At 39.7% G+C, this 69,734-nt stretch overlaps 1 long non-coding RNA gene across 2 annotated transcripts; it reads left to right on the top strand.

Moving 5' to 3' along the window:
- Positions 1-10,974: 10,974 nt before the first annotated feature.
- LOC147017052 (uncharacterized) lies at positions 10,975-32,265 on the top strand. 2 transcript variants are annotated; one of them, XR_015049317.1, is made up of 4 exons: positions 10,975-11,196; positions 21,844-21,890; positions 29,930-30,055; positions 31,770-32,265. It is a non-coding gene; the product is annotated as an uncharacterized LOC147017052 (long non-coding RNA). The 2 variants fall into 2 exon arrangements; XR_015049316.1 differs by having other exon boundaries at positions 29,930-32,265.
- Positions 32,266-69,734: the final 37,469 nt, after the last annotated feature.

The raw sequence follows: 69,734 nt of genomic DNA on the forward strand, positions 1-69,734 counted from the left end.
ACAATTAGAGAAGTGTTCTATCAAAATACCACTAAACTCCACATTTACCACATTCAAACTCAATGATTTACTACTTACCAGTTGTTATTGCAAAGTCTTTCTTCGAAGTCTTACCGATTGTTGTGAACGTCAGTGATTTCATGACCGATGTCATCCCCAATTTCCACCTCGGGTTCATACATGTACGGTGTGACAGCACCTTCTACATCATTATTCTGACTATCATTTTAATCTGAGGAATCTTGATCAGAAAATTATTAGTCCAATTCACCTTATGACGAGTTTGAAGCGAGTTGTGTGGCCACTTTCCATTGCGTGCTGACAGTCTTTCCCTCAATTACATGACACAGATGATACAATGACCATGACGGTTTTCTGGAATTTTTAGGGGTGGTCACCATCGGGTTGACTTAAAAAAAAACTGTAACACCCCAAAAAATTAATACAAAAAAAAACCATGTTCTGTTCTTTGTTTATTACTTACAAATCAATATAACCACATCAAACAAAAAAAAAGTCTGATTCTGTGGACCTTTAATCTTCTGTTTCATCAGCAGACCAGTCATGCATTTTAATTCATATTCAATGTTTTATTTAATTCAAGGCCTTATAATATGCATATTTGAGTGAAAGGTCCTCGGTTTGTTTTTTAACTCTTCAGAACAACATTACCTCCTCTCACTTTAATTTATCAAACTTTTCCCTTAATATGGCACAAACAAATGGAATCACACTTTTCTTTTCATTTCTATGCCCACTCACCACCATTTCTTTACCTTCTCCATCACTTCCCCCTCTCCCAAACCATCACTTAATCTCATCTTTGAAATCGTATCCTTGAACTTGTCTGATGGTCTTTCTATTTCCTGGAATCCTCAAAGATGGAAGTTTATTGTCGTATCATGTTGTCTCTCGTGTATACCAAGATGTTCTGGGTTTAACTTTCATTATCGTTACATTAGAAGTGAAATAAAACGATTATGATTGTAACTTATTTGTTCACAATTATGCTTGGAAGGTAAAAGGCGGGGGGGGGGGGATGGTAGCTGAAAGTTGTTTTACCCCTCCTTGGTAAAGCACTCTTAATATTCAGGTTTTATTGTGCGGTACTTACACTAATTAATCAGTCATTGTATCTGAATGCTCGCCATCATTCTCCTGAGTCGGTGTTGCCACATGCCATGGCAGAGAAAGGTGGAGGATCAGGTAGGGAGGTAGTTGTGACAAATTTAGGAGGGGCAAAGCGACTTTGAGGCCATCCTCGACACAACTCACACCTGAATGCATTTAATTTTCAAATATTTGTTCGACATTGTGGGAAAATTGTATTACCGTATTTACTAGAAATTCGATTACTTTATGCATGTTGAACAACTTACTTCTGCAGATATTGAATGAAACAACTGATTTAAGGTGCAGATTGAACGCTTGTTTATTGTTTTTTTTTGAATAATCAAAAATATATTTCTCCCCGAGCATGGGAATGTATTGGCATACCACCCACTTTATTTCCTTCCTCAGGAAACTCGTTCAATAGTCCCCGACACATAATGGGATGGGATTCATCAATCAAGAAGTAAATTTAAATCTTTTTATTTAAATTCATAATTATAGTACAAATAACGATTGTATTTTGTGAATACAGTTCTGTATAATATTTGAAATATAGATTTAATTACTTGAACAAAGAAAAGCTCTCACATTGCATTAAAACATGACCCTTTTATGTCACATCCGTGACACATTTAACATAGATTGCGGTAATATGCGCTGCTGACTGTGATAGACCAAGGGTCATGGCATGAATGTAAGGGTTGATTTATGCTGCAGAAACCACAAGCCAACGGGCCATTGACACCTTCAAAGTAAGTAACTGCTGTGGGTCGTGACGAAAATTTATCATGTTGTTCCTGCCAAGAAAATGGGTTGCAGGTTTGGATGAAATGTTGTGAACATTACGGAGTTTGTGACAATGTATGGGCAATGCGACAGCAGAGAGGATGATTAACGGAAAATTTGCCATAGCAATTCAAACAAGTTGTCTCTCTCTTTCTCTCTCTTTCTCACACACACACACACACACACACACACACACACACACACACACACACACACACACACACACACACACACACACACACACACACACACACACACACACATATATATATATATAATATATATCGTGATGGTTCTGGGAACCGAGACCCGAGGAAATGGCACACAACATGCAGTGGCTCCCGAGCCAGTTATTTCATTATTACTTGTTACAGATAGGGTCCTCCCCAAGGGTCTGATTGGTTACAAAGGGAATATACATTGTGAGGGATTCCCCCCCCCCATTCTTCCCCATTGTCTTCTCTGTACATGATTTTCTCACAAGATCAAGCACTCACTGTTCCCAAACCAATTTGCAAACCATTTCAATCACAATAGCCTTCTTCATCACAAGTCTCCCATATGCCAGTAATACCCACCCTACCTGCTTCAGACACACACTAGACTTTGGTTCCATTCAACACCACCATTCAAGCTCAGCTTTCCAGCCTTCTTTCATTGTCCAAATCGTTATTACCCAACAACAACGCTTTGACTCCATAACAACACTAACCTCATCCGACTCACAAATCATATGACACATCTCTGAACCCCAAGTCCACCACGATATAATATATCTTCTTCTTCTTCTTCTTTCGGCTGTTCCCGTTAGGGCTCGCCACAGCGGATCATCCGTATGATCCGCATCGTGATTTGGCACATGTTTTACGCCGGATGCCCTTCCTGACGCAACCCTGGTCGCCTCTTAGGACACAGGGATAAGGTACTCCTATTTTAACCGGGGTATACATCGGCCCAGTATACTGGTACTCATTTCGCCGACCTCGGAAGGATGACAGGCTGAGTCAACCCCCTGGTGTATTAATTCAGTGGCCCAATGGGGCTTGAACTCAGGACCTTTTGGATCCCAAGCCGCTGCCCTAACCGCTGCGCCAACACCAGGTGTGTCTGGTGCATTGCATTGCAATAGTATATATGTATATATGTATATATATATATATATATATATATATAGATATCATATTGTTACGGCATGGAGTCTGGGGCTCTCCATGAGGGGAAGCACTCGAGTTTCTCCCGAACACCGAGTCCTTAGGCCACCGGCCACAGATAACTCCACAATACAACTGGCTGTAGTTCTTACACAGTCGTACCTGCTTGACATAGACCACCGGCCTAGCAAGGTTATGCTTTGATGTTTTAGCGATACCTTTCAATTGGCATAATAACCTAATTAGAAGCCACACCCTCGCCGCCACACGTGGTGAACTCCTGCCGAGTGGAACAGATAGGTGCAGTACCGGCTAACAGAGCAAATCAGGTGCGGTACAACTGCCTGTATAATGATACTTATACATTGTGTCGGACCAATAAAGGAAAAGACAACCGAGACAAATTGGGAATAACAACAAACAATTATTTATTTACACACACACACACACACATACACGCACACATGCACACAAACAATCATTTAAAAGCAAGTATTTATAAGCAAGAAAGTAAAAGGCACATTAGAGCAGATTTAACCACATGTATTCTTCCTTACACAATCATACTTCCACAAGAGACTTGGCCATCATTTACTCAGGGGAGAAGACAAGATGAAGAAATTGAAAAGAAAAGTAAAGTATGGAGATGAGAAAAGTAGGGTCTTTTCTTTTCTCTCTCACCTCACACAGCCAGACAGGCCTACACAAGCCGAAATATGCAAGAGGACAGGGAAGATGGGTAGTGGCGATGTGGCATGATGGTATATGCAGCCACATCCCTGAGGTTTCCAGACCCAGTCGGCGATTCCTTTCCGGTGTCCTAGATATCTGCTGGACCGCTGTGTCCAGCGGCTCTCAACAAACCAAGCTGCATTCTGGGCTTTCTACACTGCAATCCTCCCTGTCCTCTACTCTTCTTCCTCTTATGAGCTTTCTCCTGCAAGGATAAGGACCAGTGCTGAGCTCCTTTTTCCTCACGGGATTTCACCTTTTTCCCACCTCTTAGCCTTTGTGTGCTTCTGTCCTTTTCCTCTTCAAATGTCGCTATTTTTTTTTCCCTTCTTGGCTTGTAAGAGCCTCGTCTTTACTGGTGTGCATCCGATAGGCGTGATTTTTTTTTCTACCCTTATTTTTAGTATTTCCGTCGATATGTTTGTTGGGTAGTCGATCTAGTCGAATTTTTTTTTCTTCTTTTTTCTTCTACCCTTATCATTATTTCCGTCAATATGTTTGTCTGTCCCTCTGTTCGGTCCAGTGCTCCGTTAATACAATGGCAATTTCGATGAAACTTGGTTGGTAGGTTCATACCATGACCTTGTTGTGGGCAAATGAGAACCGTTGCTATGGACACCACCGTTGCCTAGCAACGGGACTTTGAAATTTTTGAAAAATCATAAAAAATTAATTTTTTCAAAAATCGGGCCACGAGCGACTGTGGGCAATACATTCAGCCATATTATCAACAATTTCCAGCCGGATCCTATGAAAACTGTCGGAGAAGATAGACTTTGAATGAACCCTGGTCGAAAACAATAAAAAAACGAAGTTCGTTATATCTCAGAGACTATGAGTCACTTATACATGAAACTGGTATGGTAGGTTCATGGTATGTCCTAGTTATGTGTGAGAAAGAACCGTTGCTATGGATCCCTCCATTGCCGAGCAACGGCCGACTATCCATGTTCGCCTACCAGCTTGTCTGTCTGTTTGTCTGTCTGTCTGTCTGTCCTGAGCATAGCTCCGTGGGTTTTGATCTGATCCTGATAAAATTTGGGTTGGAGGTTTATATCATGATCTAGTTGTGTTTACCTGAGAATGGGCATGCTGCGCCCATTATGGGTCACGCCCAAAAAAGTGTTTTTAGGGGGTAGCCGATTTCAAGTTGCATCTTCTCCGAGGGGGTTTGTCGAATCTGGCAGTGGTTTTGGTAATTGGTTAGCCCAGTGGCACCTGCATAGCTGTACGGAGCTCGATTTTTTTTTTCATTTTCGTCCCAAGGTCAAGGTCACAAGGTCATGAACTTAGAAAATGTCCAAAAAAAAATCAATAAATTGGGCTTAGAGCTCCTCAGGTTTTCAACTGTTTCGAATGAAAGTTGGTATGCAAATAGTGCTCTTCGAGTACTACAACTTTCATCATTTATGTTTTTCCCGATTCCTGCCAGTTTGCCCGTGGCATCCCCTCGAAGGTCAAAAAATAAAAAAGGCGAACCGTGTACATTGCTCGTGACCCATCACCGTCTCCAGACTTGTACATATCTTTTTTGTTTGTTTGTTTTTGCCATTGCTATTCAAACAAGGTCTCTCTCTCTCTCTCTCTCTCTCTCTCTCTCTCTCTCTCTCTCTCTCTCTCTCTCTCTCTCTCTCTCTCTCTCTCTCTCTCACTCTCTCACTCTCTCTCTCTCTCTCTCTCTCTCTCTCTCTCTCTCTCTCTCTCTCTCTCTCTCTCTCTCTCTCTCTCACTCTCTCACTCTCTCACTCTCTCACTCTCTCACTCTCTCACTCTCTCACTCTCTCACTCTCTCACTCTCTCACTCTCTCACTCTCTCACTCTCTCACTCTCTCACTCTCTCACTCTCTCACTCTCTCACTCTCTCACTCTCTCACTCTCTCACTCTCTCACTCTCTCACTCTCTCACTCTCTCACTCTCTCACTCTCTCACTCTCTCACTCTCTCACTCACTCTCTCACTCTCTCACTCACTCACTCTCATATATTTTCTTTGTTTTTGGTCATATGTACATATATATTTATACATATATATTAGGGTGGTCCATGATCAATATGAAAAATATAAAGTTGTCTGAATGTTCCCTCCACATGGCTTGTTTTTGTTCACTTTGATATACTTATTTGCGTGAGAATTGTTGTGGTCCTACGATAACGTTTAACAATCGCTCAAAGATGAGGATTTTTGGCTGATGAGTGAAATTTGTGTAATTTTGAGATGGATTGTTGGTACTCCTGCTTGCCCCCCCCTCCCTGCCAAACCAGCAGTGTGGTGGTGCTTCTGTTACAGCGATGGAAGGGGTTGGCAGCACGAGCGGGAGCGGTGAGGGTGGTTGGTTTTAGACTCGCGTGTCGAGAGCAGCCGCACTCTTCAATAATATATTGTGCTGATCATGTGATATTTTTGGTCCATCATTTCTTTAAATTTCTTTGGCTTAGGTTGAGTGATGGCGTTGAAGCCAGGACTCTGTTCTTCTTCCGAAACTGGCTACTGGGAGCATCGATATCACAGCTTTCTGCCGGAAGATTGCCACGTGGACTGGATGTTCTATGCCTCTTACAATTCCACCATGTTACCGAGAAAAGGACTCTTGCTGAGAGCTATAGAATCACGTATTTTGAAGTGATTGAGGTGTGGAATAGAGCGAGATTGCCCATGCAACGTCTGGATGCATGCGTTTGTAAGCTGAAAAAGCTCCACGAGAGATATCTAAAACAAAAGAAAAATCGCAAAAGGGACAAAGACACTGGTGAAATGAACAATGATCTATTTCTCTCAGACCTGGAGGAGTTATTCGACGTAGAGACAGCCAATGCATTGTCGGAAATAGTGATCAGTGCCGACCGTGACTTCCTGGAGCGTCAGTGAGAGAGTGTGTTCTCTAGTAGCATGGCTGGAGCTGATTTAGTCACCCACTCTAGAGAGGAAAAAGACAAAAATGAAGACTTAGCTCAGCAACGTTATGCTGAAAGGGAAAGCCGCAAGCTGAAGGTAACTGAAAGCGAACCGCTATCGTCTACTGCAGGTGAATCTGAATCTGAAAGTCCAGAGGATGAATATATAGCTCCCTAAACGTCAGCAGAGACCCCTGGCTGCAGTAAAGCAGAAGCTCATTCGGCTACTTCATCCAATCCCAAACCAAAGAACATTTTCCGATCTCCGGATGTTGTAGCACCGCTGGATCGCATGAACTTGCCAGATCGTGGGGCTGTGTTCGTGGCCGGAGCTGTCACCAAAGCCCTCAGGGTCATGATATCGGCGACATCACCCTATCCCGGAGCTCTGTATGATGTTCTCATATGGAGGGACGTAGAGAAGCAGCTGCCACTGAGGAAGATGACGAAAGGAAGATGACGAAAGCAGCTGCCACTGAGGAAGATGACAAAAGGATGTCTTCGTCTCCACTGGGATAGTAAACTCTTACCAGATATTGACGGCTCAAAGAAAAATGTCGACTGTATCGTGGTGCTGGTTACTGGTAACGGAGAAGAGAAGCTATTGGGTGTCCCAAAAGCAACCAGTGGAACAAGTGAACAGCAAGCAACTGCTTGCATTGATTGCATTGAAAAATGGGGAGTCAAAGATCAGGTTCATGGCATTGTCTTTGATACTACGAGCAGCAATACCGGCCTACATCGAGGCGCTTGCATCAGACTAGAGAACTACACGGAGAGAGAAATCGTGTGGGGTGCATGTAGACATCACATGCATGAAATAGTTCTGTCGCACGCCTATGCCTGCACATTCGGTGGAACTTCTGGCCCCGACGATCTTCTGTTCAAACGCTTCCAGAAGAAATGGGCAGACTTGGATCATAACCAGTACGACGTGTGTACGGTTTTTGATGATCCAGTACTCGCTGAGCTGCGAGTGGAGATGTTGGATTATTTACCGATAGCAATCACTCAACAACAACCGAGGGACGATTACCTGGATTTGCAGAAGATATCTCTCCTATCCCTAGGTGGTGATGCGGATGCTGGATCCTTCAGATTCTGGGTTCCAGGAGCGATGCATCACGTTCGATGGATGGCTAAAGGAATATATGCTATAAAAATTTACTTGTTCCGCCATCAATTCAAACTGACAAAAAAGGAAAGCAAGAATATTCTGGACTTTGCCTTGTTTGTGAGCCTGGCATATGTAAAATATTGGAACGAGGCACCCATTGGGGTCCGGGCTCCTTATAACGGCATCCAGTTCATGAATGTGCTCAAACGTTACCCGGATCGGAAATTATCGGACAAGACCGTTAAAGCGTTCTCGAACCACCTGTGGTACCTGTCAGAACACTTGGTGGGGTTCGCCTTCTTCGACGATCGCGTGACTGAGGAGACAAAGTCTAAGATGGTCAACAATTTGTCCAGACCAAAAGCTGTCGAGTACTATCGACCAATTCCTCCATCAGACATGATTGTGGGGCCCTGAACAAATCCCAGGATTGGTTACAGAACGAACGATGACCTTCTTCTCCCTGCTGGGTGAAAAAAGCCACGAAAAAGCCTCCGAATTCCTGAAAGTAGCGCCGAACGAGTGGGAGAGCCATCCCTGCTACACAGAGCTCCAGCAGGCATGTAGGAGGCTGAAAGTCGGAAACGACACTGCCGAGCGCGGTATCTGACTCGTCCAGCAGTACAACGAGACACTCAGGAAAGACGAGGAACAGAAACAATACCAACTCAGACTTGTTTTGAACCATTGCAAGGCCCTTCCTGAGCCATTAAAGGCCCTTTTGATGAACTAGGCCGAGGACAGGATAACGGACAGAGAAATGTGACGTGTTATGACAGTGTTGTAGTGCAGAGTGCAGTGTGCTGCATCTTTTTATGTAACTTGTGGAATAATTAAGTGTTTGAAACAAAAAAAAATCCAATATTCTCGAATGTTTTTTGATGCTTTGGTCAAAAGTTGACTTTCTGAGTGACCCCTAATTATATACAGCAATCGCCATGAAATTTTGTAGAATAAATCCATAGTGGTAGTGGACAAAATAAAGCCTTATGGACATGGGAAATTCGGAAAAAAAATATTTGTGGACCACCCTAATACATATGTTGGGAAACGATTGACCTGTTAGTTTAACTTCAGTTGGGAAGGTGCTGGAGACATTAATTAAGGACCAGATGAGGAATCCAATTTAGATTAACGCAAACTAATTAAAGATAGTCAGCATGGGCTTACCAAAGGTAGTTCCTGTCTCACAAATCTTTTAGAGTTCTCTGAAGCAGTGTCTGATTGGGTGGATGAGGGAAAGGCAGTGGACAAAGTATATCTAGACTTTAAGAAGGCATTTGATAAGGTACCACATCGGAGGGTGTTAACCAAAGTCAGGGCTTGTGGAGTGGCTGATCAGGTAGCTAATTGGATTGCAAACTGGCTTTGTGATCGGAAGCAAAGAATGGCTGTGAGTGGGAGGATGTCTTGCTGGGAGGATGCAAGTCGGAGGGAACTTCAGGGATCAGAACTCGAACCATTGCTATTCATTATGTGCATCAAATAATTAGAGAGTGGGGTGAAGAGTAGGCTTTCAAAATTTGCAGATGACACAAAGCTTGGAGGTAAGGTGGATATTAGAAGGGGTGGTGATCAGATTCAGGAAAGTATTTATGCTTGCATAGATTGGCCAAATGATTGGCAGATGCAATTTAACTTGAGCAAATGTAAGGTGTTGTGGATGGGAAACAACAATGAAAATAGAGATTACGTGACACAAGGAGTAATTTTGGAACGTGTCACACAGGAGAAGAATCTGGGGGTGGTAATAGACACGGGAGGTAAGCAGGCAGCACAATGCCAGGCAGCAATCTGTAAAGCAAATAAGGTTTTCGGTTGTATTCGGAGGGGGGTCATTGATAAATCAAGAGGTGGTGTTAACATTATACAGGAATTTAGTGAGGCCACATCCAGAATATTGTGTGCAGTTTTGGTCACTAAATTCAGGAAGGACATGGATGCCATACAGAGGGTTCAGTGCAGGGCTACTCGATTGATTCCAGGCCTGGAGGAGAGTTAAGAAGGGGACAAGGCAGGGAACTTTTACTCAGAGAGGAGTTAATGCATGGAATAACCTCCCTGGGAAGGTAGTGGCAGCAGAAACAGTAGATAAGTTTAAATTCGAATTAGATAGGTACCTGGAAGTTATGGAGATAGACAGGTAGAGGGATGTTGACAGGAAATTTCGGTAGTTTGAGCATTGATGGGTGATTGTGTGCATGTGTACGGAGTGCTGTTGGTGGGGGTCTCGTCAAGGGGTGTTGGGTCATTGATGTTGTATGTTTTTAACCAAGCCCATGCCCCCTCCTCTGAGGGGAAGAAGAAGAAAAAAAATACAAAAACTTAAAATAAAAACTTAAAATAAATGGATGAAAAAAAAAATATATATATATATATATATATATATATATATATATATATATATATATATACTGTATTTGCATTTTCTTCTTTGGATCTTGTGTTGATAAATTTGTATGGTGTTCGTACAGGCATGATGGGCTGGCTGAATGGCCTCCACCTGTGTTTGATTTAGTTGTATTTCTTTGTATCCCTTGTATGTATATGTATGTATATATATATATATATATATATATATATATATATATATATATATATATATATATATATATATATATATATATATCATCTAATTGTGGTGTTGTCTTGCAACTTTCTGTCTTTTCACCTTATTCTGTGGTATAGGCAGTGGCTTCTTTGATGTAACCCTACCATGGAGAACTTCTTCACACTCTGCTGGATGAGATGATCATGTTCATGCCTGCTTTCATTGCTTTTGTCAGCTTCTGACTCGATTTTCTTCTTTCACGAATGCTTAGCAACTTCAAGTACTTGTCTTGCCTTGGGGAGGTTATTTTGGGTCTTCCTGGCATTTTTGTCTTGTTTCTTTCAGGTGGTGTGAAGTGTACCTCACACCATTGTTGTAGATCTTCAGCTTTTCTGCTATTTTCCTCATCATATGCCCTTCTTCGCACAGTGTTTGGATCTTTACATGCTGTTCTGTAGAAAGTTGCTTCCTTGGCACGATTCTCAACCCTCTCATAGACTTTCAAGCAAAGGTCCATCTCTTCAAAGTCCGTTCAAAGACCTACTTTGTAATGACTTTTCTTTATGCTGAATCCTCAACCATTAAGCAATATGTTGTTAATTTGTATATTCCTGCATTCCTGAATGTTAACTTGCTGATCTTCATATCACAGGTCACAGTGACATTGCTCGTCGATCAGATAATGAGGGGAAGTCCTGCCTGAATATGACTCATCGTGCACAGCCGGTTTTCCATCACAAAAAGGACAAAACCCATTGCTTGGCAGGTGGGTAAAAGCATGAGGGACAGTTGCTGAGATTTCCCTGTGGATCTGATGAACATCCTTCCTTTGCAAAACCATGAAGCTTCCCAGAGGTCAGATGTGTACAATCATGCTGATGTGTTTTTAGCTGATGATTCTATAAAATGTGTTTGCTTTGGGATTGTGAGCCCCATCAGGAGATATTTATTCTTAAATAAATACTTTAAATATGAAGCAATTTTGTCATAATATAACAATCGTTTTCATTCCCCACTCCATTTTTTTTTTGTTTCCATTCCCTGATGGTTTTGAAATAGATCGAAGCGTGTATAATTATTAATATCCATAATCGATAATTGCCAACTGTAAGATCACCAACATTTCCCCAACTACAATGAATGCAACTAAATGCTTGAACATCACTCGATAAATTATTTTCGGAAGATAATTGTTTTGTTGTTGATGAATGTACTTTCAAAACGTCATATAATTACGTGCAGAATCATTTTCTTGAAATTCAAATGTTCTCTTTCTCTGATTATATCCTGTCACACTTTTATAAAAAAAAAACTAACATCTTCCAAATACAACACCTGGCTATTAGTTGAATCATTTCTGGTGCTTCACTATGCCACTGCCACAGTGTCCCCTGAAGAATAGGCCAGATATTTAGAACTTTGCTTCGGTACCAACAAACCATTCACCTACATCTCTTTTCAAAAAGTGACATGGAATCTTTGAAGTCCACAAGTAAGTTTTATTCGAAAGAACAACGGACTAAAGCAGCCCTTCAAATGTAATGTACTGGATGTAATGTACTGGATGTAATGTACTGCCTGTGAAAGCACCAGGATTACTCTTTAAAGACGAGTCGGGAATCAAACGCAAACAAGACGCCTTAAAGGCTGTTTTGAGTTTTATACTAAAAGCAAATTCCAAGAGTGCTTTCTTCCCAGAAGCACTCTTCTGTGCCTAAGGAAACAAATACAGTTATTGAAATTCCATTGGAGGGGGGAAAAAAAAAACATTCAGCTGCCCATACTTTGACACGAAGTATTACTTTGGTCTTTGTATAAAATGTCTGTTAATATACCAGGGCAATTGCAAATGCAGTGCCTTACTTTAGCAGGGTTTTCAAGGCATCTGGAAAATCTTTGAAAACCAGAAACAATCTGCGAGAACAAAAAATATAAAAGAGCACAGATGAGCATGCAATTGCCTGGATGGCAGTCCTTGAGGCAAGCAGGAGTTGTGCCAGGAAAGGTACATATTAGTGTAGATTTTCGTCGTGATAAACCAAAAGGTAGAAATGGACAGTGACCAAAATCTATGATGGCTAGTGAGTAAGTCGCATGGCATTTACAAGGCAGTAGTTGACAATCACAAAACTATTACTTATAAATAATTATTTTACAACAATTTGCATTAACTCCATTGAACAATCATTGCATCTGCCACAGGGTGGGCAGAGGTTATGTTTTCATTCCTTTCTGTCAGTCTGTCTGTGAACAGGATATCTCAAAACGTTGTTGATGGATTCAGCTTAAACATGGTGGACAAGTTGGGTGTGTGACAAGGACGGGTTTATTCGATTTTGGATTTGGATCCCAATCCGGGTACGAGAATTTTTTTTTTTTTTTAAATTTCACTGGTGATTCTTCACCATTGAGAAATGGGGTCAAAAAACGATATGTCACATGTCTCAAAAAGTTGTGGACAAGTTATGACAAAACTATGTGGCTGAGTTCGTTGGATGACAAGAACAAGCCAATTAGATTTTAGTTTAGGTCAGCTGATCCAGCTTATGAGTGCAGTGGAAAATCCAGGGGGGTTTCCTGGTTGCCCGAAAACGCCCCCCCCCTCCCAACAAAAAAATATTTACCATTACAGTGGCAAAACCAGGGGTTCCATGGTCACCCAGAACTTCTTCTAGTATGTCATATAGTTGCTGGTATGTCATATAGGCACTACCATCACTCAGGTAGGTCTCACTAGTCATGATATTTAAGATTGAAAGTTGAAGTTTATTGAATTCAAGCTATTTTATTTTTAGTGATGCATTTAAATATTAAATTAATTAACTTTTATATCTTTTTGCACAATACATGCATATCAAAGAATATGTGAATATGCATTTAATTGAAAGCTGCAATAAAGTTTTCATGACGTTCATATGACTTAGATTTTCTGTTATTTGGAAACCCCCCAACCCAATTCCTAGATTTGCCCCTGGAGTAGGATATAAAACGAGTTCCGTTCTAGTTTACCAGCATGGATCGACTCACTACACTCACATTTCCACACGTCGTAGCAGAGATTGATGTCACAGATTTGCTGTGCTGGTATAATTTACACCAATCATAATACAACCATTTCTTTTCTACAAATTTATTTTTAATATTGGTCATATGATATTTATTTGAAATTTCATTTGTGATACAAGAAGGCCCAAGTGGTCTAAGTGGCCAAAGGTCTAATCTGTCTGAAGGTGAAAGGGGTCGAAATGGTGTTAAGGTCGAAGTAGTCAAAAGGGTCTTGGAGGGGGGGTCTTTTGGTTCTTCAGGGTCTTTGGAGTCCTCGGGAACATTTGGGAATTTTGGGTCCTCAAGGAACTTTTGGGATTTTGGGGTCTTCAGCGTCTTTTGGGTCTTTGTGGACTTTTGGGACTTGAGAACTCTTTGGCTCCTCGGGAACTCTATAGATGTTTGAATTATTTGGGTCTGTGGGAACTTTTTGGATCCTTGGGGACATTCAGAACTTTTGGGTCCTTGGGAACTTTTGGGTCCTCTGGTACTTTTTGGTCCCCGGGGACTTTTTGGGACTTTTGTGTCCTCGGGAACATTTTTGGTCCTCGGGAACGTTTTTTGGTCCTCAGGAACTTTGGGGACTTTTGGGTCCTCGGGAACTTTTAGGACTTTCGGGTCCTTTGGAACTTTTCGGTACTTTTGGGTCCTCTGGGACTTTTGATACTTTTGAGTCCCTGGGACTTTGGGTTCTCGAGAACTTTTGGGTCCCGAGGAACTTTTTGGGTCCCCGCGAACATTTGGGGACTTTTGGGTCCTCGATAACTTTAAGGACTTTTGGTTCCTTGGGAACTTTTTGTGACTTGATGGGTCCTTGTGAACTTGTGACTTTTTGGGTCCTCAGGAACTTTTTGGTACTGTGGGGTCCCCCATGACTTTTGGGTCTACAGGGACTTTTGTACTTTTGGGGCCCTGCGGACTTTTTGGGACTTTTGGATCTTCGGGAACTTTTTTGACTTTTGTATCCTCGGGAATTTTTTTGGACTTTTAGTTCCTTGGGAACTTTTTGATACTTTTTGGTCCTCAAATACTTTTGGGTCCACAGGAACTTTTGGGTCCTCGGGAACTTTTAGGACTTTTGGGTCCTTGGAAACTTTTTGTGACTTTTGGGGTTGTTGGGAGCTTTTCGTGACATTTTGGGTTCTCGGGAGCTTATTGCTACTTGTGGGTCCTCCATGACTTTTGGTACTTTTGGGGCCCTGGGGACTTTTGGGGATTTTTGGGTCCTCAGGAACTTTAAGGACATTTGGATCCTTTGTAACTTTTTGGGTCTTGGGAACTTTTTGTAACTTTTTGGGTCCTCGGGGACTTTTTGGGACTTTTGGGTCCTCGGAGACTTTTGGTCCTTTTGGTACCAACAAACAATTCACTCTGCAAACACACTAAAAACGTAAAGAAATCTGAAAACCCACTCCGTGTGAGTAACTCATGTGCAGCTTACCTCCACAGGGCAGCTCAACGGATGACGGGATTGGGGAAAAGCCTTTGGGATCCCCACTCTTTGAAGAGAGGAGGAAAATCACGTGGTAAACATCTCCGATCAGATTGCGCTAGTGTGCTTCGGAGTGGTGCTGAGGTGTCATCCACCAGATGGTGGTCTCCTTGGGTTAAGCTGAGGCGGTCCCTTTGGTTGGGTGCCTGGATTGTCCTATCCAGAAGAGAGGATGATTACCTGTCTCTGTTATCATCTGAGCTCAAGCGTTTGGACATCAGTATTGCAGCACTCTCTGAGCTTCTCAGATCGGAATGCGGCGAGATCATGGCGGGTGGTGACACCAACTATTGGTCTGGTAGCTCTGATGGTTACCATGCCCAAGGAGTTGCTGTAGCTGTGTCCAATAAACTGACTCCAATGATAATTGAGGTAACACCGGTCAACGAGCGTATTGTGAGACCAAGGATTTTTCACTCCTTGGTTATCATTTTCCTGCTCTCTGTAAATGCTCCGACTGAAGCAAGTGATCTCACCATGAAGGATGCATTCTATGCCACGCTCGAGTCTGTGGTTGAACAGTGCCCCAGGTGAGATACTCTTCTCAACTTGGGGGATTTCAAAGCATCGAATGCAACTGATATGGATGGATATGAGACATGTGTTGGTCCCCATGGGTCTGCAACTGTGAACCAGAATAGCACTAAGCTCCTTGACTTTGCAAGAAGTCATGGACTTAGGGTGGCTGGTTCATGGTTTCAGCACCCACAGGCTCATCGCTGGACTTGGTATTCCAACATTGGCGGTGTGGCAAAAGAGATTGGCCATGTGCTCGTTGATTATCGCTGGAGGATGATCCAGAACTGCAGGGTCGACTGGAGTGCTCAGTTCCTCAATACGCACCACAGGCTTGTTGTCGCAACTCTGAAGTTGTAGCTTAAAACCAAGAGAATGGTAGCATCCCAGCCAAGGCTGGATGTTGGCAAGCTCAAGGATGAGAGGGTAAATGAGGAGTTTGCGAACAGGCTGAGTGGGAGATTTTATGGAATTCTGAAGTTGTGGAGTGCCATCAAGATTACCATCCTAGATGTTGCCGGTAGATGTCTTCATCAGGTGAAGAAGAGCTTTGTCCCCCAAGGGACATTGGATACCATTGACCAGAGTCGCAAGGCAAGGCTTAATGACAGAGCTGAACTGGTCAGGGAGCTGAAGCAAAAACAGTATGTGCATGAGGGTGAACAAGGAAGCCTCTGTGTGAGGAATCTGTGAAGGGGTAGAGCATCACCTGTAATCAAGTGATTCTCATCTTGTATACAGAGGAATTCGTGCATCCCTTTCCTCCAAGCCTGTCCATCGGTGTTATGCAGTTTGAGCAGAGGGTGGTGGGCTCTTGACTGAGGAGTCTGAAATGAATGACTGCTGGGCTTGTTACTTTGAGTTTATGTACCAAGCTGGCCCACCAGCTATTGAGTTGGATGTCAGGGGGTTAACTATTCCTATTGCTGACCCTCCAATCAACTGTTTACTGCCTTCATTTGTGAAAAAAGACAGGCTGTGGGAACCAGTTGAAAGGGACTAAAGCTCTTGGGATCTGTGGCATCCATCCATAAAATGCTTTACTCATGTCATTGTATGCAGTTATGTGCTCTGTTTGAAGTACAGGCATCATCCCAACTGAATGGAAGAGGGTCCATGTTGTCCCTCTCTGGAAAGGGAGGTGTGACTGCCAGGAATGCAACAACTCCCAAGGTGTGGTACTGCTCTCAGTGTTGGGCAAGGTCTGTGTTTAGATTATTCTTGAAGGGGTTCGCCACCATCTGTTTGAGCACCAGTGCCCAGAGCAGGTGGGCTTTACACCAAAGAGGTCAACGATTGATCGTATCCTTTTTCTTCAGGTCCTCACCAAATGGAGACGAGTGTTTTGGCAGGGGGTGCTCATAACATGTGTTCTCCGCAAAGCGTTTGATGCAGTGAATCACGATGCCCCCTGGGGGATTCTCAGTCTTTGTGGGGTGCCACCAAAGTTGATCGATCTGATTTCTGAAATATACGCTGGTAGAGAGAGTGTTGTGAGGTGTGATGGTTCCATTTCGGGCATATTTTTAGCTATGACTGGAGTTCATCAGGGGAGTGTATTGCCCCCCCCCCCCACTCTTCAACACTTGCATGGACTGGATATGGGGGAAGATGTTGGGGAGCCCAAACTGTGGTGGATCTCTTTTGAATGTCAAGATCTCTGACATTGATTTTGCAGATGATGCAGCTAAACTTGCAGAAACACGTGATGTCCTTGTGTGGTGGGACCTCGAGGGACTGATTGAGGAATCAGAGCTGCTGGGATTATGGGTTTCCTGGGTCAAAACAAAGATCCAGGCTTTCACTGAAATATTCGGTGCTGCCATCTTGTCTGTACCTGTTTGTGGTGGGGATATTGAGGTCACAGAGAGATTCACTTACCGTGGTGGTGATATTCATGTTTCTGCAAGTTGTGAGCCAGAGGTCAATAAATGTCCGGATCGGGCCCTGGGAGTCATGGATTCACAGAATCATGGGTTGTGGCACTGTCGGTACCTCTGCAGGAGGACGAAAGTCTGAGAATTCAGGTCCTTGTTGCTTCCAGTCTTACTCTACGGATGTGAGACTTGGACTCTGACAAAGGATCGAAGATGAAGACGTAACTCTTTAACTTAACCAGTTCTCTTGGGAGAATTCTTGGCTATCGCTGCTCAGACTTTTTGACCAATGAGTGGTTGCTGAGAGAGGCTCAAATGAGATTTGTGTCCTGTTTAGTCTGCGAGTCAGCTGTGGCTGCATGGACATGTTGCTCCATTTCCTGATGTTGATCCTGCTCAACAGATTCTCTCAGTGAAGGAGCCTCGTGAGTGGAGAAGGCCAACAGCATGACTGTGTGCCTCGTGGCTGTAGCAGGTTGATCGGCATATCAAGGAGATGGAGATGGGCCAGGCATCTGCCTGGGGGATTGCCAGACCTTGGCCCCTGAAGTACTGACAGAGTGTTCAGTGACCCTCTTCTCTGGTGCATACTCCCATACCTGACATTATCATATATATATATATATATATATATATATGTGTGTGTGTGTGTGTGTGTGTGTGTGTGTGTGTGTGTGTGTGTGTGTGTGTGTGTGTGTGTGTGTGTGTGTGTGTGTGTGTGTGTGTGTGTGTGTGTGTGTGTGAAAATCATATGTATAATCATGGTTCATGTCCATGTACAATCACAACCATACATGTGAATGTATAATCACGATTCATATGTGTGTGCGTGTGCTGTCACCACCAATTGTCATCACCACTCACAAGTCTCTGGGACCAAACAGAGCCTTCGCCGATCCCAGAATACCCATCTCCAACCCAGAAAGGAACCACGACTTATGGACCAAGCTGTCTCCTCCTTTGTGCTACTTTTCCCCTTTCATCTCCGGGGCTTTGCCTTATCCCACCTGGGGACATCCCCACTTACCTGGAGACGGTTCCCTACTGCTACCGGTCACCATCTCCACAACTAGTCCCACCGAAGCTTAGTCCCATCAGTCCATGGCAGTGGGGAAGTCGCATCATGAATAATTGAATATACGGTTTATTTCTATTCAACTTCTGTCACGGCTAAAGGCTGAATTGAGTTGTTTTACAACTGGTAGTTTTAATAAATAAAGTATCATAATACAATAAAATGGCAATAAAAAGAACATCAAAGCAGAATGATAAAAACATCAAGAAAAAACAATTTTACAATGATTTAGCAATTTACATCACAAGGTTCAAAATTTGACAATTGCTGTTGAATAGTGATACAGGTGGCGATAATAACCATTCGGTCTCATGATTGTTATATTAATCAGGATGTTGTACTGAAACTCCCCGAAGAATCGTGTCTATGGTGGTTGTGGAATCTAGATGATAGTCAATACTGGACGCTCGTTATGGCTTCCAGTCCTCCTTCCTCACCATCGTTCACTGCCTCACTTCCGTGTCAGTGCATGACATACAAATTCACACTCCCAGACAGCATGAAGAACATGGTTAGGCAGGAAATGATCCTCAGCCGGATATTGTCGTTTAATTTCCCAGCACTGAACACAATCATACCACGTGGCCGTGGCCACTACATCTCGGCACAGCTGCGGCACTTCTTCTGCAATGGCGGTTGTCCTCCCTACAGAGGAGTCACCAAAAAGGAGTCGTCCTCTTTGGGGGGGGGGGGACAGAGTGTACCAAAGCACACTAAGCATGAAGATTTGCTGTGCTATGTACCTTGTAATTTCTTTTTGAATGTGCAAACAAGGAGAAGCTCAACTTATTTTTCTCCTCCACAAAATTTAAGAGCTAAAATCATGAATTTTATTGTCGTCGTAAAAATCAATTCACTGATTACTGGGAAGACTAAGTGACACTGAATGGAAATGACCCAGAAATGGAAGAAACATCTGTGCTGGGTTTCAATGATGCAGAACAAGAACTGTTCCTTGGTAGTTCGGGTAAAAGGTTTTTAGTTCCCGCATGCATTATCTCCATTGTCAATTAACATTACCTTTTTGTCGGTCAGAAATGAAATTTCATCACTCATGTATTCACATGAGTATTTTTAATCCTTCATCTCCCCATTTCTACCTCTCCCCCCCCCCCATCTCTCTCTCTCTCTCTCTTTCTCTTTATTTTTCTTCATCTCTTTCTCAATCTTTCTCTCCATATCATTTTTGATTGTACCTTGAATGTGCACTGTGTTGCCTAACTAACCTGCCGATGGACTTCTGGTTGCTTATACCTGTTACTGCATTTGAGCCTTGCGAGTAACTGCTAAACTGTAATTATCTGGGCACTTCCCGATATTTGAATCTTTTTTCCTTTCATACTTATTTCTACTTTTTCACATTTCTCTTCATTCATGCTAATTCTTGCTTTTTCTTTTATTTTTGTTCATTTTCTTCTCTTTTATCAATCCCTGCCTCATAATTTCTCTCATTCTTTATATATCTGTCTGCAGAGAAGTTGATTTTTTTCAAAATATGTATGTTTTTGTAAGGTTCTCTTGGCTATGCCTGGATGGGTTTGAGAGTCGAGAAGTAGAAACTGAAACCCGAATCCTATCCAGGTTGCTCCTGATTACTCCATCTTTGCTCTTTGCTTTGTCAGTTTCCTTCTGATGACTTTAATGCAGTATTTGGTCTTCATTTGATGTGTTCTGTGTTCTAATGTTGGGGTATAAATGCTCGTGTTCTCGTGTTTAGGAAAGATGCAATGGATGTTTTTGGCGCAGATTGCCTTTATTAACTGTGTCTGCCTTCCTTGCATTTATTTCCTTGTGAGGTTTTATCATATTCCATGAAGCTTGCACATTCCAAAGTTCCAAGCAAATCAATGTGGCAATTCCCAAGAATCTCATTTTTTCAGTGATAAGGTAGTTTATGTTTTGTTTTTTTTAATAATATTGTCTTTGTGATCCAAGCTTCTTCAAGGATTTTCCTCTTTAAGTGAACAGAGAACAGCTACACATGTTTTATACCCCTCAAGGTTTTGTGAGATCTTATGTATCAGAAATTTGATAGCAGCAAATGTCATTCCAATAAATATGCCACTTTCCATGGCTGCCACATTTAACTATGCACCAGTTGGCCTCCTACTTCTCATTTCCAAATCGTCGAATCTATAATGTTTTTTTTCTTCCAGAAACAGCAGGATAGATATTGAACATCTTAACAACTGAGTTAAAGGTTTTGACATTTCTGAATCAAACAAACTTGGTTGTGTGTCAATCAGTCACTTCTCCATCCCCCTCCACACCAAATTTCTTCTGCTCACCAAATAAAATGGATATATGTTGAACTTTAAATGAATACTAGATGACCGGTGAACCTGTTGGGATCCAATTGTGACAGAGGTTGATGAAAAAAAAAATTTAAAGAAAAAAGAAAAAGAAAGAAGATAGCTCCAGCAAACTATACTGCTGAGGTTGTTTGCATTGATCAACTAATCCCAAAGAGTACTTGACTGAATCGGGAATTGATTTTTTTTATAATTTTTTTCATTGCCCGATTTAAACGAAACTTGATATTGCGCATCAAGGTAAAAAAAAAAAAACGGAGAAAAGAAAGTCGAAGAAATTATTGTGCGTAATCTTCTAAACACAATTTTATTTATTAATGAACACGGAAGTATTAGATCAAAATGGCGATGTTTATTTTATGCTTAAAAATAAATCGTTCTTTGTCAATACAAAATGTTTGAGATTTTAAATTAAATCATTTCAAGAAAGAAGAGAGCTACAGTGAACTATACCGCTGAGGTTGTTTGCATTGATCAAATTCTCCCGAAGAGTGCTTGACTGAATTGGGAATTGACTTTTAAATATTTTTTTTCTTTGCCCGATTTGAACCAAACTTGATAATGCACACTGTAGGAGAATGGTGAATAAGGTGGTCCTAAAAATTTTTGCGCAATCGTGTACCGTTTTGGCTGCATTTCGGGAACATACATACATACATACAAGATGAGAGTTTAAGTAATATATAGGTAGATAGATTTCAAATCTCATTTTTCTTCATGAAAACAAATATGATTTGAAAAATAAAATAAAATTCAAATCCAAAAAAACTATAATGAACAACTTGAAGTTGCGGCAATTTGATGGCTTTCAAGCTACAAATAAAGGGTTTCTAAATTATACGTAATTTCGATCAATGTAACTGGCGACTGACACCTCGGTTCGCAATGCTGTCCTTTCCTTTTTGTATCTGAGTACTAATTCTGTTCGTGATGCTTTGTTTCAATGTTCACGTTTGCTTTGATGCTCATCTCAGACGTGCGCACTATGTCCTCATTTTCAATGACTGCTTTTGGTTTGTGCTTCCATGATTTTTCTGAGACAAGGCTGTTAAAGCTTTTGCAGATGTGCCAGTGGATTACTCTGCATACATTGATATGCCTTTGTATGTAAAGCTGTACTGACATTTAAAAAAAAATTTTACATCCCGAGAGAAGGTGATGGTTCTTTATATTTCTACCTTGCAGAACCTACACTTGGCTGACTCAATCCTGTCATGTTCTTCAAGCGATTGGTATTGTATCCTTGGCATTGGGCAATTATAATGACTCATTCTCCATCCCAGTTCAGCTGACCTCATCTGATCACCTCCAATTAACCTTTTTTTGTCTTTCCTTAGCTCTTTTTTAATCTTCCTGCTCTTCTGTTATTATCCCAATGTATATTTGTTGATATTTATTGTATACTTTTCCTTCTTTGGAATCTTTGGGACCGTATTCACAACATTAGAAATAAGGTTTCCCAAGAAAGATCATGGCTGATGGTGAGACCCAAGAGTTTGAGTGACTAAGCATATTCAAGAGGATTGTTACGAAGTAGATGGGATGGTTTGTCAGATGGTCCTTACGGCCAGAGAGAGACAAAGTGAGAGCATGAGATTTGTCAGGATTGAAAGACATTCCAAGTGTTGACAAGTAAGTGATTATATCAAAGTCTGAAGAGAGGGAAAAGGCTGCTGCTTGCCTCTTAAGTATGCTGAATGTCATGGCAGAGGGTGCAATCATCTGCAAATCAATAAAAAGGATTTACTAGAGTCAAATATATCGTTGATGAAGATTCGGGATAGGAAGGGACATAGAACACTATATTGGGACGCTCCAGCCTTGACCCGGAGATAATATGAAAAAATTTCATTGACAGCTATGCGTTGGCTACGAGAGTAGAGAAAGGCAATAACCCATGAGTGGAGTTGGCCTTGGTGCCATTGGCAAAGAGCTTGGAGAGCAAGGCAGGATGCCAGACATAACAGTATCAAAAGCTGGAGATATTTAAAGAGAAACAACCCTGATCTCATGTTTGACATTGGGGTTCTCCATCCATTGTCAGGAGAGTATAAGCAGCATGCCCCAGGTTAAGTGACCTGGTCTGAATCCGAATTGATGATCTTAGATGAGACTACTGGAGAAAAGGAAGGATTTAATGGTGACTGCGATAATGGATTCCATAACCTTGCTGATGATTGGAAGGAAGCTGATGGGTCTGTTGTTAAGTGGGTCAGTTTTTTGCACCTGCTTTATGTGATGCAGTGATGATGGCTGACTTACAAGGAGATGGAAGATGACCAAGGAAGATGAAAGAATGAAATGGGTGGAGAAAGGAAGTGCAAGAGCAGCTGAGCAGGTTTTTAGGAAATGTAAGATGATGCCCTCCAGTCCAGTTTCAGAAATGAGTTGAAGTTTGCCAGAAACTTCTCTACCTTCTCAGGTGCAAAAGACCCAAAGACCAGGAGCAGTTGGGTGTGACTGGGTTGGTGAATACAGAAAGTGAGGGGTTTGGTCACAAGATTTGGAAGCAAACACAGAACTGAGTTATTCAACTTTTTCACGAGCGGAGTTGTCTGCGGTGCCATTTGAAGTGAGGGAAGGATTGAGGGTAGCATGCTCTGGAGACAGATGTAACAAGGTGCCTGGAGGCATGTTTGAAAGTTCATTCTTGAGGTTGGACAAATGTTGTTTTCTTACTCTCCACACACTTGTTTTGGACTTTGTGGAATTATCTGAGACTGCCATTTGACAGTTAATATCAGGGGCAGTAGATATATCAGAGACAAAGTCTGAACTGAGATGGCTGCTTGCAATTCCTCCTAATCTGCCTGAGTGAACAGCCAGACTCATCAGTGATGAGGCAGTTCTCTGAGAGTAGCCAGAGAGATGTTGGCTCACACAATTATATAATCAGATAAAGCAATTGGAGCAGAGGAAGAGCAGGGAAGTTTGCGGGGAAGTTTGTCGTTGTATCTGGAAGGAAGCATTTGCCATTTGAAGAAATCGGGGTTGGAAAGTTTACACATTGAGTCAGTCCTATGGAGTTGGGGAAGTCCTTGGGTGAAGTTCCATGGCTAGTGAGAGACTAACAACACCCAGCCAAATTGCATGGTGACAATTGAAATCACCTGCACATATGATGAAGATAGAGTTGGGATGAGTGGTTACAAATTGGTCCATGCAATTTGTTTCTGAGAGAAAGATGTCGATGGAGCTGTCATTATTTGGAAGGCAGTATAACTCACAGAAAGAAGAAGTGGGAGTGGAGGGGAAGTTGCAGCCAAAGGTACTCCTGGGAATTGGGAGGTGTAAGATCAGCACACGGCCAGTGAGAAGTTGAGTTATTGATGTTAAGTGAAACTCCACCACCAGGATGGAGTTCTGGCCTATCAATCAGAGGACAAAATAGCCAGGGCATGACATTAAGGGGTCAGAGATGTCCTGTGCGAGCCGTGATGAAGAATTCTGTTAAACATTATATATATATATGTATATATATATATGTATGTATGTATATATATATATATATATATGTAATAAATTATATATATGTATGTATGTATGTATGTATGTATATATGTATATATATATATATGTATATACATATATATATATATATGTATATATGTATATATATATATATGTATATATATATATATATATATATATATATATATATATATATATATATATGTATATGTGTATATATATATATATATATATATATATATATATATATATATATATATATATATATATATATATTTTGTATACAGAGTCGAGGCTCGTATGAGAGATAACACACAACACACAGCAAGGGGGGGGGAGGCATGAGACAAGAGGGGTGGGTGGGAGAGGGGAAGACCAAACAGTGGGGGAACAGAGACATTAGGAGATCTGTGGAAGGATGTGGGATGGGGCAGGGAACACGGGGTATACAAGATGGACATAACAGGGACTTTTAAGAAGGAAAGCAGTGAATTTGAAGGAGGTGGGTTTGGGGTGGATTAACGGGGATAGAAAAGATCGAGGTTTTGGATGGGGAGAGATTAGAGGTGGTGGTGAACAGCTGTTTTGAAGGCCTAGAGGGAAGAATGGGATTGAAGATAGTGTGGCAGTTTATTCCAAAGGTGGGAAAAAAGAGGAATGAAAGAGTGATGGTGAGCAGTGATTCGTGATTTTGGTAGTTTTACCAGAAGGGTGTTGTTGGCGGACCTTGAGCGACCTGTGGAAATATGGTGGGGACATATCACAGACAAAGCATGGGGTGGGGGAGACCAGAGAGGAGATGGAAGAAGACAGAAAGACCACCAACCTGCCTTTGGTGAGAGAGTGAGAGGCCCAAAGACTTAGCTTCATCGCAGGTGATACCGTGATGATGACACAGGGAGATACCATACGTGTGATGATATGCAGTTTACCAGCAGTGGCCTGGATTGAGAGATTTGTCAGGTTGAAGCAGAGGCCTCAGATGTTTGAGGTCCACACAGTTATGATCAATGGAGTAGTACCTGCTGGCATGGTGCTCAAATGTGGTGTGGGAGTGGGGGAACTTGTGAAGGGGTGGGGAAACTTGGACGGGGGATAAGCAAGGGGAAGCTGAAAGAGGGATTGGTGTTGGGGAAGCTTTAAGGGCAAAGGCTGAGGGGGGTGTTTTTGTTGGTGAGGGGAGATGTGGAAAAAAGGTACACATATAAATGGTGGGGTTGAAAGGATCCATCCATCCATCCATTGGGATCATACTTTGTGCAGAGCGTTGGTGCTGCCTCAGCAGTCTCTTTGGCTATTGGACAGAATCTTGGACAGGTCTCCACTTCGACACAGGACACCAGAAAGCTGGCACTCATTTTGCCGACCTTGGAAAGATGACAGGCATAGTCAACCCCACCTGGTATTAATTCAACATATGATAACATAACAGCTGAGTGGGATTTGAACTCAGGATCCTATGATCCAAAGCCCATGACCCTAACCATTAAGCCAACACCAGGCATGTTGAAAGGATGCTTCTATAACATGTGCCAGAGGGTACTGACATAGAGAGGTTTGACATTATTAAAGGATGTGAAGATGTATTAATTGTCTTGAGCAGACAACCTCTGCAAACTGGACTTCTCAAAATTCCACACAGTTACAAACAAGGGAGGATGAGCAAACTGGACAGAGATAAAGATCATGAGATGGGTGGAAATAATTTTTATTGTAGTTATGGTGGAAGGTCATGCTGTAGGTATACGAGTATGGTAGATGCACTAAGCCTTTCAGTGAGGGACAGGTGTGGAAAATAATCTTTGTGAAGAGCCTCCTCGTAGTTTGATAGATTATAATGAATGAGGAGGGGGAAGAAGGTAACATTGGGAGAAGAGAAGTGGAATGAGGAATGCTGCATCAAAACGGACAGAATTTGCATGCTGGCTCATCTGGAAGTAGGCCTCAGCAAACAGGAACTCAAATTCGAAAATACAGCACAACTAGGTACGATTTAACATGGAAAATTGGATGAAAACACAAACGGCAACAAAGGGCCAAAAATATCATAGAAAAACATAACAAATCCAGTCTGGAAAGCTTAACCTTGAGGAAGTAGAAGGAGCACCTGTCAATCGAACCAACATGTGAGTAGACCCGGAACTGGAAGTCAAAACTTTTTACACACTCGACCAAACCTACAGTCATCATTTTGTGCACTTCGTTAAGCTCCATCAGGCCACCACCTCAGGTACACTCTTGGGATACACTGGATTTTGTGGATAGTTAGGAGTTTCCTTATTTTGGTATCTAGTTTGTTGATTTCTGATTGTGACCAGTTGATTATTCTGCAACTGCATTGGGACACTGGAACTATGAGTTGGTTAATTGCTTTGACTTTGTTTCTTCGAGAGAGTTATGTTACCAGGACTAGCTTTGTTCTTTGTTGGTATTCCTTGGAAATAGTTTTGTGACAGATTTGGTGGCCCTCTTCTATTTTGGGGTACTTGTATGATGCTTCATTTACTAGCTCCTGTATCATTGATCTTAGGTTGATATTTACGTTGTCCATTTTTGTTGGTTTACCTGCTACGAATGTGCACTTGGCACATTTATCTTGGCCAAATTCCATTTCAATGTCTGCGGAGTACTGTATGACAAGTTTTACTTGATTTGCGAATTTTGCATCATTTGTGGTGAAGAGCTTTAAATCATCCATGACGTGTGACCTTTCCTGTTTCTTTGGGTGTTTCTCTATTGGATGTTCAACTGGATCTGTATCCTTAGTTAATTATGTTACCAAAGGGGTTCAGACGGAAGTGGGGTGGGGTGGGGAAGCTGTCTCCCTGGAAGATACCGCATCATATCTTCACTCATATTTCAATCTCTCCTTCTGAGTGCTGTAATATTAAGGTAATATGCCAGTGCTCAAGTGCATTATTGATTATTTTGATTACTTTGGAATTTATCCTGCATATTTACGTGCATTTTACCATGTACAAGTGTGGGACATTCTCAAATGCTTTCTTACAATTTATTCACGATGTTGACAGTTTTGTATTTCATAGCCTGCAGTTTTCAAGTATGGTCTGGTTTAGTTAGGGGTGATCAATTATTCTGGTAGTCTCTCAACAGTATATGAAATTATATGTCAAGCCAAAAGCTTGATGTCAGCTGAGGATTCAGCTCACTCAGTAAATTACTTGCTATTCCATGGAGTATGGATCCCCATTGTGGATTAGTGCAGATACTTTTCTTCTTGCTCATCTCGAAATTATAAAGTCCAAGGCATATTATTGGCACGTGATCGACAGGTGGCCAAGTGCAATGGTCATATTCCAACCCACTACAGGTTGATTGAACTCGATTTTCTAGTGCCTCATTTGTGGCCTCCCTCCTACTTTCTCACCTCTCTGCCCTCCCCCAGCCAACACAGGTAACACTTGTCCTTCCAAAATCACACAAATGGTTACCATCCCCAATTCAAAACTAAACACTTCCTTCATCCCTCTGTTATCTTGTCTGTGGAACTGACTCCTTGTGTCTGTTTTCTCGTGTCCCTTCCCCCTCCCCCCCCCACACCCCACATAGTCCTTCAACAGTAGTGCCATTGTCACCTCATGCATGGATTTCTCCAATATCCATTCATCTTTTGTACTCTCACTGAGCCCCTTCGTATCACACAACCATGATGTTCTTATCAATCTGCGAACCTGCTAGCCTCTGTCGTTTAGCACCTCCATGAACCTAGATTAGTCTCTCATGCCTGAAATTATGTCCAACTGTTCATCTCCTGCCTTTAAATTCCTTTTTTTGGCAACTTTGAGTTTGTCATGAGAAAACCACCCAAGGAGTCCCATTGAATTAATAAACCCTAAAATTGCCAACTGTCGATGTTGATTAAACTTTATTATTATGTGCAGTCGAGGTTCATGAAAAAAAAAGGACAGAAGGTGAAAATGTTGAAAACAACATTGCAAGTCAGCGTAGGACATATGAACATCAAACAAATAGTTGTATATAGTTAGGGGTGATCATTTGTTCTGGATAGGGGTGATCATTTGTTCTGGTTAGGAGTGATCATTTGTTCTAAAGAAAAGAGGTTGATACAACACGGAGGCTTATTGTGAGTAAAATAAATTTTGAGTATGGATTTGTGACAATATTCCTCGGGAAGTGAGCTGCATCCTGGAAGAAAATGTGATTGAACACACACAGGGAAGCTCATCCACTGGTGGAAGAAAATAAGTCAGTCAAGAGCCTGAACTTTAGAAGCTTGATGAGGTTGGGGTTTGTTTATAGGTGAAGTTAATTTTTTTCTGGAAAAACTGATGGAAGGCTAGTATGGGTGGTGGGTGCAAGGCAAGGAAAGAGGTTATAGAAAACTGAGACCACCAGGCAATCTTTTGTGAGACCCCCCTCTTTCCCTCCAAACATCAGCTATCTCCAAAGATAGGCTCTGTATCTTGGCCTCTTAATTGATGATGCTCATGATTTCCAGGACTTTTTATCTTCAGCATGAAGAGATAAAAGGTATGGTGCAACTGTTTCTGGCCAATGGGGAAAATCAAAGCTCCATTGTGCAATACAAGTATGAATGATTTGTAAGCTTTCAGAAGTTCAGAAAGGACATGGATGGACTTTGGCAAATGAAGAACATCCAGACTGCAGCTCATTTTGGAGACAATTTTTAGATCGAGTTTTCTCAAGAGTGGTCAAGGCTGATAGTCAAGGCAAGAGTTTAAGGGACTTAACTCCTTCCACTGTGGTTGATCATACAGATTTATAGGAGGGGTGCCATGTTGATCTTCACTGAGAGACCAGATCAGGATGTGAGAATTACCTGGATTTCCACAAATATTCTTGGTGTTGGCTCAATTCATGATGTTTTCTTGTTTAGTTGTGATAGAAGCAATTGCTACCACTATGTTACTGAGATGAAGAATTCCAATTAATCTGTACAAAGTGGCATTGTGGATGAAATAGAAAATCCTATCCAAGGATTCAGAGAGTGCAATGATTTCCTTTGAAAATAACATTGGAACAAACATGCACGTTGTTCTCGACTTGGAGAGTAAATGAGAAAATGGCTTCAGTCACTGCGCATTTGACAGCATGATGAAAGTCTGCTCAGACAACCAACCATAGCTGCAGCCTTGAATTTCACATAGAACTTAGCAAGCAGAGTCAAACATTGTTGATAGCTTGGCAAATGTCCAAACTGTTTTATTTTCTGGTTTCTAGTTCAGGTCCATTGCTTGGAGAGGAAAAGTAACATCTTTAGTTGTGATATGGACAAAATGCAAACTTAGGGTCAGTAATCATACAATTGGGAAGGAGAAACAATTTTATATCAGTAGCAGTTAGGGATTCCATGTAATTGCAAGAATGCTGTCCAATCTGGAGTCTTGGCATCTTTCCTGTGGATAGGCGTGATCTTTATTATGTTCCAATGGGATGGAACATCATCCACTGTGAAGGACTGCATGCTGCTGAAGGGATCATAGGAGGTAACTGTTCAGGTCAGCACGATTTTAGACATCGAGCATTAATGCCATCCAAACAATTATTGGCAAAGCAATGATGTAACCGCCCCGACATGTCATTGGTGAGCTTTCCAGAAAAGCTGGCCTTTACTATCACATCATAATTATCTCTGCCACCGAAGATGGAAGGAGGTTATGTTTTCAGCCTTGTGTCTGTTTGTTTGTTTGTTTGTTTGTTACTTGCAAATTTGAAATTTTTTCAAGTATATTGGTTAGTCGATTTTGTAATTCTGTTTGTCTGCCTGTCTGTTTGTCTGTCTGTTTATCGTATATAGGTCCCAATTTTACACCGATCTTCATGAAACTCAACCACATGGTAGAGATTGTCACAAGGAAAAAACCTGTTGTATTTGAGGTCAACAGGTCAAAAGGTCAACAAAGGCCAAATGTCAACAACTTAGGTGAGATTTCTAAAATCCTCAATTTTCATCCGATTAACTTGAAATTTGAAGAGGATTTATATTTCAGGTCACTGAATTCAACCAGCCAATTCTTTTTGAGGTCAACATAGACCAAAAGGTCAACATATGTCAAAGGTTAACAACTTCGATGGAATTTCAAAAATCCTCAATTTTCATCCGATTGACTTGAAATTTGAAGAGGATTTGCAGTTCAGGTCACTGAATTCAACCACCAATTATTTTTGAGGTCCACATAGGCCAAAAGATCAAGATAGGCCGAATTTGTAAAATTGTCAATTTTCATCCGATTTACTTGAAATTTGAAGAGGAGTTGCATATTTGGTCATTGACTTCAACCACCAATTATTTTTGTGGTCAAATTTGTTTTATGGATTTTGCAAGTATCATGCTCTGCATGACATCTTCTTCTTGTTTATTTGTTTGTCTTTGTGTGAAGGATATATCAAAAAGTTGTGGAAGGATTCTGATGAAATTTTGTAGACAGGTTGTGAGTGTGACAAGGATGAACTGCTTAGATTTTTGTGAAAATCCAGATCTGGCTCTAATAATTTTTAAAGTAATTCTTCACCGTTGAGAGTTCGGCACAAAAACGATAAATAGAATGATATCTAAAAAAGTTGTGGACAAATTCGCAAGAAACTTGGTGGACACATTGGGTGTGTGACAAGGACGAATTGAATCAATAATGGTGAAAATCCAAAACCGGATCCGGATTCGGATCCGTAAATTTTTTTTTCGGGATTTTTCACCTTTGAGAGATCGAGCTGAACTAATATACATCATGATATTTCAAAAAGTTATGGATGGATTCAGATTAAATTTGGTGGACAGGTTGAGTATGAAACACGGACGAATTGATTCAAATTTGGTGAACATCTGAATCCAGATCCGGATATGAGAATTTTTTAATTTTTATAAGTGATTCTTCACCATTGAGAGATGGAGCAAAAATCGATATACTGTATGGTGTGATATTTAAAAATTTATTGGGGCTGATATGTTCTCGTGGATCAGGCATTATGCCGCAGAGGTATGCACTCTACCGAGTGCCCTTCTAGTTCTGTAATGTTTCAGTTTACATATTGTAATGATATAACAGACCCCAATAATGTAGCACTTGTGTAATTTACTCAATCATTTATTTTTTTTCACAAAGGATACATCTTTGTGCTTTGAGTAAAAGTATAAACCCCAATTTTGTGACACCATCAGAATAAGTGAATGGGACATTATACAACTTACCCTGAAATTTTAACTTTAGAATAATGCCACACACTATTTTTTGTGATGTCGGTTATTTGTGATGATTCACATTTTTTGCAAAAAGTAAATACCATAACTGAAAGCCCTCTTTGGGACTGCATTAAACTTGACTGGTGTTGCTAACTGCAGCCTTTGAGATAAGCATGCCTACAATTGTTTTATAACGTTGTCAAAAAAAATGAGGGGAACCACCAGAATCTGCTTCAATATCAATGGCGTCTCCAGCATCTGCATGGATTAAGGGGGGTTTCTGTCTGTAGTGTATTGTGGGTCTTCTACTGTGGATTTGAAAGATACATCCTTTTGAAAAGTTGAATCATGAAATCTGAATTATTTACCGATATTGTGAACCTCTTGATATCCCAAGATGGTTCACCAAGAAGATTTTACAGTGTGGACGCCCTTTGAAAGTATCCATTCTCCTTTGCAGAAAATGCACTTACCCTTGGTGAGCTTCTTTAAAGTAGAAACACCACCATGGGATTGGAAGGACGGAGAGCAAGAGAGTAACTTTGACAAACCTGACACAACAAGATCAATACTGACCTTCAGGAGTTTCACTTGTATCGCATTGGGGTATGTCAAGGGATGGCAAATCATTATGGAGATCAATTTCATCCTCATTAGCTACTGAAGATAAAATGAGATGACAAATAGATGGATGGCAGTGTATTTTGTGAGCTGCCAAGAGTCACAAATCAGATATCCAAAGTTTTTTTTTAATCTTTTTGCTTAAAGTGGTTTTGTTTGTGAAGCAGCCACCCACAATCGACCAATTCCTTTCTCTTCCACATCCTTCTGCTTTTCTCCCTTGATGAACTCACATGAAGAAAGCTATTGATTGGTGGACTGTCCAATTATTTACTGCTTCTTTACATGTTGGCTTCGTGATCATACTTTGTTTGATTTAATGTAAGGTTTTATTAAATTTTGTTTCATTCAAAATACCTGCGTTTTCCATATATGCGAGCAAATGACACGATGATGCATAACAGATTGAATCTCAAGGTTTTATTGACAATTTATTTTCAACTATCTACACCAATAACGGCAAAGATGCTTTTTGTAAACTGCCACAAAATTATTACATTGATGTCTCTCTCCTGTCTTAACCCCTTCCCATCACTTTTGCTTTGACTTAAATCTACTCTTTGGTAGTTGATTATCACTTGGGAATCATTATTCTTTTGGTAGGATATTAAGTAGCTCTATCGACAATGACTCTACTTGCATGTTGCTTGTTGTCAAAATGGGATAAGTGGAGCAACATTGAAATTCAGTAACCTGTTAACAGTCACGGTTTTCACACAGTTCAAAGCTAACTGGCATGCATATTTGGACACTGCACACAATGCATTGAGAGATTATAATTGGCTTTGCTCTTTGGAAGCAGCATCAGCTTCAAAACCGCATCTTTCTATACCTTTCCTTTAATTACCTTCAGACAAGACTCCATACAATAGCTAATCGTATTACCTAGGAATCTTCACTGATTGGGTGGTGCTCTGGTGGGGCACTTGGTTTGGCCTCATTAACAATACCTTGCATCAGAGCGTGCTCACCTCTTGGGGAAGCCAGTTCACCCAATGAAGTTATGACCTTGTAACCCTCTTGTACCATTTATACAGCTATCAAAATCCCCATTTACATCTATATATTCCAAAGCATATTTTATCCTGTGGAAGCCATAGGGGCAATTCATTTTTACATATGCATGGGTTGGGGGGCAGGGGAATAAATGGAGAAAAGAAAGAGAAGGGAGGACGATCGAGCCAAAGGAAGATGCAGTATGGAGTAGGAGAGGAGGGAATTAAAGTTGGGAGGTGAGAGAACGAAAAAGAGGGAAGGGGAATGTATGGAACATAAAAAGAGCAGGGAGGATGGGGTCAAACGTTCCACCCTAGTTGTGTTTGTATTAAATATATGACCTCAAAAGGAATGAGATGACAATGTCCAAATGGCAGGGGGCCATTATGACAAAATACTTTTAAACCAGAAAACATATAAACAAAAAACACTCCAAATGCATGCTTGTTCACAATATTTACAAAAGCAATCACCCTGTCACTGGAAGGATTGTCAAAATGAACCCACCTACATATTTCTCTGGTCAGCCACAGGAAGAGGTTTGGTCTCTTGACATTTTAGGCCTCAACATTAGCCATGACCTCTCCCAAGCCAACCACATAACAACGCTGGCCTCCTCAGACAGCCACAGACTGGTCATTGTCCATCAATCCATGTCTTTTCTTGGAAAATCAGAGCGACTAACAATCGAAAAACCTTTGTCTGAAGCTCAATGGAGTACTGTTCTCCACTATGTGCTGGTGTCCCAGCATTGCATTTGCCTTTCCTGGATTCTGTGGCATTAAAAAGCTCTCAATAGTATTGGAATCTCTCATGATAAGGCCAAAGCACAGGGTCTGCTACATCGCAAGCAGGTCAGTAGTCTCTCTTTTTTTGTTTTTTTAACCTCCTCGTCTTCAATATATCTCTCTCTCTCTCTCTCTCTCTCTCTCTCTCTCTCTCTCTCTCTCTCTCTCTCTCTCTCTCTCTCTCTCTCTCTCTCTCTCTCTCTCTCTCTCTCTCTCTCTCTCTCTCTGTCTCTCTCTCTCTCTCTCTCTCTCTCTCTCTCTCTCTCTCTCTCTCTGCACATCCAGAACAATATGCTCTTCCAGTTATCCAAAGAACATTCTTTCCCACTCTTTCCTCCAGGGTTTAAAGCAAGCAGTGCAACACATTTATCTCATATCATCGCTCCATCCTGACCCATGATATTTATTACCGTTATTAAACACAAACATCTTACTTGCTGGTTTCAGTGTCTTTTTTTTCTCTTCTCTTCTCTTCTCTACTCTTCTCCTCTCTCTCTCTCTCTCTCCATTCATTTCCTTGCTGGTAGTGACCAATTGTGGCCACATTTTCTCCACTGTCAATTTCGCTCTTCCATGAGCCTCGCTCTTGTAGAACAAAAATAAACCATAATAAACCACGATTTTCTTGATAATATTGAGAAGGTAATTTGAATTCAACTTAACAGAACTTTCCCTCATAAATTGTTTTATTTTTTTCCTCCTTTGCTACAAACATTACAACCTCAAAAGCTTAAAAAATATAGACCTAAAAAGCAGTCAAGACTCAACACAATTCTTCATCTGTGACAGTAAAAAGCTGAAACACTTTGGCTGGAATCAACATCGAGTTTTGAAGCTGCCTCGTGTACCGACCCCCTTTTTTATTTCCTTCCACTCTGTCTCATATTATACTCCATTCTTTGAACCCTTCCCGAGAAACCAGCCACAGAATCTCAAGTGAACGCGAAATGCCATGGGGCCGGCTCGGGGAGAGGCAGTGTTCAAGTAATATGGCAATGAATTATTTAATCGTGAGGATATCACAGGCTGGGCACATTGTGATCATTCAAAAGAAGAATGAAAAACTTCAGCAAATACCACACATTTGGATTAAGAAAAAACAACAACACAGAGATTGAGGCTCATGGAAGAGCTGAGTATCTGCAGTGAATTATGTGTGCTTCAATAATTTGCACATCACAAAACCCCAATTATGGTTTCTCAAACACATGACTGGTAGATTCCACAAATATAATCTCATTAAATGGTTGAACCGCTGCTGCAAATAGTAATGAAACAAAAAAAAAGCTATCGTGCAATTAGGGTATCACAAGCACCAGGGAAGGCACGAGCACTGTTGAAGCCACAATATTTCATCAGGAATCCATCAAAAGGCTTGAGTGCCCTTGAATGTAGTGTATGTGTGTGTGTGCATGTTGGTTGCCCTTTGTATTCAAAGGATTCCATGCACATTTGTTTATAGTGCAGATGCTGTTGACTAAACAGCTATCACATTGAGATAGCAAGCAGTGTAATCTGGTGTCAAGGAACCTCCAAGAAGACTAGACCACTTGCTATCCATAGTCCAGGCAGGAATTTGGAGTAAAGCCAGCGTGCTTGCAATCTCTTATACTCATCATGAAGTACACAGTAGGATCTTCAACTTCTACCAACTAATGCCAGCTGATGGGACATCCAGTTTAATGTCCATACAAGGGATTGTGCACATAAAGATGCCACACTCTGAATGGGGAACACCAGGATTGCAATATATAGCTGGTTCGAGATCCAAACACAGGCTAAACTCGAAGGGCACTCAGTAGAGAGCATACCTCCGCCACGTAATTCCTGATTTACGAGAACATATTGGACCCATCCCATTTTTGAAATATCATGCTACACAGTACTATATCGTTTATGGCCCTATCTCTCAATGGTGGAGAATCACTTTAAAAATTAAGTAATTCTAGTGTCCAGATCCGGCTTCGCATCTTCACCAAAATTGAATTAATTTATCGTGGTCTCCCTCTGAATCATCAAAATTGAATTAACCCAACCTCTCCAGCAAGTTTCATCCGAATCCATCTCCAACTTTTTGAGATATCATGCTTTGTATTAGTTTATCACTATCTCTCAATGGTGAAGAATCACTTAAAAATTCTTGAAGTCGGATGCAGATCCCGATCTTCACCAAAATCTAAACAGTTCGTCCTTTTCACACATAGTGGGGCAACTTAGCATAACAATTGTGCATTTTGTGAGGAAAGTACCAAATTTGGCACACTAGTAGCCTATCATATTATTAATAGATTTGGATATTGGGCCATCTCAAATTTTTGATGGCAGTGGAAAATGGCTGCCACAGCCATCAGTGGCTGAATTTGAGATGGCCCAATATCCAAATCTGTTAATAATATGATAGGCTACTAGTGTGCCAAATTTGGTGCTTTCCTCACAAAATGCACAATTGCTTTGCTATATTTAGCCAAGTTGCCCCACTAACACCCAACCTTTCGACAAAATTTCATCCGAATCCGTCCACAACTTTTTGAGATATCCTGCACACAAATAAACAGACAAACAAACAAGGCAGAGAGGGGTAAAATCACAACCTCCTTCACCTTCGGTGGCAGAGGTAACAAGTCAGAGGCGAGTGACGATCAAGTAACGTGACTCGAAAGACAGCTCCTCACATGACTGGAGAACGGATTCAACTGCCAAACTAGAATAGCATCCGTGAACTTTATTTGCTGTTCCGGTCTTTTAACACAATCACAAAACCTCTGGAAGAGGTTTGCAGAAAACAAACCGAATTTACAGTTGTAATATTTCAAGCTTATATGATTGGCTATCATAATAGCAATGTTGAGAAAAAGCTGAGAACTAATTTGACACCCTATAGCCAAATGTTTCCACATCAAGCCATCAATAAGTAACAAACAATATTTAATTAAATGTGATCTAAATCCCAGCTACTCAAGTGCTTTTGTCCACCATCATGTGGATTACAACAAAAAATATTGCATTTCATTAGCATGAGCCCATGCTTGGAACTCAAGTTGTGCTATTTGTTGTTCCCCTCGGAGCGCTTGGCTCATGTTGTTGGGATTCCAGGTTCAAATCGTATGTGCTGTTTATTTGTCCATTGTTTACTAATGCCATTATAGAATGTCCATACAAGTACATGGACGTCATTGTCACCTCCGACACCGAAGGTGGACAGAGGTTATGTTTTCACCCCTGTCTGTCTGTCTATATTTGCTTGTTTGTCTTTGAGCAGGATATCTCAAAAGGTTAACGACGGATTTGGATGAAAGTTGGTGGACATGTTGAGTGTTTGGCAAGGACAAAGTGATTTGATTTTGGTGAAGATCTGGATCTGGATACAAGAACATTTATATTTTTTTTTGAAAGTGATTCTTCACAACTGAGAGATTGAGTCAAAAATGATACAGAGCATGATATTTCAAAAGGTTATTGACAGGTGATGACCGAGTCCATATATATATATATATATATTTGGCTGATATACTATACCGAGTCCAACAGCCTGGTGTTGGCGCAGTGGTTAGGGCAACGGCCTGGGATCCAAAAGGTCCTGAGTTCAAGCCCCGTTGGGCCACTGAATTAATATACCAGGGGGTTGACTCAGCCTGTCATCCTTCCGAGGTCGGCGAAATGAGTACCAGTGTACTGGGCCGGTGTATACCCCGGTTAAAATAGGTGTACCATATCCCTGTGTCGTAAGAGGCGACCAGGGTTTCGTCAGGAAGGGCATCCGGTGTAAAACATGTGCCAAATCACTATGCGGATCATACGGATGATCCGCTGTGGCGACCCCGAACGGGAGCAGCCGAAAGAAGAAGAAGAAGATTGACAGGTGATGACCAAACTTGATGGGTGAGTTTGGTAGGTGACAAAAAGAAGCCAATTAGATTTTGTTTCAGGTCTGGATCAAAATCCGGAGGATCAGTGGGATAAAAATCATAAACTGGTCAGCCTGGCAGAGGTGTGAACTCCACTGAGCGGCGAGTACCGTTCCAATTCTGCATGTGATATATGTACAACCTCCTTCAAGACGCTCAAATCACTGTAGAAAAGCAGGTCTGGGTAACTCTCTTCCTCGAGACAAAACCTCTCTTTCTCCTCAAAGGTTTCCAATGTTGAAATTTCAAAATTCAATGCAACCTTATCTGACGATGATTATGATTATTATTTATTGATACAAACTATAATTATTGTGCTTTTCCAACATTAATTCATTCAAACAAAGAAGAGTTAATAGTTTTTCACAAAACTCCACCATCGAGTCTTCGCAAATAATCATTTTGAGCGCTGTGCATCCTCTTGGTGAGGAGCCAGTAGTGCGATGCCAAATCCACCCCACTTCTTGTTGACGGAGCACAATCACTTCCAAGCTGGAAAGCAAACAAAACCTTTTTTTCTTTTCAATGAAATGGGAGCATAAAATGCCAAAACAAGAGAAGGTTTGCAAACACGCGAATCAAAACGATGCACGGCTGAGTATGCTCCGATTATCCTGGCCGAGCCATGGTCACTGCTGTGATGCTGCCGTGGCGGGAAATGTTGTTTCCGAGCTTGGTGCCTGATTCCTGAAACTCTCCCACGGGACTCCATGCTTCTGCCATTATTGAAACAGACTAAAAGGTTCTGAATCATTAAGTAGAATCCTAAACCGAGTCCATATATATATATATATATATATATATATATATATATATATATATATATATATATATATATATATATATATATATATATATATATATATATATATATATATATATATATATATATATATATATATATATATATATATATATATATATATATATATATATATATATATATATATATATATATATATTCATATATATTCATATATATATATATATATATATTCATATATATATATATATATATATATATATATATTCATATATATATATATATATATATATATATATATTCATATATATATATATATATATATATATATATATATATATATATATATATATATATATATATTCATATATATATATATATATATATATATATATATATATTCATATATACGAGCATAAAGTAGAATACTTATCCGAGTCATATATATATATATATATATATATATATATATATATATATATATATATATATATATATATATATATATATATATATCATGGAAAGACTTGACTGTCCACCCAAAATTCCTCAACATGGTTATCCAGCTTCATGAAAGCCAGCGTGGTTGGGTGAGATACAGCAACGACCTCTTAGAGCCTTTCCCTATCATCAATGGTGTCAAGCAGGGCTGTGTCCTTGCACCTACCCTTTTCTCCATCTTCTTCAGCAGGATGCTCCAGCAGGCCACAGAAGATGTTGATGATGAAGATGGCGTCTACATCCGATATTGCACTGACGGCAGCCTGTTCAACCTGAGGCGACTTCACGCCCACACAAAGACCATGGAGCAACTGATCTGAGAGCTTTTGTTTGCCGATGATGCTGCCCTTGTTGCTCACACTGAAACAGCCCTGCAGCGCTTAACATCTTGCTTCGCAGAGGCTCCACAGCTCTTCGGACTTGAAGTCAGCTTGAAGAAGACAGAAGTCTTGGGCCAACCCAAACTCTAGGAAGAGTTCCACCCTCCTCACATCTCCAGTGGCCAGTCAGAGCTGAAGACTGTCCACCCATTCTGCTACCTGGGGTGCACTATATCTTCAGATGCCAAGATCGATAAGGAAATCGACAACACACTGGCGAAAGCAAGCAGTGCATTTGGAAGACTCTACAAGCGAGTGTGGAACAATCAGCATCTGAAGAAGGGCACAAATATCAATGTGTACCGTGCAGCCGTACTGACCACACTCCTGTATGGTGCTGAGTCATGGGTTACCTACCGTCGCCACCTATGACTCCTCGAGCGTTTCCACCAGCGCTGTCTTCGATCCATCCTCAACATTCACTGGAGTCACTTCATCACCAACATTGAAGTCCTTAAACGAGAGGAGGTTAACAGCATAGAGGCCACGTTGCTGAAGACTCAGCTATGCTGGGCAGGGCACGTTTCCAGAATGGAGGATCACCGTCTGCCCAAGATCGTGCTGTATAGAGAGCTGTCCTCTGGCCACCATGATGTAGGCGCTCCAAAGAAACGCTACAAAGACTCCCTGAAGAAGTCCCTCAGCGTCTGCCAAATTGACCACCGCCAGTGGTCAACCCTCGCTGCCGATCGAATTGAATGGAGGTGCTCAGTCTGCCAGGCAGTCTCCTCCTTCGAGTGCTGCCGCAGAGCCAGCCTTGAAGACAAAAGAAGGATAAAGAACCGGGATGCCTCGGCATCCATTCCAGACCAAACCTTCGTCTCTCCCTCTTTCCCCTGTCTTCTACCCATCCACCTTTTTAAATGGGACTGTTAAGGACTGACGTGTTTGTTTTGAATTTGCCAGGTAGATAGCATGGGTTTTTCCATACTCCTGCCCAGTTTTACGTAGAACCCAGAGGTTGAAAAGAAAATGTTGCTGTTTGGGCGCATTTTATCGCCCTTCCTTTCCCCTCCCCTCATGCTGTCTCCCCCCCCCCCCATGCTGTCTTCTCTCCCTTCTTGCTGTTTTCTCTTCCCCTCATGTTGTCTTCCCCTCCCCTCATGCTGTTTTCCCCTCCCCTCATGCACTCTTCCCCTCCCCCATGCTGTCCTCCCCTCCCCCATGCTGTCTTTCCCTCCGCCATGCTGTCTTCCACTACCCCCATGTCGCCTACCACACCTCACGCTGCCTTCCTTTCCCTTTCACTCATGCTACCTTCCCTTCCCTTCATGCTGCCTTCCCTTTCCCTCCCCTCACGCTGCCTTCCCTTCCCCTCCCCTCACGCTGCCTTCCCTTCCCCTCCCCTAATGCTGCCTTCTCTTCCCCTCCCCTAATGCTGCCTTCTCTTTCCCTCCCCTCATGCTGCCTTCCCTTCCCCTCCCCTCATGCTGCCTTCCTTTCCCTTCATGGGACCTTCCATTCCCTTCCCCTCATGCTGTCTTCCCTTCCCCTCCCCTCATGTTGCATTCCCTTCCCCTCCCCTCATGCTATCCTTCTGCCAAACCCCCTCCACCACCATACAACTTTCTGGTCGAGGAGAGAAGAAGGGCTGTCAAAGAATGTGTGAATTTGACAAATGAAAGGTTTTATTTTTTATATTTATCAGTCAGTACTGCGCTGCTCAGATCAAATCAGTATTTATAAAGCAACAAATCACCAGGTCATGGCAGGATAGCCAAGAGGTATGAACACCTGGGTTTTTAGCTGTCTCACCTGGGTTTGAATCCTGACCCAGCTATAAACTATCATCCTGGTGTTTCACAGGCAGGCGATACATCAATGTGTTTGCCGTTTCTCAGATGGACATTATACTGGGTGCCACATCTGCCGGAATCCCCCCCCCTCTGCTCCCCCCCTCACTCCTCTCCTTCTCTCAACCCTCTCTCTCTATCTAAACCCTCTTCTTCTCTCATCCCTAGCCCACCCCTATCCCTTCCACCCTTATTCCTCTTTCTCCCACCCGTATCCCTCTCTCTCTCCCACCCCTCTGCCTCTCTCCCACCCCTCTCCCTCTCTCCAACCCCGACCCCTCTCTCCCTCTCCACCTCCCTTCTGTCTTCTCTTCTTCCCTCCTCTCTTCCTCTCCACCTCCCTTCTGTCTTCTCTTCTTCCCTCCTCTCTTCCTCTCTCCCTCTTCTATCCTTCCCCTCCCTCCTCTTTCCCTCCTCTCCCTCTTTCTCCCCCACCTTAATATTCCCATCAGCGAAGCAATGGGTTGAATTTGCTCGTTTGTAAATAAGTCATTGTTGAGCCCACCTGGGTAAGTGTTTAGCTTCAAATTCTGGCAATTTAGCATAAGGCTGTCCACGTGAGCCAGATAGTTCAGTGACACAACCCATAAGGTTTCATTATGTTTGGGCCATGGTTGGAACTTTTGAAATGTCACACTCAGGGATCCATAGTTAATTTGTCTTTGAGGGGACTACAACACATGTATGCCACACAAGCATTAAACGAGTCGAGACGAGTCTGGAAAAAAGGAAGGGGGTAGTGTTAAGGTTCTGCGAACCGCCACTCCCACAGCACTGGCAACCATCATGCAGTGGATTCCGAGGTAGATTATTTCTTATTAAGTGTTACAGTCTTTTCCCTATGTTGAGTGGGATTAGTTCAGTTTTTCCCCACGTTCTCCCCCATTTTCTATCTTTTAATTCAACACCACATTCAAACTGTGAGCCACCTCATTAGCATATGCCGCCAAAAGCCCATACAAATCGTGCGCCAGAACTCAAGCACCATGCCACTTTCAACCATGCTGCCTCAACCACATTACCACCACCACTTGAAACCACACTTTCAATACCACTTGCCACCACAAGACTACAATTACCTTAACACGACAAAACCAACAACCATCACCTAGCTTTGCTCGGACGCCATCGACTTCATCCTCAACCAATGCTCTATCACCGTGGCACGGTTCTAAACACCGCTCCAATCACCATCTCAACCACTCGGCTTTGATCAACGACAGCAACCACCATCATGTCTGCATGAGGTTCCGCTTTGCCCCTGCTCGGAGTGCCCTGACCAACCAAGCTTGTTGCCATCAAGCAGAAGTTTGCGCTGCCTGGGGAACTGTACACAACCCTCAAGGACGATTGTGCTACCAGTGGGGAGCGATGCATGCTGCCTCCATGTTAGTTCGAGAAATCGGTTCCATGTTCTGCCTTAAAGATGAATGGAGCCATGTCCCGTCCAACGGCTTCACAGAGCTGGTGAAGTCTGAGCTAATGAACCACCATACAACTTTCTGGTCGAGGAGAGAGGAAGGGCTGTCAAAGAATGTGTGAATTTGACAAATGAAAGGTTTTATTTTTTAGCCTGGCAATTATTGCATTAGCCCCTTTCTTTGCTCCCACCTTCTGAACCACACACCTATTTTAGCAAGCCTTCACTGTTTTATATCCTTGGAACATGAGGGACAGACATTGGTTGCCACGCGGCATGGTTACACCTGCCAGGGATGCTGGGCTCCGCCCCACTTGAAGCTTATAAAATAGCTTTCCAGGAGGATTCAGAGTTCTTTTAGATATTTCAGAGAAGGTTCTTTCAGAGGTTCTTTATTTTTTTTTGGAATGTTTTTCATTGGAATTTAATGAGGTTCATTCAGGAGATATTTCACAGGTTTTCTTTGAGGTCTATTCACCATGATTACAGGTGCACTTTCTGGTGGTGGGTTTGAGGTGAAGCACAATGGGATGCAGCGGGGCACCACAGGATGAGGTGGACCAATAACCCGGCCACACAGCAACACTCCTCTATCCCAGTCCCCTCTACTTTGCCTTTTCCCAGCAGAGGAAATCGCCAGGCTTGCTGACCCTCAAACTTTCTCTTATCTTATCTCTAAATCTACCATTCCATAGATTCACACGTCACACACATGGACATATAGGCGAATACACAAGACCCAGCACAGGACTGTTATATGAGACAAACACAGCCACTGAGCTTGGGGGAAGTGCCATCACTTCCCGGGGCACTCTGGGTACCAGCGACATCACAATAATGATGTAGCATTTCTCACTGCACTCAGTGGGGCATTTCCTAATTAGAGATTTCCTCCTCCGCATTGCTGCCAACCTATAGGAATCATCCTTGCTCCATCCTTTTAAATGCTGAACGTCGAGCAAAGAATCAGCATATACCATTTTTGAAGTCTTTGGAAGACTCAAATGGGGTTTGAACCGCCGACCTCTTTGATTTGAAGTGGACGCTCTCACAATAATATCACAATCTGGTAGGAAGTAAAATGAGGAGGGAGTTACCTGGAAAGTTGTCTGCATTCTGGAGTTTCTGGGGATGGTCAGGGGCTTAGAGAGCAGGACTTAGGAAAAAAAAGAGAAAAGACACTGAACTTCCTTGATGTGAAAACAGTGATATTGTGGAAGATCCCAATAATATTAAGACCTTTACATGTCACTTATATCAGAAGAGACTAATGCAATGCTGGGGTGTCAGCCCACAGGTGAGAGTCATACTCTATTGAACTATGCTCAAAAAAGGCCTTGTGGGGTGTAATTTTGCTGCCAATTTCTCAACCATCAGGATCAGTTCTGGAAAAAATAGTACGGGGAAAGCAAAGTGACCTTCACGATCCATTACCCATCTTTATTATGCTGAACTTGTGTCAGTAACCAAATTGTTAGTTCAAAAATGCAACTCCAGAGTTTAAAATTAACACAGCAGGAAATTCCTGACAATAAATGGAGCAGCGTTGGTACAGTTAAAGCACATGCTCTATGTATATTTATCCTTTCTCCATTTATTGGACTGAAAATGCAGACCATAACGCTTTCCACCTCCCAAAATCAATCTTGGGAAACACTCCTCACATCTGACTTTTTGCAAATACACTACATGCTTTGCAAGTCCCAGCAAAAAAATCTTCAGAACGCGAATGCCATTCGTGGCGTCTAATGAAAGGCAGCAAACGCATTTCGCAGAGTGCTTTTCACGCTAAATTATTTCTGCTTCTGCAGCTTTTTAATCTGCCGCAATAGCCGAAGGCGGTTCGACGGCACATTTTGTTTTTGCCTAACTTGGCAGCATTATGAGTCACCTGGCATTTTAATGCATTGAAATATTTTGCACCATTTAGCGTGCACTACAGTTTGGCTCAACGAGCAGGCATCTGTGCAAGACTGAGCTGTTGTCATAACTGTTAGCCTATTGAGACGTTATAGGAAATTGTTCAGAAAGTAAGGTCAAAATATTCATTGCAGACTCTGTGGAAAAAGGTCAAAACATTCATTGCAGACTATGTGGCAACGAAAGTGAACAGCAAACAGTGTATGGGGTGCGTTTCACAATAGTGGCATATACAATTACTTGTTTATCGTTTGGAGGATGCATCGTGTTCACTTCATTGCTTTAGAATTCCATTGTTCATCTCCGTCGTCGTCATCATCAGTGCATTAGCCCCTTTCTTTGCTCCCACCTTCTGAACCACACACCTATTTTAGCAAGCCTTCACTGTTTTATATCCTTTTGAATCGACACAAATGAAACTCATTTCATATCAAGGGTTACAGAACCTTGGCTGTGAGATTTTATGTTGAGACTTAAGTCCCTGGAGTGATCGCATAGGCTGAGGCTTCTTGTATTATGTGATTAGGCACGTGCAGAGCTCGCGCCGACTATGAAACCGATGTTCGAAGTGAATGAGTGGGGTTCTTTGCTGCCAATATAACCCTTTAGCAGCATTAGGGGAAAAGACTCACTTCATAACGTGTAATTTGGCAAAGACCAGCCTCTATGCTTGATGCATGGCTTGCATTACCGATTGTGATAGATATCACATTCGTGCATTATTGCACTGCCAACATCGACCTTTACACAAGTCTGCAGGTTCAGGGAACACCATTTCCACATTATGTTAAGGTGTATTTCACATTCCTACCCACTAGTGTAGTTACATTTAGCCAGCAATTCACACCTCACAAGGGAACCCAAATCTTGCTGAACATTAGGCTGAATTCCAATTTATGCGAGCAAAATGAATTAATTAAAGCACCCCTTTTTACTTGGTGACATTAATTATTGCATTTTATATTTCCTTTTTGCAATAAATTAAGTGGTTTTTTTTTGAAGAAAAAAAAATGGCTATTGTTGATGGGAAAGGTGGTTTAACTTGTGGTTGATCACATTTTTCAGAACAACATCGTGTTCCTACATATCCTCGGTTCCACTACGCAGTAAAATAAATGTCCTATATTTCCACCAGAAATTCAGTGTGGGACTATCATGAGCCAAAGGCCCACGATGCAATTACAGAACAGAAAGGGTCCCAATTAGGTATTTTGCCTAAGCTTACTTACACCTAAACGCACAAGAAATGTTTAGAATTTTGCTAAGAACCTGCACCAGTCATTTTAATTAATGGACATAGTAAATTCATTGTTGGAGCTGGATTTCATTGGAAATTTGTAATGCGCTGCTTGCATCATTACTGAGACACGGCTGAGCTGTTGGTGGAGTGCATCTGCTGCTGAGGGTAAGAATTTGGAATTTGACCAGGATACCAGTGCACGTTCTTTTAGAAATACACTTTGGGGTCTCTCACACATATCAGTGAATGCTTGCAGATGGGACAACCAGCTGAGCATTCTTTCCAAAGAATGGAAAGAGGGGATTGGGACCATACTCTGTACAGAGCGTTGGTGCTGCTTAAGCAGTCTCCTTGGATATTGGGCACAATCCTGGACGGGTCGCCAATCCGACACAGTATACCAGCATGCTGGCACTCATTTTGCCGACCTCAGAAGGATGACGGGCCGAGTTAACCCCACCTGGTATTAATTCAACAGCTCAGCGAGATTTGAACTTAGGACCCTAGGATCTAAATCCCACCGTCCTAACCATTAAGCCAACATCAGGCATGAACTAGAGGGGGAGCACTCGGGAGAGTGCAAAACCTCTGCCGCTAATACTGCTGGGTCACTCAAGTGAACCTTGTATCTTATTCATTAAATATGATGTCAACAGTGCTGACAGTTATAGTTCTTTTCTCCAACATTTTTTTTTTGGGGGGTGGGGGTGGAAATCACTTAAAACATGTAAAAATGCAAAAAAAAAAAAAAAAATCGAAATTTTGTTGAAAAAAAAAGTTGCAAAAATTTTTTTTTCTCGAACAATTTTTTTGAGGGAGGGGTTGGAAATCACTTAAAACATGTAGAAATGCAAAAAAAATATTTTTTGCGGGGGGTAACAATTTTTTTTTGGGGGGGTTGAAATCACTTAAAACGTGTAAAAATGCAAAAAAAAAAATTTTTTCTCAATTTCTTTTTGGGGGGTAACAATTTTTTTGGGGGGGTTGGGAATCACTTAAAACATGTAGTAATGAAAAAAAAAACCTCTAACAATTTGTTTTGGAGGGGGTTGGAAATCACTTAAAACAAGTAGAAATGCAAAAAAAATTTTTTATTTTTTATTTGTTGGGGGACGAGGGGTAAAAAAAATTGGGCGGGGGGGGGGGGTTGGGAATCACTTAAAACATGTAGTAATGAAAAAAAAAAACCTCTAACAATTTGTTTTGGAGGGGGGTTGGAAATCACTTAAAACAAGTAGAAATGCAAAAAAAAAATTCTCTATTTTTTATTTTTTGGGGGACGTCGGGTAAAAAAAATTTGGCGGGGGGGTTGGAAATCACTTAAAAAATGTAGAAATGCAAAAAAAAAAAAATTTTCTCTAACAATTTTTGTTGGGGGGGGGACCAAGTCCAAAATTTAATGGCATGATCCTTGGACCATACCGAACCCCCCCCCCCCCCCACCAAGTTTCGTCGAAATCCGTCGAGTTTTTACGTAATACTGTTCACAAACAAACAAACAAACAAACAAACAGAAAGGGGTGAAAACAGTAACCTCCATTCATCTTCGAAGATGGCGGAGATTAAAAATGGAAAGGATTACATTCAAAGGATGGAAAGTAGCTCAAATGATGAAACGTTCAAGATGCGGCACCATACTTTCAAAGTTACGAGACGAGACATTGTACTTTTCTGTATTTAGAAAAATTTTTTTTTGACTTTCAGGTGATGTATTGGTCAGTCAGCAAAACTGAGTGTGGAGTCATTTTCAAAATGCACTCTCAATTGAGAATTTCATTTTAAATAATCAATTAATATTTTTCCCCCTTTTCAGTGACTTTCTTTCTCTCATGATTTATCTCCCTCCACATCTCCCTTTACTATCCTTTCATTTCTCACGTCCTTAACATCTGTCTTTATGATTTAACTGCATTAAGATTATGCCCAGATGACTTGAGAGGAGCTGGTCCCATACCAGATTATATACATCCATTACAAAAAGGAGACATGTGTGACTGTGTGTGTGTGTGTGTGTGTGTGTGTGTGTGTGTGTGTGTGTGTGTGTGTGTGTGTGTGTGTGTGTGTGTGTGTGTGTGTGTGTGTGTGTGTGTGTGTGTGTGTGTGTGTGTGTGTGTGTGTGTGTGTGTGTGTGTGTGTGTGTGCACTCAATAACTCCAAAACCATGAAACCTAGAAGCCTGAAACTTTGCATGAATAATCGGAAAACTCCAAGGAAATGCATGACTGAAAATTGGGTGTTTGGGTTAATTAAAACACCACTTTTAAAGATAATTCATGGCCTTATTTAATTGTATCCTTCATCAGGTGATCCTTGGCCACCTTGCTCTCTGGGGTCTTCAGGTGTATCCTCGGTAACCTCACTAGGGTCTGAAGCCACCATGTTTTTTGGCCTGTTCAACCTTACCTTGGCTTGGAATAGGTTGCAGCAATAAAGTTCTTAACAATAAAGTTTGTTTTTTCACTTTCCTCACTCATATTTTCGAATGCCTGTTCATCAGAGTTATGAATCACTCGGTACATTGCAATGCTTATAAACAACCAGAGACATCAGTATTCGTTGCTTTATTTCATTTCCGCACATGTGATCACCATGAGTATCTCTTAAAATAAGGAGAGTTACAAAATTTAAGCTCCAGAATCAAACTTTCAAGCAGTTCCGACTCCTAGAAACGTGTTCATTTATCCAATTGGGACATTTTGAAATTTTGGGTGTCTCCAGGAGGTGTATGTATAAAATGACGGTTCGGTGATTGCCAATTGCGTGCCAAGGGAGCCGTTTCTTCTCATCCATTTTGTTGGAGTGCTTAAGCCAGTGCTCTATAATAGTCACACTGTCACTGAATACTGAATATAGATCGCCTTGAACAAAGTTCAGGGCTACTCACCTGCGTTGGCCACGTGTTGTGCTGTCATGCAACAGGTGGTGGTTGCCTCGTTGAAAATGTGAAACTCTATTTTCAATGACATTTCCCGTTTTTGTTCTTCTATTATACGACCCCATCACTTCAGCATAGATAAATAAAAATATAATTTAAACGCTCCGCTTTTGAAAGTTCTTCCGGAGGTGAAACAGAGACCTACCAGGTCTCACTGTGTGTGTGTGTGTGTGTGTGTGTGTGTGTGTGTGTGTGTGTGTGTGTGTGTGTGTGTGTGTGTGTGTGTGTGTGTGTGTGTGTGTGTGTGTGTGTGTGTGTGTGTGTGTGTGTGTGTGTGTGTTGTTGTTGATTGGTATCTACATATGCAGGTTTCAGAATGTGGAATGGAGTCCTCCCAGGGCAGGCTCAAAGCATCCACCTTCATTTTGGTAAGGGATCACGATTCATGGACCAAGCTGTGAAGTTTTCTGTTCTCAAAGTTTTGTGTTGAGGGCTCTCTTCATGTTCGTCGCTGAGCCCGGGACAGATTCCAACTGTAGTTTGTTTGTAATAATATTCCCAGGGATGGTTTTTAGCTCACATGTAAAGTTGTTCCGGGGAGCTTATGGGATGGCACGTCATCAGTCCGTCCGTCCGTCTGTCCACAAATACTTGCAATTTCTCAGAAACTACACATGCGATTTCAATGAAATTTGACCACAACTTTCATCACCCATAATGACATTAAAAAAACTGGGTCTGAAGGGGTCGATAGAGGGAGTTTATGGGTGGGTGGGATTGGGAGTGGGTTGCATCCCCAAAGAGGTATTTGCTTTCTTCTCAAACGATTCACACAATTCCAAGGAAAGTTCATTTCAACCTTCATCACCCATAATGTACCAAAGTTTGTTCATGAAAAAAAAGTTGGGGTCGAGGAGAGTCAATGTGGGGAGGGGGTTGCCCCCCAAAATATGCATTTGCTTTTTCTCCTAAACGACACACACAATTCCGATAAAACTTGACCACCATCTTCACCACCCGTGATGTATTAAAGTTTCTTCATGACATAAAAAGTTGGGGTCGAGGAGAGTCAATGGGGGGAGGGGGTTGCCCCCCAAAATATGCATTTGCTTTCTTCTCAGAAGCTACACACAATTCCGAAGAAACTTGACCACCGCCCTCGTCACATGTGATGTAATAAAGTTTGTTCACGACATTATAAAAAAAATTGGGCTCTAAGGGGTTCTACGGGGGTGGGGTGCCCCCCAATATGTGTATTTGCTTTCTTTACTGAAACCACACACAATTTCGATGAAACATGACCACAACCTTTATCACCAGTGACGTACCAAGGTTTATTTATGCCATGAAAAAAATCCATTGGTATTTACTTTCTTCTCCATTATATATTTTGTGGGTCATCCATGCCAACCAGTGGTTGCCTGGTTATTTTATCAAACCACTACCAGGTGAGTGCACAGGGGTATTGCACCGATGTTCAATATATCTGTGAGGTTGTTTGTCATCATTCCTGTAGATCCAGCTATCCCTGGTAGAACTTTGGCATTCTTCAGCTTCCAGGATCTTCTCACTTCATTCTTGGGGTCTTTGTGTTTAGTCATTTTCTTGATTTCTGCATCTTTAGTCCAAAATCACTGCTATAAACACCTTAATCAGCAATGCCTTTATCTCGTTTTGTAGCGAAGAATGATATCTGATCACAACGCTTTGCTTTCGATGTTCATGCTTGATGGGATCATTAGGTCGTACATGAGTATATATATATATATATATATATATATATATATATATATATATATATATATATATATATATATATATATATATATATATATATATAAAAAATATATATATATATATATGGAGGGTGGATATACTGGTTCTGGCTCACTTTTCCCCATGTAAATTAATGGGGGATTTTCAGCGATTCCTATTTTTTTTCCCTAAAAATAAACCCCCTTTTTATCCGTTTATTTTTTTTTTTTACAGCCATTTTTCCCTGCTGTGCAGGGGTTTGGCTTTTTGTGAGGCAATGTTTTATGGCCGGATGCCCTTCCTGGTCGCCTCTTATGACACACAGGGATATGGTACACCTATTCTAACCGGGGCATACACCGGGACCAGTACACTGGCACTCATTTCGCCGACCTCGGAAGGATGACAGGCTGAGTCAACCCCCTGGTGTTAATTCAGCAGCCAACAGGGCTTGAACTCAGGACACTGGGATCCCAAGCCGCCAACCTAACCACTAAGCCAACACCAGGCTTTGTAGGTATATATATTATATATATATATATATATATATATATATATATATATATATATATATATATATATATATATATATATATATATATATATATATATATATATATATATATATATATATATATATATATATATATATATATATATATATATATATATATATATATATATATATATATATACACAAGTTATTATATTATATATATATATATAACCAGGCGATTTAATCCTGCTGGACACCCAGCAGGATTAAAAACAAAACCTGTCAAAGGGCGGAGGAGCTCCTTGTGAGCCAACGGCCATCCATATCTAGTGCCCAACTGTGTCTGCGGACGTCCTCCTGCAGTTGGGTCACTTCTTATTAGGAGGTTGGTGGCAGGATTTGCACTCCGGCCACCGTAAAACCCTTCATTCCGCAAAACGCAAAAACGCAAAAAAATCTGAAAACCCACTCCGTGGGAGTACCTCCTATGCAGCTTCCCTTCGCAGGGCAGCTCACCGGATGACGGGATTGGGGCAAAGCCTTCGGGACCCCCAATCTTTGATAGGAGGGAAACCACGGGGTAACATCCCTGGGCAGATTGCGGGAGAGTGTGTCGGAGTGGTGCTGAGGTGTCGTCCACCAGACGGCGGTCTCCTTGAGTTAACCTGAGGCGGTCCCTTCGTGTGGGTGCCTGGAATGTCCTATCCCAAAGAGAGGATGATCACCTGTCTCTGTGATCATCTGAGCTCAAGCGTTTGGACATCGGGATTGCAGTTCTCTCTGAGGTTCGGAGACCGGATTGCGGCGAGATAATGGTGGGTGGTTACACCTACTATTGGTCTGGTCGCTCTGATGGTTACCATACCCAAGGAGTTGCTGTAGCTGTGTCCAATAAGCTGACCCCAATGATAATTGAGGTAACACCGGTCAACGAGCGTATTATGAGATTAAGGATTCGTCACTCCTTAGGTGTCATTTCCCTGGTCTCTGTTTATGCTCCGACTGAGGCGAGTGATCTCACCGTGAAGGATGCATTCTACGCCACACTCGAGTCTGTGGTTGATCAGTGCCCCAGACGAGATACACGTCTAGTCTTGGGGGATTTCAATGCATCGACTGAAACTGATAGGGACGGTTATGAGGTGTGTGGTGGTCCCCATGGGTCAGGAACTATGAACCAGAATGGCACTAAGTTCCTTGACTTTGCAAGAAGTCATGGACTTAGGGTGGCTGGTTCATGGTTTCAGCGCCCACAAGCTCATCGCTGGACTTGGTATTCCAACGCTGGCGGTGTGGCAAAGGAGATTGACCATGTCCTCATTGACGGTCGTTGGAGGATGATCCAGAACTGCAGGGTCTACCGGAGTGCTCAGTTCCTCAATACTGACCACAGGCTTGTTGTAGCAACTCTAAAGCTGCACCTTAAATCCTGGAGAATGGTACCATCCCAGCCGAGGCTGGATGTTGCCAAGCTCAGGGATGAGAGAGTAGCTGAGGAGTTTGCGAACAGGCTGAGTGGACACTTGGGGGGTCTGGGTGCTTTGGGGGGTCCTGAAGAGTTGTGGAGCGCCTTCACGACCACCGTCCTTGATGTTGCCGGTGGATGCCTTGGAGCTCACCACAGGGCAAAGAAAAATTTTGTCTCTCAAGGGACACTGGATAGAATTGACCAGAGTCGCAGGGCCAGGCTGAATGGCAGAGCTGAGCTGTTCAGGGAGCTGAGGCGTAAAACTGTACGTGCACTGAGGGTGGATAAGGAGGCCTATGTGCGAGGAATCTGTGAGGGGGTAGAGCATCACCTGTGGACAGGTGATTCTCGTCCCGCTTTCAGGGGAATTCGCGCATTACATTCATCCAAGCCCATCCCTCGGAGCACTACAGTTCGAGCAGAGAGTGGTAGGCTCTTGACAGAGGAGTCTGAAGTGAAGGCCCGCTGGGCCGGTTACTTTGAGCGGTTGTACCAGGCTGATCCCCCAACTGTCGAGTTGGACGTCAAGGGTGTTACAATCCCTGTTGCTGACCCTCAAATCAACTGTGGTCCACCTACGCTTGTGGAAACACGGGCTGCGGTGAACCAGTTGAAACGGGGCAAAGCTCCAGGGATCTGTGGCATCCATGCCGAACTTCTCAAGGCTGGTGGAAATGCTGCACTCGTGTCGTTGCATGCAGTTTTGTACTCTGCCTGGAACACAGGCATCATCCCAACTGACTGGAAGAGGGGCCTTGTTGTCCCTCTGTGGAAAGGGAAGGGTGATCGCCAAGACTGCAACAACTACCGAGGGGTGACGCTGCTCTCAGTGCCGGGCAAGGTCTTTGCTCTGATAATTCTCGATAGGGTTCGCCACCATCTGCTTGAGCACCAGCATCCAGAGCAGTCAGGCTTTACACCAAAGAGGTCAATGATTGACTGTATCCTTGCACTTCGTGTCCTCACCGAACGCAGACGAGAGTTTCGGCAGGGGCTGCTTGCAGCCTATGTTGATCTCTTTAAAGCGTTCGATTCAGTGAATTGGGATGTCCTCTGGAGGATTCTTGGTCTTCGTGGGGTGCCACCAAAACTGATCGATCTGATGTCTGAACTCTACTCTGGTACTGAGAGTGCTGTGAAGTGTGGTGGTACCATCTCTGACTTATTTCCAGTTGTTACTGGAGTTCATCAGGGATGTGTACTTGCCCCCACACTTTTCAGCACTTGTATGGAGTGGATTCTCGGGAGGATGTCGGAGAGATCAAGTTGCGGTGCGTCATTTGGGAATGTCAAGATCTCGGACCTTGACTTTGCTGATGATGCAGTCATCTTTGCGGAGACTTTAGACATCCTCTTGGGGGCCCTCGAGGTGCTGAATGAGGAGTCGGAGCCGTTGGGATTACGGGTTTCTTGGGTCAAAACTAAGATCCAGGCTTTCGGTGACATCTTGGATGCTGCTGTCCTGTCTGTGTCTGTTTGTGGTGAGGATGTTGAGGTCGTGGAGAGATTCACTTACCTTGGCAGTGATATTCATGTCTCTGCTGGCTGCGAGTCAGAGGTCAATAGACGTCTGGGTCGGGCCTGGGGAGTCATGGATTCACTGGATCATGGGGTGTGGCGCTGCCGGTACCTGTGCGGGAGGACGAAAGTCCGAGTCTTCAGGTCCTTGGTACTTCCAGTCTTGCTCTATGGGTGCGAGACTTGGACTCTGACCAAGGATCTGAGACGGAGACTTAATTCTTTTGGTACCAGGTCTCTTCGGAGAATCCTTGGCTATCGCTGGTCGGATTTTGTGTCCAACGAGCGGTTGCTGAGAGAGACTCGGATGAGATTTGTTACCTGCATAGTCCGTGAGCGTCAGTTGCGGCTGTATGGACATGTGGCTCGTTTTCCTGACTCTGATCCTGCTCACCAGATTCTCTCAGCGAGGGAGTCTCATGAGTGGAGGAGGCCAGTGGGTCGACCACGTGCCTCATGGTTGCAACAGGTTGACCATCATCTCAAGGAGATGGGGATGGGCCTGGCATCTGCCTGGGGGATGGCCAGACGGAGGCCCCTGGAGTACCGGCGGAAAGTGGACGCAGCGACGTGCTGTTCTGGCACATGCTCCCATACCTGACCTGACCTGACCTATCCCAAGGTATATTTATTTGTCTCCCCTTTTAACCTGGAGGTTGAACCTCATTGAATTGAACACCTGGGGGTTGAACAGCTCACTCATTGAACCTATAAAGATTTGTTCATTCTCAAATTCCTTCAATAGTTTAATTTTCTTTGCACAATAATCCCCATCTAAAATATTGACAAACAAAACATTTGAATCTTTATATTTTTTAAGATACCCCTTTTGTGCCATTACGAAATGATAAACTTCTCTTCATGATCTCATCTGGCCACCTCCTGAGCCACATATCATTTTGAGATTATAGTAAATTGTTTTTTCATTGTTCAATTGATAACCATCAAAGTTTTCAGTCCATTCAAGGATATTCATTTTTTTCTTTACATCCTCTAACTTACTACTTTTTAAATTGATTCGCTTATTTGTTTTATTTACCTTTGTTTTAGTTATTTTTTCAATACGACTTATTTGATATTTTTCACATTCATTATGTTTTCCATTTATATACCAAGACTGAGATTTTCTCCACTCTTTAGTTTGATTAATACTTGGTTTAACCATTTATATATTGCAAAAAAAAACGCGGCGGGAGCCCTTAAAAAAACCCTAACCCATCTTCCCATCGTTAAAACACTCTATCATACAATATCCATATGGAACACAATCTATTCCATTATCTAAAATAAATCTCTTATCATCAAAGGCTCCTAATGCCTTTTTATTTACTTCTTCACTATATATGTTATGTTTATAACTTCTTATTGTATTCATTTTCCTATATTCTTCTTTCTTATTCATCAAACAATTATAATAATTTCTAAAAGTTATTGATTTCTTTATTACATATTTCTTTATTCCCTTTAACCTCTTATCAATCTGATCACCATACTTATAAGCATATGCCTTTGCTCTCAATCCAATGAACTCACTCATTACTTTTCCACCCAACTCATCCTTAAACTTACCAATAACCTTTTCATTCTTTTTGGAAAATAACTCACTCTTCTTGCTGAAATTACTTGTATCATATACTCCAATATTTTTCTTCATATCTTCATAAACATCATCAGTTTTTATATCTAGGATAAAACTATCAGTGTCCATATACAACAATGAAACATTTTCACCATACTCTTTCTTTAAGTCATTATACAAATAATCATACATCAATATCTTTGATAAATCAAGAACTGCTGTTCCAATATAAATTGGTTTATCCATTACAATACTTTCCTTTTTCATATGAATTGCAGAAAAGTTCTCTGAAAAAACCTCTTCTCTCTCAAAACTTGGTTTATTTATCAATCTCGAAGCTTCTTTCCAAGATGTTGCGAATCTAATGTTTTGCCTGTTTCTAACATTTTCCATAGTCTTTCCAAATACAGCATTATTCATTAATTTATAAAAGTCCCCTTCAAATTTTACTTTTGTATTTGCTCTCATATCTGTATTGAATTGAATATACTTTTTCACCCAAGGACTTTGTTTAAATTTTCAAACTCTATGAATTTTAGCTACTCTCAATCCTTCTCTCAAAAACTGTTTTAAGCTTCTCTGATGCAAAACATATCCCTCTTTATCATAGAATGTTGTTAATAACTTTTCTGTTGATTTACCTTTGATATTAAAACTTTTATGATAATCACTTAACCATTCTTTCTTTGGGGTTTCTTTCTCACATGCAAAAGGAAGATCTTTATGCTTATTATGAAGATCACTCGGGTACCTCAAATCAACTTCAAAATAATAACCTTCTTCTTCGTCATTCAATTCCTCTTGAGAAGAAATAACAATATTCATCAAAGCCTTTTCATAATCCTTTTCTTCCACCCACTCTAATTTACCATAAGGCAGAGATTGAGACATTGCCCATCCATACAAATTATTAGCATCAAAATACATCAAATAATTACTATCTTTTTCACTATCATAATTTGGAAGATATTTATTATTTGCTTTAGCATATCTTTTTGAACATACTTGTGATATTAATAATTCAAAACTAGAAAAAGCAATGAACAAGAAAAAGTATCAAAAAACAAAAACTTCATGGATGAAGCTTTAGAAAGAAAAGATAAGACCATCTGTAATATGCAAGGAGAAATTTGTATTTTTTTCAACAACCCTAAAGATGTAAATCCTGATGAAATAAAGGATGTTAATATATCAGGTGAAATGACATTTCGTTCAATAGTAGTTAACGATCATTTTAAAATTACCTTTAATATAAAAAATGTTGTCGTTGAATCTGGTAATGAAAAAAAGTATATCGATATCAATGGTAATATTATTAAAAATGAGTCAATATACAACTGAAAGTATAGATGAATTTCAGTTTTATTAAAGTTTTACTTTATAAATATGCTAGACTTTCCTGATTCTCCATATGACAAATTTGAGAATTGTCCTGCGTGTGAAAGACGGGGATTAAACACAGAGTCAAAAGCCTATAAACAATGTATATTCTGTGATTATCTTCTAATTAATGATAATAAAAAAATATAAAAAGGAAAATAATTCTTTTAGATTTACACCAAAAATGAATTACTTTACAAGATTGATTAGAGAAATGAATGTAAAGTATGAGGGTGATAACACACCTTTCCTTACAAGGGAAGAAACTGAACGTATAAGAGAAATGTTCAAAGGATTGTTGTTATATATTATTCATGGATGTAATTTTCAGGGAAATATCAACACAAGAAATTGTATAAATAAAATAATGGATTATCTTGAAATTAAACCTGAACTTAGGATAAAATATAGAGTTTCTAAAAAAGCCAATAATAAATTAAATAACCTGTTTTCCAAATATATAAATGAATGATTTTTTACCCATTTGGGAAAATAAGATAAAATTTAACAACCATAAAAATCTCCCAAATTCATTAAGATGTCTCATAGTTGGTTCAAGTGGATGTGGAAAAACCTGCTTACTTTTAAAAATGCTCCTCACTCCCAACTTTTTAGATTATGATAATTTAATAATTTTCACAAAGTCGAGTTTTCAACCAGAGTATCAACTACTCTCACAAGGTTTTAATGCTGGTCTTCAAAAAGAAGATATAATCGGTTTATTTAAATGTCAAAAAAACCTAAATGATTATAACATTGAAGATATAATTCAACTATTTTGTGATACACAGAGATGTAAAAAGAAATCAAATCCTATAACTTGTATTCTTAGTGATAATACGGATGATATACCGTCTCCCCAAGATTTGGATAAATCAAAAAACAACCTCGTTATCTTTGTTGATTGTGTTAATGAGAGAAACCAAACGGTAATGGACAGCTACTACACAAGAGGGAGATATTCTTCTTGTAATTGTATTTATCTTAGTCAATCGTACTTTCAACTTCCTCGTCGTTCCATCAGACACAATGCTAATACTTTTATTTTATTCAAGTTAAATAAAATAGATATCAATAATTTTTGGAGAGATAATTGTTCTACATTATGTAGTAAAAAGAAATTTGAGGATTACATGAAGCACACGACTGAAAAATATACATATATTGTTGTGAAACAAGATGAGATATTAAGGGATATATTTTTTGTTTTATAAACAATTACATATATAAATGACAACTATTATTGTAAATCTTGTGGGTAAATCTGCTTCTGGAAAAAAACTTTCATAAATCAAGGTTCTTGTGTAGTACAAATGAGAATATTGTAAATTTACTTGAAAAACACCCCGTGATACGCATTGTATCAACAACAACTAGAGCAATAAGACCTGGAGAAGTAAAAGGTGAAGATTATCACTATATTTCAGTGGAGGAACATATGCGATTGAGGAATGAAGGTCAAATGTTTGAGGAGGTTTCTCTTGGTACAACAAAATATTCACATTGTAAGAGTGAGTTAAGGAAACTAAAATCTGGTGGTGTTGGGTTATTAGAAACTAATCCAAAAGGAACGAGACAAATTATTAAACATCTGAGTGGAGTGAAGATTTTATCATTCGGTTTTGATGTTGATGAAGAAACTCAACGCAAATGTATGAAAAGCAGAGATGCAAGTATTAGTGAAGAAGAAATTACAACTCGCATGAATGTTAATAAAGAATTTGATGAAATATTTAAAGAAAAGGATTTATTTGAACACATCTACTTGAATGATGAAGACAAGGAAAATTTCCCTGTTGATCTTTACAATTCATTAAATTATATTTTACAATAAATAAATGGATGCAAAAGAAAGAGCAAGAAGATTTAAGGAACATCAAGAGTTGGTTTCAAAAGAACAGGAAGACATAAAGAAGAAACGCAGACAGAAACTAACGGGCGAAGAAGCATTTGAAAGAAAACAAGAGAAATTTTTTAAACCACTTTTAAAAACTTCCCAAGAAAAAATGAAAGATGTTTCCACAGTTCCCACAGTAGAATATACTCTTAAAAAACTTAAAATTTTAAAAGATTTTGATCAAATGACGGAGGAAGAATTAGAGCATTAATGAGAATTAAAGGTATATGATGATGAAGGTTTATTTCAACAACTGGAAGAGATTAATCAACCCCCTGATTATATTGTGAATGCTGTTCAAAACAATGAATATTCAGCGGATTCAAAAACCAAAGCAGGACTCATTCCAACAGAACAACCAGCAATATTTCATCTTCTTCAAGAAAAGGTATTGATATTTAATGATGAATTAAGGTTCTTGGGTTCTGCTCAACCCCCTGTTAAACTAACTCCGAGATTAATGTTTCTTCTCACAAAAGATGGAAGACAAGGTTCAACTGTGAGGGATGAATCAAAGTATATTGATAAACCATTGGATATGGAAAATAATGATGATAGAGTATATATTGATCTGCTGAACACTCTATATTATAAGGTTATTCTTTGTGGTAAAAGTAGGAAGAATGAGAAGGAGAAACACATTATTCAGGCTTTAAGTATCCTTGGTTCAGGTGTTAGTTTTCTTCCAAATGACCCATCGCAATTAGTTAATAGACTGTTATTGTTGTTAGGTAGTAAGAAGGCTGGAAATAACAATTGTTTTAATGAAGCATCAGCCATTTTAGACCAGTTGATGAACACGAAAATAATTAATAAATATCAATATAAAGACATTTTATCTCATATGAAATAAGATGAGAAGCACAATCCTTAGTTTCAATTTCACAACAAGCGACCACACATCTTCATTCCCATACCCACAACTTGACACAACAAAAGAATATGAGGCATCTTTATTGTCCATGGAAACTTATAATACCTTATTTAATATAAGCGAGAAAAATGACAAGTTTAGTTATAATCCGGGAAGTGGATACAAAATGATAACAGTCTCACCCAGAGCATATGAGATTTCTCAAATATCTTCCGAAATTGCTCGTCTTATGAAAGAACAGGGTGATGAACCAAAAAATATTGTTATAGACATTCAAAAACATAATTCAAAATCAACGATTAAAGTTAAAAATAACTACAAGGTTGATTTCACAATTGATAATTCATTTAGAGAGTTATTGGGTTTCTCCTCAAAAAAGATTGAAACTAATGGGACGTTTTACAGTGATAATGTCATTCAAATATCCTCAGGAATAAATTTGGTGTTAATTCACTGTGATTTGATTGATGGTGCTTATAATGACAGAAAAAAAACAAATACAATATTTTCATTCAGCGCATACTCAACCCCAATTGGTTATAAATTCAATATGGAACCTAAAAATTTGGTTTATCTCCCTGTGTCAGGAAAAACCATGCACAGAGTAAATTTTAGGATAACCAACCAAGATAATCGTGTGATTTCTTTTAATGGAGAAGTTATATCCATCAGAATTCACCGACGTGAAGTTTTCCAATAAATAAATACGATGGTTATTGTGAGGAAACACGAGTTGGGAAAATATAAAATAATTACAGGGGATGGGATGTTCCTTTCCCCATACTACAAGGGTGAAGGGATGTATCTTGGTAGAGGATACTATAAACCTAAGAGACAAAGGGGTGTTGGACATCAATTTAGAGGAGATGGTATAATTGATACTCTAATGGGTATTGGTTCAACTATTCTTAAACATAAAGATCTAATTGGTTCAACTGCTTCTGCTGTGGGAAATGTAGCAGGTGCTGTAAAGAGCATAAAAGATGCCCAGAAGGAATCGCATAAATTACAAGCAATAAAAGAAATTAAGAAAGGCAAAACTCAGTTGTCCCCCCAAGAACGACAGAAAATAATTCAAATACTTGGATCAGGGTTTCAAAAGTTTTAACATCTTTTTTCCTAAATAAATACAAGTATGGAAGCAATTGATAGTATCTATGATTTGGATGATACTATTATTATCTCAAACTCCACTAAAAAAGAAGATTACTTCAAGGTAAATGCAATAACTGGAACAGACTGGAATAGGAATGGTACAAAAAGTTTTGAAATAAATAATCAACAAACCTATTTGAATCTCTCCGAAAGTTTCTTGTTGTGTAAATTTAAATTCAATAAAGCTGGGAATAACACAAACGCTACACTTGTAAATGATTTCTTCTGGAAAATGTTTGATAGTGTGCGCTTGTATATTGGAACACAAGAAGTTGAAGCGGTTGATTATGTCTCTGCTGTATCTGAAATGATGAAATTTACACTCTATACATTCAGTGATAGAATGGGAAAGGGGTCTGTCGAAGGTTTTATTCCTGATATGTCAACGGGAACAAACACAGACCCTGGATATACTCAAAGGAAAGGAACGTATAATGATGATACAAAAGCAGAAAATAGTTTTACTGTGGCAGTTCCTCTTAAAGGTATATTTGGATTTTGTGATCATGATAAAGATCTGTATGGTCTTAAAATTAGATTTCAACTACAAAGGAATGATAATGAAAATCGATTGCTTTTTGGTGTTGGTAATGCTTTTGGTGAACAGAATAAATTTGTAATTGAGGAGATGAGTTGGTATATCAGTGAATATACTCCTAATCTTAAAACAGAAGAGATGTTGAATCGAAGACTTAACTGAAAGAAACCACTCAGTGTATCATACCTCAAAAGAAGATGTCAACACGTTAAACTCAACCAAACTACTTACACGTGGAATTTGGGTGTTCTGGAAGGAAAGCCACGATATCTGTGGATGATTTTTAAAAAGCCAGATGGTGATACTGCGACTGATAAGAATAATGCATTGAGTGATAATGCTAAGGTGAAACAACTTCGCGTTTCTCTAGATGGAACATTTTATCCACGAGATAGATTGGAAATTAATTGGGAAAAAAATGATTTTGCTGAAGCATACAAGTCTTACCAAAAGGTGTGTGAAAGTAATGGAAATAAAGAACCTATTTTGGATATGACAGCATTTAAAAGTTTGTATACAATCTATGCGTTTGACCTGAGCGCTCAAAAGGAAACTATAAAGTCTAATCGAGTGGATACTTCCCTATCCATTGAAAGAGGAGAGAGTGAAGAAGTTGATACATATTGTTTGCTTTTGGAAGAAACAGAATTGCAGATTAATACAGATAATGGTGTGATGATTAGTCTCACATAATTTTTTGTTAAATAAATGAGTGGCAAAGTAGTCTAATCGAGTGGATACTTCCCTATACATTGAAAGAGGAGAGAGTGAAGAAGTTGATACATATTGTTTGCTTTTGGAAGAAACAGAATTGCAGATTAATACAGATAATGGTGTGATGATTAGTCTCACATAATTTTTTGTTAAATAAATGAGTGGCAAAGTACCAACTGGGGTATATGTTAATCAAATCAATCTTCATAAACTATCATCTTGTGTTCAAAATCAAAAGCCTTGTACGATTAACGTTAATACAATTCAGAGAAAAGGAGCAGTAAGAATTGATGTTTTGCTTACAAGAGAACAGGTTAAAATCTTGAATGACACTGGCTCACTTAAAATTAAAATGACAAAACCAATGTTGAAAAAATATTCAATAAGAGAGACGAGTGGAGGATTTCTCCCATTTCTAATTCCTTTATTTGCTGGTTTAAGTCCGGTTGGAGCATTGACGGGTGGTACTTCAACAGCGGTGAAAACTGCCAACGAAAGGAAGGCTCAACTTCAGGCTCAAAAAGAATTGGAAAGACATAACAAAGAGTTGGAGAAACAAATTAGTGGAAGTGGTGCAATTGTAGATTTTGCTGAAAAACTTGAAGGTCTGCCTGATAAAGCGAGATTATTAGTTGGAGATATGCTTTCTTCTATAGCACAAGCAGGTGTAAAATTAACGAAAAGAGGTAATAGATTATATCTTTCTAATAAATAAATGAGCATTGATGAGTGGTTGAAAGAATTTGGAAAGAATACAACATCAAATTTACAACTTGTTAAATATTGTAAGAAATTAAAAATTCATAATGTGGTTATTTGTATGAGAGATGAATTAACAAATGTGCCGAAACATACAAAGAATATTATTATGAACTTAGAAGATAATAATGGGAACGGTTCTCATTGGGTTTGTATTTTTAATAGTCAAGACAAATATTATTTTGATAGTTTTGGTCTTCCACCACCTGTTGAAGTCATAAAATTCTTACAGAATGGTGTTTCTCAAACATTTCAAGTCCAAGAATTAAATTCCAAGTGTTGTGGTCAATTATGTCTATATGTGTTATTTCAACTCAACAAAAATAAAAAATTTTATGATATTATTTTTAATCGAATATAAATGACTTATATTGGTAAAGATGGTTCTATCTTTGGTGTATCTCAAGAACTGGATATTGATTTATCAAATTATTACACAAAGGCACAGGCTGAACGACATTAATATAATATAAGTAAAATATTAACATGAAAAATGCTTATAAATTAAAAAATTATCCAAGCCCGACTGACGCGAATGACTTGGTGAGATTAAGCTATTTATCACAATATATATATATATCCTTAAATAAAACGGCCGTGTATTCCAAAGATACAGAAGTGTTGATATTATCTCCAGGTCATACAGAATTCACAGTTCGAATTAAAATAATTTTTTTTATAAAGAAGGGCGTATCGTTTGTATGAGAATAGAACAATGGGGTTATGATATGAATGATTTAGAGTATAATTGGTCATTTAAAATTAACCTCGAAGACCTGGAACAATTAAATCAGTCTCGTAAGGAAGAATATTATCCACTTGGTATCGAGAATGAGTTTTGTGGGGCCACGATTAGTAAACAACAAATAAAAGAATTTAATAAGGGTAAATATAATTATGGTTTTGCCCTTGTTTATCTCATGAAAACAGAAAAAAACAGGATTATATATAATAAGTAAGGAAATACAAAATGATTTAACTATGGGAAGATGGGGAGGTGTTTCGTGCCATAATATTATTCTAACATATATTTCTAATACATAAATGACAGCAAGAAGGCTTCAAGAAAATTATCATTTCTGTGTCCAAGCATACCTTCAAGAAAAGGGTATTCGGTATTTTAATAAATATGTTCTACAACATAAGAATGAGGTATTTTCAATAAAAGATTGGCATTATGCTGATGTATAAACCGACAACTTTAGATTTAATTAGAATGTTAAATAATGAAAAAATTATAAAGTTAAGAAAAGGTAAGGCTCTTTTAGAAATTCAACAGAAATTTTATTGGTTTCCTGTTGTAAAAAAAATTATTTCGGATACAGGAATAACAAGAAATCCTGATGAATATATATGTATAATATTCTATGGGGTGTAAGCGATTCAAGGATAATAAGGGATGAGGAAGGAGTTGAAGAAGAGAGGGAAGAGGAGGAAAAGGAGAAGAGAGAGAAAAAGGAGAGGGAGAAGAAAGAGAAGGAGGAAAAGGAGAAGAGAGAGAAGAGAGAGATGGAGGAAAGAGAGAAGAGAGAGAGGGATGAAAGGGAGAAGAGAGAGAAGAGAGAGAGGGAGGAAAGAGAGAAGAGAGAGAGGGAGGAGAGGGAGGAAAGAGAGAGAATGAATAAATATCAAAATATGGAAACCAGTGAGATTAAAAAAAGATTGGTGGTATTACAGAAAATAACTCAACCCACCGAGGAGGAAAACAAAGAATTGACAAGTCTATTTGAAATATTTTCTTCAAGACTATTGACATCGACAAGCTATTCATTTTAATTCAAGTTTTTCATTTTTATTTTTTTTTCTTAAATAAATGGAGGAGAGAGTGAAGGCATTTCTAAGGATTCTTTATGTTTTAAAAATTAAGATTCAAATGTGCATGTTGGAAACTAAAAAGGTTTTTGCACTCTGCAGGAATTTTTCACATAAATAAATGAGTTATTGTCTCAAATGTAAAAAGAAAACTAATACTAAAAATATTTCATATATTAAAAGTAAAAATAACAGGGTTACACAAAAAGGTATATGTTTGGTGTGTGGTTCAAAAAAAAATCTATTTATCTCCAAACACAAACAAGGAGGAGATATACAAAAGTTTTTATCAGGAAGTAAATTTACAACTACTGGAATACCAGGGGAATTACATCTTCCAGGGTATTCTTTCTGTGGTCCAGGCACAAACTTGGATAAAAGATTAGATGAGGCAGACAATCCTAAATTCTGGAGTAAGCCTATCAATAGAGTTGATGAAGTGTGCATGAGACACGATATTGATTATGTGAATACCACAACGTTGGAAGAAAAGCATGAAGCCGATAGAGAAATGTTGTATAATTTGTCTCTGATACAAAATCCAACCTTGAGAGAAATAGTTGATCGTTTCATTGTGAAGAAGATGATCAGTGCTAAATTGAAACTTGGACTTGGAAATTCAAAAAACTTATAGGCTCTAATGATGTCATTCAGACTGAAGAGCAATTAGCTGATGAATTACATAAACCAATATTCACAAAGTTTCAGAGAAGGAAAGTTTATTCCAAGGAAGTTGTGTATATCTGGTCTGCTGATTTGATTGAATTCAATAATGATAAGGGGTACAAGTATGCTTTAACCATTATTGATTTGAGGAGTAGATACGTATGGGTTGTCCCATTAAAAAACAAAACAGGTAATACTCTTATGTTAGCCTTTCAACAGATATTTAATAAAAGTAAGAGAAAACCTAAAAAATTGTGGACTGATGAGGGTAGAGAGTTTTATAACAAGACATTTATGAATTTTCTAAAAAATAACAGTATTACATTATACAGTACCTTTAATGAAGGGAAGGCAGTTGTTGTTGAACGTTTTAATCGTACCTTAAAAGAGAGACTATATAAAAAATTCACACAACTCGGTTCACACCAATGGTCATCTTTTATTCAGGATATTGTGGATAAGTATAATGACACGATTCACACGTCAACAAATATGAAACCATCAGAAACATTTACAAAATTAAAATATGAAAAAGAGATTAATGACAGAAAACCTAAGTTCAAAGTTGGTGATATCGTAAGAATATATAGGTGGAAATCTCATTTTGAAAAGGGTTATATTAAAAGATGGACAAACGAGCTTTTTAAAATTGTTGATGTAATAGATACGGTTCCTTGGACTTATAAGATATATGATTTGGAAGGGGAAGATATTTTAGGTTCATTTTATTCACAGGAATTACAAAAGACAAAGATAAATTGAAATTTTTTGACTCCGCCCCTTTTTGACTCCACCCACATAAACCCCACCCCACACAAGCTCCACACAAACCCCACCCCCACACAAGCTCCACACAAACCCCTCACAAGCTCCAATAAATTGAAATTTTTTGACTCCGCCCCTTTTTGACTCCACCCACACAAAACCCACCCACACAAGCCCCGCCCTCACAAACCCCACACAAACCCCACCACACACAAACCCCACACAAGCTCCACACACACAAACCCCACACAAGCTCCACCCATATTCATCATATTCACATAATTAGTGATTAGTTAATTAGTTCCCCACACACAACATGTTTATTTAATTAAAAAATTATCCACCCATCCACACAAGCTCCACCCATACACCCATCCACCCATCCATTTATCCACACAAACCTCATCCACATAAGCCTCATCCACATTCACCCATCCCACATAAACCCTGCCCACACAAGCCCCTCCCACACAAGCCTTGCCCACACAAGCTCCACACAAAAACTCCACACACATAAACCCTGTCCACATAAACGCACTCCCACAAGCCCCGCCCACACACGCCCCTCCCACCGAAGCCCCGCCCACACAAGCCCCGCCCACACAAGCCCCACCCCCCTCATCCCCCCTGTGCGCCCCCACCTTTGACCCCCCACCTCCCTCATCCCACCCCCACCCTTCCCCACACACACACGGGGAGGGGAGGGATGGGATGAGGGGGTGATGGGTCATTGGGGGAGCGCACCTACCCCCCCCACCCCCAACCCCTCCCTCTCCTTCATGTCTTGATCCTCTTCTTGAAATTCAAAATCAAGTAATTGTAAACAAAACAAATATAATTTATTAATATTGAAAATATTAAATATTCATTTGCGAGAATGTATAAACTTTCCCAGCAATCTTCTTTAGATGTCTTGTGATTTCGAAACTCAGACACCATATTCTGTTTTGAAACAAAAAGTGGATAATAATTAGGTTTTATAAAGATAATTACATGGTAATATGAGTAAACCTCGTTGACCACTGAATTAACACACCAGCCTCGTTGACCACTGAATTAACACACCAGCCTCGTTGACCACTGAATTAACACACCAGGAGGCCGACTCAGCCTGTCATCCTTTCAAGGCCAATAAAATGAATTCCAGTGTACTGGCAAAACCGCGTCCAAACTAATGATGCAACCAACATAAGACGACATTCTAAAGAGAGAGTGATATTAATAATAATTCAGAAACATTTACCTCCAGAAAATCATGTGTTGTACAAGATTGCTTCAACAGCTGATGTTGTGTGATAGTGCTGAAAAAAAAAAATAATAAGTCAAGGGTATAGATGAAGAGACAGACAGAGAGAGATACAAAGAGACAGACAAACAGACACACACACACACGCACACACACACATACACACACACATACACACACATAGACACACATATATATACACACACACACACACACACACACACACACACACACACACACATACACACACACACACACACACACACACACACACACACACACACACACACACACACACATGTGACTCACCATTGGTTTAATTCATTCGAGATCAGAGGCCGTGATAAGACTTCGTACCAGTCATTATAAATCATTGACCTCTTCAATAAGAGCAGAGAGAGGGAGGTAGAAAGACGGACAGAGAGAGATACAAACAGACAGGGAAAGCGACACACACACACACACACACACACACACACACACACACACACACACACACACACACACACACGTGTCTCACCATTGGTTTAATTCATTCGAGATCAGAGGCCATGAAAATACTTCGTACCAGTCATTATAAATGTGTTTCAATTCTCTTCTAAAATCATTGACCTCTTCAAAAAGAGCATTCATTTGATGCACCTCATCGTGATATGTGAACTCCACTTCTTCCAAGGACCTGTCAGGAAAAAATATATATATATCAGAATTATCACGATTTAATTTAAAATCAATTGCTTCATCGTTCAAAGAGGAACCAACTTACCAACTTTTAAAAAAAACCAACATGAGTTTTTATACCAACATGAGTATATATATATATATATATATATATATATATATATATATATATATATATATATATATATATATATATATATATATATATATATATATATATATATATATATATATATATATATATATATATATATATATATATATATATATATATATATATATATATATATATATATATATATATATATATATATATATATATATATATATATATATATATATATATATATATATATATATATATATATATATATATATATATATATATATATATATATATATATATATATATATATATATATATATATATATATATATATATATATATATATATATATATATATATATATATATATATATATATATATATATATATATATATATATATATATATATATATATATATATATATATATATATATATATATATATATATATATATATATATATATATATATATATATATATATATATATATATATATATATATATATATATATATATATATATATATATATATATATATATATATATATATATATATATATATATATATATATATATATATATATATATATATATATATATATATATATATATATATATATATATATATATATATATATATATATATATATATATATATATATATATATATATATATATATATATATATATATATATATATATATATATATATATATATATATATATATATATATATATATATATATATATATATATATATATATATATATATATATATATATATATATATATATATATATATATATATATATATATATATATATATATATATATATATATATATATATATATATATATATATATATATATATATATATATATATATATATATATATATATATATATATATATATATATATATATATATATATATATATATATATATATATATATATATATATATATATATATATATATATATATATATATATATATATATATATATATATATATATATATATATATATATATATATATATATATATATATATATATATATATATATATATATATATATATATATATATATATATATATATATATATATATATATATATATATATATATATATATATATATATATATATATATATATATATATATATATATATATATATATATATATATATATATATATATATATATATATATATATATATATATGAGTATATATATATATATATATATATATATATATATATCTCTTCTTCCTCTTTCGGCTTGCTCCCGCTAGGGGTCGCCACAGCGGACCAACTGTCTCCATTTTGCTCTATCCTCCACATCTTCCATTGACACTCCAACCACCCGCATGTCCGCCCTCACCGCATCCATGAACCTCTTCTTTGGCCTTCCTCTTCTCCTCCTGCCTGGCGGCTCCATCTTCAACATCCTTCTCCCGATATACTCCGTTTCCCTCCTGTGCACATGTCCACACCATCGCAATCTCGCCTCTCTCACTTTGTCTCCAAACCGTCCTACCTGCACTGTCCCTCTAATACACTCATTTCTTATCCTATCCATCCTCGTCACTCCCAACGAGAATCGCAGCATCTTTAACTCTGCCACCTCCAGCTCTGCTTCCTGTCTTTTTGTTAGCGCCACCGCCTCCAAACCATACAACATAGCTGGTCTCACTACCGTCTTGTATACTTTCCCCTTCACTCTTGCAGCTACCCTTCTGTCACAAATCACTCCTGCAACTCTTCTCCACCCACTCCATCCTGCCTGCACTCTCTTTTTCACTTCTCTCCC

Source organism: Eptatretus burgeri, chromosome 11 (genome assembly GCF_056783735.1).
Source record: "Eptatretus burgeri isolate ZD-2024b chromosome 11, Ebu_testis_v1, whole genome shotgun sequence".
Lineage (NCBI taxonomy): Eukaryota > Metazoa > Chordata > Myxini > Myxiniformes > Myxinidae > Eptatretus > Eptatretus burgeri.